The 72,089-nt window shown below is 40.5% G+C and overlaps 2 protein-coding genes across 2 annotated transcripts in view; one reads left to right on the forward strand and one right to left on the reverse strand.

Annotated features, from left to right (window-relative positions):
* Positions 1 to 9,876: 9,876 nt before the first annotated feature.
* On the reverse strand, positions 9,877 to 30,246 carry LOC111875214 (JNK-interacting protein 1). The gene is made up of 9 exons (XM_023871276.2): positions 30,225 to 30,246; positions 29,612 to 29,787; positions 22,125 to 22,480; positions 20,646 to 20,798; positions 19,181 to 19,297; positions 13,728 to 13,913; positions 12,762 to 13,045; positions 12,202 to 12,380; positions 9,877 to 11,229 (listed from the first exon to the last, which is right to left on the reverse strand). The coding sequence occupies exons 1-9, from the start codon at positions 30,228 to 30,230 to the stop codon at positions 11,157 to 11,159; spliced, it is 1,530 nt and encodes a 509-aa protein (XP_023727044.1). The 5' UTR covers positions 30,231 to 30,246; the 3' UTR covers positions 9,877 to 11,156.
* Positions 30,247 to 55,977: 25,731 nt separating this feature from the next.
* Positions 55,978 to 72,089, forward strand: part of LOC111875212 (tryptophan 5-hydroxylase 1) — a gene marked incomplete at its 3' end in the record, with an annotated part of 26,460 nt that continues 10,348 nt past the window's right edge. Inside the window, 5 exon segments of the mRNA XM_023871275.2 lie at positions 55,978 to 56,120; positions 57,830 to 57,961; positions 59,706 to 59,925; positions 61,515 to 61,612; positions 64,351 to 64,418. Coding sequence (XP_023727043.2) covers positions 56,022 to 56,120; positions 57,830 to 57,961; positions 59,706 to 59,925; positions 61,515 to 61,612; positions 64,351 to 64,418 — 617 coding nt within the window.

The following is a 72,089-nucleotide window of genomic DNA, read 5'->3' on the forward strand; positions in this document are numbered from 1 at the left end:
CTCTGATAGGCTGTATGATATATGGGAACAGTGTTCTTTTGTTCCAGTTTCTGAGCTTTCTTCACATTGAAAGATATTAAATGACTACTGTATTGGGAAATAATATAATACGGTCTGGATTTACATTCTGTTGGAACTTTCAGCGGTAGTAGTGCATATAAAATTATTCTTAATGGAAGGATAGAAAGTCTTAAAAAGTTCTTGTGTTTTTGCACCCACTCTTCTTTTATATCTTTTGCCCCAAGTCCATGTCTATCATATCTCATCACAGGTTAAAGCAATATTTTGTACCATTTCAAATGTGTATTCATGGGTATAATTTACCTAAGTGTCAGTAAATAATTTAACTTAAATGTATGACTGTTTGCCATTTCTTTTCACAAGTTTGCACAGTTTTAATTTACTAAATTTGGTAAGTAGGTAAATTATTGCATTTATTGCACAGGTATTCTGCAAAGTATTAATTGAAGTTTGAGCATATAAAGAGGAGCTTCATAACTTGCACTCTTCTCGAAGTATAATTAGAATGATAAAGGCAAGGAGGATGAGGTGGGCAGGGCAGGTAGCATGAATGGGGGAGAAGATGAATGCATATCATGGGAAAGCTAGATGGAAGACCAAGACATAGGTGGGTGGATAATATTAAAATGTATCTTAGAGAGGTATGATGAGATGGTTGGGTTGGATTGGTCTGGCTCAGGATAGGGACTGGTGGAGGGCTCTTGTGAACATGGTAATGAACCTTTGGGTTCCATAAAGACACAATAGATCACTGTGGTCGCAGTGCAAGGGCCAAGAAGGCCCACCCCTTATACATTCATTGGGTTCCATAAAATGCTGGGAAGCTCGTGAGTAGCTGCACAATTGGTGCCTTCTAAAGGAGGACTCAGCTCCATGAGTGAGTGAGTTGAGCACATAAATTAATGAAATATTTCTGAAGTTAGTTGGATGTATGTGTATAGTCTGTTTGTACTGTGTTCAGAGAAGCTTCTGGAATTTGTATTTGATTTTAATTCAGGTCAGGCTGTAGTTTATGGTTGTGTGAAAATGAATTGCTTTTAGTCTTATTACTTTGACCCATCTATCAGTTTGATACTGCTTAAACTTGCAGTTGATGCATTTTTATTAAACTCTACCTCCATCCATTTCCAATGTCTGTAATATGCGGGTCCTACACATGCATTCCCTGTATACCTCAACATTGTATTTAAATACTGGATTCCTTTACCTTTCAGTCTAACCTACAGTATGTTGATTACTTGGGATAATGTTAAATGCTCTAGAGCCCTTGGTTCTGAAATTGTCTGAGAATCACTGTAATAATTGAAATATATGGTTCTGAGAGATGAACAATGTCAACAAATCAAAATTATGTTAAATTAAATTAAAGTACTGGGACATTAAATTTTAGATGTGATTGTCACCATTGAATTAAGGCTCTGCTGAAATGTGTGCTCCCACTCTTGAGAGAACACATATTGAGGATATTTGAAGACGAAGTGCTAAGGGAGATGTTTGGACTGAGGAGAGAGAAACCAATGGAAGACTCTAGAAAATTACTTGAGGAGCTTTATATTATGTACCTTTTGCCTAACATTCATGGAGTGATTAAATCAAGAAAGACAAGCTAACAGGGACACCTGGGAGATTGAGAAATGCATTCAAAATATTTATTATAAAACTGAAGGGAGAATGTCACTTGGGAGACCTAGCATAGAGAATATTGTAATGAATCTTAGGGAAACAATGTGTATAGATGAACTTAGGTTTGCATATAGTCAGAAACTTCCTTGACCACATTTTCAAGGAAACCCTTCTTTTATTGAGTTACAGGGGGAAATTTTTGTATATTAATTATTGGAAGGTTTTTTTTCTGGCTATTCTTGGATGAAGAAAAGCAAAGTAACATCTGTTATAATGGCCAGTACTGAGATTCAAACAAACTACCATGCAATGCAAATTAAGACATAAAGTGAAGCTAAATTTTCTTTTGAAACATTTCTAGCATTCCATTTCCATGACTGATGTTTGTAATGTTTCATCTGATAACATAGGCATAAAATCTGCAGTGATAACTAGTTATTTTGTTGTGCAATCAACTTGGGTTCAAGAAATTATATATAATATTAATGTGGAATGTGTTGTAACATCATCCTTCCTTCCCCACTTTCTTTCCCATATTCCATAACATGCTGGTTCATATTTTAGAGTAAAGAAATTCTACTGATACCAGAAACTGGTCAGCAGCACATCTTGAACGGTGACAATGTTCTACAAATCATGTTAGTAATATATGATCTCTTCTGTGCATTCTGAGCACAAAATGAATGTATATGGAGGATGCGCTTTCATTTTTCTCCACATTTCAGTTCAAAAACCACTGGACATATTTTTATGAAATTTTATATTGTAAAGATATACTAAAGCTTGTCAGCCCCAATTTTGTTTAAAGTGCAACAATTATAACTTTGCCCAAAGCCTAAATGTATTTCAAAACACACCTCACAAGTATCCCACTAAAAACTCATCCATGTGAAAAATTGAAGTTTGAATAAAAATTGCAGGAAATATTTAAATAGACATTTTAATGTCAAATATTTCCATGAAATATAAGATATTCATTACATTGTAACAGTACATTGACTCTTCGAAACTGAATTTCATATTACTTTTTAAATGTTATTATTCTGAGCTGAATGTTTGGATAAATTGTACATTAATAATGTAATATTTTAGCGTCCTGTTACACTGATTCATGTCCATGGTTTATGCTGACCATCTTACAGTGTATACACTTTTTCACCTTATTCTTCACTTCCACACTACATGTTTCCGCACTGATGTGACATCTTCAGGTGTCTTTATGAATGTTAAACTATTGTACCGCATGCCGTAATTTCTTCATTCTAAAATGACTAAAATCTGTATTCGTCATATAGGACGATGAATTCTAAATAATTAAAACTTTTCAGGATTCTTCCTACGTCGCACTCAAACACGTGAATTACGCCAATCCTCTTTTATGTGAGCATTCTTCCTACATGTATTTGTATATCATGTTCTGTGTTGTGTTTTGCTCCTGTGACTGCATGCGTTGTACAGCATTTTTCTTACATATATTTATGTATCGTGTTCTGTGTTGTGTTTTGCACAACACAGAACACAAATACACAAATATATGTAGGAAGAATGCTCACATAAAAGAGGATTGGCACAATTCGCGTGTTTGAGTGCGACGTAGGAAGAATCCTGAAAAGTTTTAATTATTTAGAATTCATCATCCTATATGACGAGTACAGATTTTAGTCATTTTAGAATGAAGATATTATGGCATGCAGTACAATAGTTTAACGTGCATAAAGACACCTGAGGATGGCACATTAGTGCTGAAACATGTAGTGTGGAAGTGAAGAATAAGGTGAAAAAGTGTATACACTGTAAGACGGTCAGCATAAACTATGATATTGTACATTAACAGTTTTTCCTGAATTTGAATTTAATGTTACTTACAGTTGGCACATAATTCCATGGTGTAAGCATAATGGTGTGCATTATTCATCAGGTACCTAAAAGCATTCCACGACAGTTTAAACTTTTCAGAACTGTGAAATCACAGAGAACTCTGTACTCTGGGTAGTGTTCTGAATTGAGCCATCATGTCATCAGCATTGTAGAAATGTATGTTGAAGACCGGTGTGAAGGAGGAATCATCAGTGGTAAGAGCAGAATGTTTATGACATCTGAAGTATATAATCTTCTGGGTTTTGATGCTGTATAATTCAGAGAGTGCCCAACATTTTGAAGTGACACATTGCCTCTGTTTTCAGGGTTCAAGAGTAAGCCAAGTAAGAAGCATGGTACAATAGGCCAGAAGTGGCCACAATACAAGGGACTTAATCCCACCCCACTAGCATTAAAAAAAAAAGGCCAAGTAAGAAACCAGCCAAAGCAAGCAGCAAGCTGAACCTCAAGTCCAATAAAAGTTTTGTTTTGATGTTAGATCTGCCTCTATATTTGTGGAGATTGCTTTACCATTGGAGAGACAAGACTGTGTTATTTTCAATTGGTCAGACTCTCATAGTCTTGATTCTCATGACATAACTTTGTTTATCATGGATATTCTGTGGGTGTTTCTATCAGTACATTGGCTTGAAACTTAGTGACGTCATGGTGACTGTGTCAGTGGTGGTTGAATATAATTGAAGTGATAGTACTGCATCATCAGTTATTTGGTACAGTGAGACCTGTCTGTGTTATCTACTGGCGGTTCCATTCAGTTGCAGCCATCTTACAGAGAACAGTGTTAAAATTCCCAGTGCTTTGTTTGTATCCCTGACACTACATTGCAACATAATAAAAGTTTTGTATGAACACAATTCTTGTGTCCTTATTTAAATTATAACGCTACATAAAGTAAATACTATTAAAATATATAGTACAGTAAAGTGGAACTGCCCCTGTGGTCTAGTGGTCAGTGTTCCTGGCTACAGATCCAGAGGTCCGGGTTCGATTCCCGGCGCTACCAGATTTTTTCTGAGAAGTAGTGGTTCTAGGACGGGGTCCGCTCAGCCTCATGATGATAATTGAGGAGCTATTTCAAGGAAATAGCGGCTCCGGTCTAGCAAACCGAAATTAACGGCTGTGGGGATTCATTACGCTGACCACATGAGACCCTCTATCAGCAAAAGTTTGTGCTAAACTTCACTGACAAGCGGCGGTCACTCTATTGATATAGTTTGCTTGCGGACTAACATCATGGAGTACAGTAAAATGAGTTGGTACAAATATCTTCCAGTGAATTACTAATTCTGCAATAATTATGAGATTCTGTAACATGGGACTTACTGTTACTAATACAGTATATTTTTCCATTCAAAGCGAAATTGTCATGCTGAAATGATTTTTCCTAATTGAATCTACAACTTCTTATTTTGAATGTTCAATTTTCTGTTCAACTTCAATAAGCACTTTGCAGTACCTATGTGAAGTGATCTCAGAACAATGGGTTGTAACTGAGAACTTCATGGATAATCCTACCATCCTTCTTAACATGAGGAGAGAAAGTAATTTCACTTTATTTCACAAAATGAATGGGTAGTGATGTTTTATCAGGTAAAGAGGAAGAAGGAAATGTTTGCTGGTGGCATGAATTTTACTACATTAAACTTGCTATGTGTAAAAACTTGAGTGTGTGTTGTGGGCTTTAGATAGCATACTGGAAAGGAAAGAAGGTTTTAACAGGTATATTAAGTATATTAAATAATTTTATTTGTATGCACCAGTGCCTATAAAATACAAGACACCCCATAGTTTACCAAGATAGGGAGGTTGAAATATATATAACACAGCCAATAGCAGAAACTTATGAAGATGATCAAGATACAAGACAAATAGGTTTGACCGTATGTGAATAGGTATGATTTTGCTGGTTTAGTAGATAAGTGATCAGTTTTGACAGCCAGCTTCAAAGAGTTCATCATGTTCATAGTCAGCATTGTGGTAGGAGCTGTTGGTCATGAACCTCACTGAAGAAGCATTTGGTTACAGTTATCTCACTTGATATTCTGCATGTGACTTGTTACCGTGTTTGTACAAAATAAACCAATATGTGTAGAAAATTTAGTAATTTCATTTTTTGTAGAAATTTTTGTTGAATTTTCATTGCCATAATAATCATTATTGCACTTAAAATTGCACACATTTTCAGTTAGTGTGAGTTGTGATTCATGCATTTGAGGTGCCATTTCTTTTCATAAAGAGTTTCTTCCCTCCCCTCACTTTTCATTGTGGTCCCAGCCTTGTTTTTATACCACCTGAAGTAGTGTCAATTAAAGTATGTGCAGTCAGTATAGAATCTTTCTCATATTTAAATGAAAAGTAATGGAATTTGCAGAAGATAGGCTGAACACAGAACTGTAAAGTTGGTTATCATGTAAATGTTTGATAGAGATATGAGAGACCTCTCTCATGGAAATAAAGATGAGCTTGGAGCTCAAAAGGCGAAAATACATGTATGTGATAAACTGAAAAAGGCTGATTGAATTAATGCACAAAATAATGGATAGAATGTTTCTCATGACAGGTGGTAGTTGCAAGCATATGAAATCAGCTCCTATGATGAAATTCCTTTGGAGTTCAGAGAAAGCTGGGAAGATACAAATCAGGCCTGTGTCTGCGCCCAAGCCATAGACTCCCCTCAAGTTTTTCTGTCATAATTTAAAATTAAGGTGGAATATACCAACATTTTCATGTGTGTTGGTATAACATTTACCCTCAGTGAGAGGGGATGTGTAATTAAGTGTTTCTAATAGAACAAGTTCTTCATTCCATATTTATAGTTCCCTGTCAATATGCAATTTCTGTAATTTTATATGCCTTAATTGTAATTCATATATTTTGCAACATATTTGATTGCGTGCCGGTCACGGTAGCCGAGCGGTCTAAGGCATGTACTGTCTTTGCTCGCTCGGAAGCCGGCATTGTGGGTTCAAATCCCACTCAGGTCATGGATGTTTGTGTGCGTTTTTCTGTGTTTGTCTACAGGTAGAGGCCTTGCGATGATCGGATCACTCGCCCAAGGAGTCCTACCGTATGTGTAAGATCTAGTAAACAGAAGTGAAACGGAGAGTTTCATGGAGGTAGGCCTAGGCCCAAATTTGGGCTGTAGCGCCACAGAAAAAAAAAATTTGATTGTGTAAAGACACTGTTGTCAAATGACAATTTGTTGTATGTACATAAGATATTGTGAAATGGTTCCTCCTGCATGTAAGTTGCATGTTTTCAGAAGAAATTTGCCTTGATTTTTTTTGGGCAGGTGGGGGATATTCCTTTATGATTTCATGGAAATAATATGGATCCACTTTCCATACTCACAATCTAGTTGTAACATCAAGCTTAAGAAACTCCTCTAAATAAGCATCTTTCATGAAAATGATGACAGCTGACAGCAGAGAGATCCACGCGCAAGCAGAATTAGTGCTACTTATAAGCAATGATTATTCACTAATATCATGAAGCACCATTAGGATTTTCCTGTATATTAACTTATGTCAGCCCTCTAAATTCTTCCAACATTGTTTATGGATCATTGCATGATCAAGTGAACAGAGGGTCTGCATACATTGAGTTAGGCGGACTGAAAAAGGGCATAGGTCACATATTGTTGGAATTTTGTGAACCAGTGCAGGCTGACCTACACGAAGGTTACACCGCTTATTTCAGACAAACTTTGGAGTAAGAAATATAACTTTTATGTTCATAAATTTGATGTACTCATATATTGCAATACAATTCTGGCATCAAGTATCCCCAGTTAGGTATGCTGACTTTGAAGGGACAGCAAGCATTAGTAGACTGGACACTGAATTCTTTTCTGGTCATGATAAATTTCTGCATCTGGCTTTGGTGTGTCTGTGGTGCCACATTTGATAGGGAAATCTCCCACAGCTCTCTTCATACTAGCTGGCTTCTAGAGAGAGACAAGTACAGCAGTAGATACTGATACAGGACATCAACCTAAAGCCAGAATAATTCAGTGAACACAGGTCCTGAAATGATTTTACAAAGGGTTAGTATGCATAAATTGTCAACCCCCCCTGCATATTTCATATTTTAAGCCTACTGTAATAATTTTAATACAATTCAGTACAGGGGGTTTGCTCTGAAAAACACCATGTAAATTTTATTTTAGTTTATATTTCTCAACTATACACAAATATCAAATTGAATTTTATCCCATTTTTCAAGCAAAGTTTATATTTTGTGTCATGTGCCTTTTTATACACAATGAACTGTTTCTGAGAAAATTTGGCATATCTCATTAAGACCTACAGCTTTCTTAAAAATATTTTTTATTTCATTTGTATATAACACAGTGCAAGCAAAATTATTTGTCTCAAAATAGTCTTGCCATTTATTAGCCTTGTCACAATAAATTTGGATCTGAAATAATTTAAACAAAATTGCAAAGAGGACATTTTGAAAATATGTATACCCCATAAAGCTGACGTGTTGACACCATTTATTGTATGTACTTATTTACAGACACTTCCTTATAATTACTTGAGCATTGCTGTATTTTGATACAATACAAGTGTATACACTTGGCACTGTTGAAGATCTGTTTGCTGTTACATGAGCACATTGTTTTCTAGTTTTGTTACCATGTGAAAGAAAAACGGAATGTTGTACAAAAATGACTGAGGTATTTTAATCTTTTTATTTGTAACTTCATATTCTACATTGCTTTTGTGAGTATTTAAATGTTTCCGATATGAAGGGCTGGGTATATACAAGAGGAAGGACAAAGTATTCAGATGTATACAATGAAAACTTTGAAGTCTGATATACAAAAACTAAACGTTGTTGACCTTGCAGTTTAATTGCTGGGGTTATTTATAGGAAAATGCATGTTTTCTACACTGCTGTGAAAGTGTTTTCATGGTGAGCTATTCAGTTTCTTCCACTGCCATGAAGACTTCAGCTTGATCATAGGTGAGAACTGACAACAGAAGGCCCCACGGTTCACAATGCATGACTGTGGTGTCATGATATACAGCTTACCTACTGTTTTCAAATTGAACATGTCAGCACTGAATATGAGATTTGGGGTTCTCATGGCCATGACTGTTAAGATTTTTATCTTGTGGGATGTGACATCATGTAATCTAGTAAAATTTACCAGTATTTCAGAGGAAACTGTTACAAATTCTTGTACCCTGAAGCTGAAGTAGCACATTCCTCTGAATCATCGGTAATCTCCCAGACTTCACAGTGTCACATCCCAGAAGATAGTAATCATCCATATTGAATATTCATAATGTACAACTCTGAAAATTCAGAGCATAAAAGTTACTTGGGCCTGTTGTTTTCAAGTTGGATGTCTGTGTGCTCAACATTTGGAGTGTACAAGTGTGAAACCATACCTTATAATTTTGCCTACTAGCAACTTCCACAGTTACCCAAGACAGTTTTCTTCCATAGCAATGTGAAAATTGCTTATAAAATGTGTACTAGGTTGTCTATTGAGACTGAATGCATGAAAGCTTCGATTTGTAGTTTAATGGTCAGGGATACATCAGATCTCATTCAGAATTAAGTTATATAGTATAATTGTGAGAGGCAGTCCCATATTTCTTTGACATGAACTTCATGCAGCCTACAACTTTATATTAAGAGTTTATATACAGTTCAAATAAAAAAAAAAATGACCATTTTCAAGGGGAGGCTAAAGTAAGCTTGGGATCATACTTTTAAGTAACTTTCATTTTTAATGTGAATGAAAATTAAAATGATTTGTTAACTAAAAAACTTCATGATGCAGAGTCTTTTGAAAAGCTGATAATTGTACAGCTCGTCAAAAGAAGCCCTATTTTTATGTAACCTTAAGATTCACTACTTTATTCACAAAATCCTACAATCAAACTATTCTGAGGCAGTTTATTATTGTTACAGCATGGTGCAGCCTGTATGGTTACATGGCCCAAATAGATCAAGTCCTGGATCATAAAAACATGAACTGAAATCATTAAAGCATCATTTAAACAAGATTTGAAAATATGTGATAGTGGTATATTAATATAATTATTGATTTTTTGGACATTATCTATTGCCCTGTGTTTTTATTTAAAAGCAAAGTTTTGGAGACTGGGGTACTCTGTCTCTGAAACCTTGTTCAAACTTTTTTTTTTGTAACTATGAATTATAATTTCTATTTAATATGTGATAGTGGTATATTAATATAATTATTGATTTTTTGGACATTATCTATTGCCCTGTGTTTTTATTTAAAAGCAAAGTTTTGGAGACTGGGGTACTCTGTCTCTGAAACCTTGTTCAAACTTTTTTTTTTGTAACTATGAATTATAATTTCTATTTAATATGTGATAGTGGTATATTAATATAATTATTGATTTTTTGGACATTATCTATTGCCCTGTGTTTTTATTTAAAAGCAAAGTTTTGGAGACTGGGGTACTCTGTCTCTGAAACCTTGTTCAAACTTTTTTTTTTGTAACTATGAATTATACTTTCTATTTAATATGTGATAGTGGTATATTAATATAATTATTGATTTTTTGGACATTATCTATTGCCCTGTGTTTTTATTTAAAAGCAAAGTTTTGGAGACTGGGGTACTCTGTCTCTGAAACCTTGTTCAAACTTTTTTTTTTGTAACTATGAATTATACTTTCTATTTAATATGTGATAGTGGTATATTAATATAATTATTGATTTTTTGGACATTATCTATTGCCCTGTGTTTTTATTTAAAAGCAAAGTTTTGGAGACTGGGGTACTCTGTCTCTGAAACCTTGTTCAAACTTTTTTTTTTGTAACTATGAATTATACTTTCTATTTAAGTTTCCAAACATTTTATAGTGGGTACATCTCATGCCATGTTTTTCTGAACTGTCTTTGCCAGTAGGAAATACATTCATCCAGTTAAGCATTCCTGCAGTATGTATGTGGGAAGCATATATCCTACTTTATTAAAATTCTGAGTCTACTTCAGAAGAAATAATTTGGCCTGTAAAGGTTAACTTAAGTAACCTGGAATTTCAGCCATAGGGTACATTTATGGGTTTCATGTGGTTTGTAGAATAAACAGTGATCGACTTCCTAAACATTATTAACTGATAATGTTTTAACAGATAAATGGTATTCTTGAGCTAGAAACGAAATTGTTAAATAATATTTAAACGGACTATTCCCTTACAAGAGTTAAGTCTAGCGAGAAAGGTGAAACTGCCATTTGTAGCATTGGTATATATGTTACATAATGGCAACAAACTGGTCAGGCAGATGCCCCTCTACCTTCCTGATTGACTCAGCCAGTATTTCACAAGTCTGTGTAAGCTGTCGGTTTCTTGACAATGGAAGAACTGAATTGGCTCGGCAACCCTCTCATCCAGCATTCTAACTGAAGCACATTCAATGTGACTTCCATGTCTGTATTCCCTTATCACAGCTGAGAATTAAATCCCTGTTTGGAATTCAAGTTGGACCACAACAACCATCCAGCTTGGAGCTCCTGTCTTGTTCAATGAAGTGTGTTAACTCATAAAGATGTTTCCTTGGAAGCTAACAAATAGAAGGGAGGATGAAGCAGGTGTGGCTGGGGCCCGTGGTGTCATGGCAGGGTTTATGAAGCCCTTCTACTCAATGTAGATGTCCTCAATAGGATATGCTGCCTCAATGAATTTCGTGTAAAATCGTTTGAAAGCCCTCCTGGAACAGAAACACAAAATGATATAGGCCTCATCAACTACACGTGGAATTTTGTGTTTGTATGTGGATGGTAGTATTCCATAAAGATTGACGCAGGCATACAAAATCTTGTTAAGAGTTGAGGTTTTCAAGGCCGTGACTATGAAGAATGCCGTCATCTGGGATCTGGTGCCGTGTAGATCTTGTATGAGCCGATGTTCCTCCCAGACGTCGGCTCTTACAAGATCTACATGGTGCTACATCCCAGAAGACGGTGTTCTTCATACAAAATCTTATTCCGCGGTACAAGTGCCTCAATTTCGGCGGTGACTGTGCTGAGGAGTACCTTAAGTATGAATGTATTTTTTGTATATAATACATTTTCTCATGCTTGTTTTGTTAACATCTCATCGGAGGTTACTTTCCGAATATCCCGCGTATAATGGTAATGATGATATAACTGAAAGCAAAGCATTCAGCCTAGTACAGGATTCGAAAATATGACTGCCTATGCACAAGTTCAACTTGCTCATGCATAACTTGAATTGCACTTTAAACTTGCGGAATGAAATTCCGTTACCTAAACATAATAACAATACAAGATTTGAAGGACTGGAAATTTGTGTAACGGAACGTGAGCTTTATGCTTTCTGTCAAAATACTTTGTTAAGTTTGGAATTTGTTTTGCTCTTTGTTGTAGGGATAGTCAAGTATAACCAGTTCTAAGTAGTAGACAACAACCAATCAAAATGTTGCGAAGGCCATATAAGCAGAGAAATCTCAATGTAAAGTCTTCAAATTGTAGCACTGACATTTCAGAAGAATTTTCTACCTCATAATTCAAGATCAAATTATTGGAGAGGTCTAAGACATGACTTGTGATTAGTCAGAACGGTGTAAACATAAGTATAGTGCACCCATTCAAGCTCAGAGCGCAAGTAACATTACAGTATGCATGTAATGTCTTCAGAATCTTGCAAAGAATAGTCTTACCCGACAGCTTCTGCGACGGGCCTCGTCGACTCCGCTCCCATGAAGACATGACACGCAAATCTCTGGAGTTGCGGGTGCTTAGTGATGAAGCCTAGGTAACGATGGTCTCTGGGATGAAACGCGCAGAATGATACGTTCTTCAGTGAGTAGAAGTAGTCATGGCATGGTACATCCTTGGGCTGGTAACAACACAATAACATAAATTTTCAAATATTTAGTTCTACATTTTCATTTTATGAAAAAAGCTATTGTCAAATGGCTGCATTTAAAGGTGGTTTCTTAGAAAGCAAAAACAAGAGTTCTAGTTGACTGGTATAGCACTAACGATTAGACTTATATTTGGAAGGTACCCAGCTTGGAACATCTTCAGAGTTGTCCAGAATGAGGTTTCCTCAGTATTTCCTGGCATATGCGAGGATAGCAGACATATTTTGAAATACTGTAGACCACGAATGTCTCTTTTCTAATCCTCGTACTGAACATTAAAATTCTGATCCTCATTCCAGTCTATGCTACTTAACCTCTGTAGTCGAAATCAACTAAGAGAAAAAGGAACTTACTGAAGGCTTCCTTCGGTCAACCATTCTGAGACCTTGATCAGACACCTCCAGGATGCACGAGTGGGGCTTGTGTTTTGGAACTCCCGAGGTCCCTACTATCTTCCTGACGGCCTGGCACAGAACGGCGTTCCCCTTGTGGCACCGCGTCTCCACGGAACCCAGATACCCCAGCAAATATCTCTCCCGCTTTACCTTCGGTGCACTGGGGTCGAAATCGCTGTAATCCATATCGACAGCATACGCTGATGGGAAGATGCCCTGACGCCCCGATCGCAGGTTCACCCCTGTGGAGAATCAGTGTAACTTCACTCGACTGTTATGTTTACTCATATAATGCGATTTGTTACTCGTGACTAATGGATTCCGTTCGAAGGGAGAGTGGCAAGGTTGGTGTGATTGTATTACTCGTTTGTAGAACTCAGTCAATCATGGAGCTGAGCCCTTCTTGAGAAGCCGCCAATTGTGCAGCTACGCAAGAACTTCCCAGCATTTTAAGGAACCCGAAGGTTCATTACCGTGTTCACAAGAGCCATCCACTGGTCCCTATGCTGAGCCAGATCAATCCAATCTATGCCATCCCATCATATCTCACCAAGATCCATTTTATTATTGTAAGATTTGAGGCTTTCACGGCGGTGACTATGAAGAAAGCAGTCTTCTGGGATTTGGCACCGTGTATATGTGGTATTAACCGACGTTTCGGAGGAACGTATCGCCCCCCTCTTCAGGGTAGAAGAAAAAGTATAAGAAATCTGCAAGCGACAACACCGTGAGAAACGGTAAAGCAGTCTGCTTTACGTTCCTCCGAAACGTCGGTTAACACCACATATACACGGTGCCAAATCCCAGAAGACTGCTTTCTTCATTTTATTATTGTCCATCCACATACGACTTGGTCTTCCCAGTGGTCTTTTTTCTTCTGATTTTTCAGGATAGCAGATGGATTTCTGAAAGGAAAAACTGTACCTTCGCACCAGAGGTCATCTGCTTCCTTCTGGACATAGATGGGATCGCCGATCTCCACTTCAATCTCGTCGTGATGTCGGGGCACGAACTTGTGGAGCCCTCTATGCGTCGCCTCCAGCAGCTCTAGCTGTGTGAAGGGCACTTCGCCACTGCTCGACGGCGACGCGGATTCCGGAGACAGGGACCCTGCGCCACAAATTCTTGTATATTTACCGACCCCCTACCATCATAATCGTTAGAAGAATCTGTATGGAACCAATTAATTAATGACAACCTATCGTCGCGGACGAGTTGTTGACATTCCTGCTCTGCATTCGGCTAAGTCCCGCATTTGATTCTCAGCTGGAACTTCATGTTTGTCCTCAGTTTCTCCAGGCAAATATTGGAATATTTCCGAAAGGCCACTACCACTTGAACCACATTGTTTTGTTCCTACAGAGCTATCATCTGAGAGCTTCCCGCAGATCGTGAAGCCGCTCAGGCGGAAAGGACAATCACGGCACGCAGAGCCAAAGATGGAGTAGCATGTAGACATCGTGCGAATGTAATATTTTCACAAGGGGAATCCTTGCGTACTAACTTGAGCATTTCCAGTGTGTGATGTGATCTGGGTTGGTTTCGTGTTTAATTTATTGGGCTGTGTGCTTGTTGATTCCGGTGGCAGCCCGAGTCTCAGCAGCTCGGTTAGGTAGGATGAGCGCTGGACTCTTCCGCTTGGGTGGCTCCGCGATTTGCGGCACGCTCTCAGATGAGCGCATCGTATAACCTATGAAGTTGGAATAGCATCAGTAAATAAAACCAAGAATCAATATAGTAAATTGAAAGATGAATTTGAGACTACGGGGATGATATCCGTAGAAATAGCTAAAGGGTACACAAGCGCAAATTAAATAAGAAATAAACAGTTATACACAAACAAAAAAAAAACTCCGTGGTTTTAGGCCGCAAGCGAACTATACCGACCGAGCGACCACCGCTTGTCGGGGAAGTTAGTGCCAACTTTAGGGGATAGAGGGTGTCGCGTGGTCAGTGCAACGAATCCCCACGGCCGTTAATTTCTGTTTTCTAGACCGGAGCCGCTATTTCCTTGAAGTTGCTCCTCAATTATCCTCACGTGGCTGAGTGGACCCAGTTCCAGAAACTACTTCTCAGAAAATCTGGTAGTGCCGGGAATCGAACCCGGACCTCTGGATCTGTAGCCAGAAACACTGACCACTAGACCACAGAGGCGGTCAAACTGTTATACACACATGCGATAAATGAAAAAAAGAATGAATGAGAGAAGACGAGTATAATGGGAGAAGGAAGATTGCCAGAAGTCTGAATTACCAAGAGTGATTCGTGACAACCGAAGAAAAGGCAGGAGACGGCCTAGTGCTTGAGAGAAGGTCATGATCAGTCAATTAATGATCCATTTTAATTCCCAATCGCATATTTCTCACTTCGCGAACCAAACTCCTCCACAGACTCACATTTATCTATACGTAGAAGTTCTATAGGATTTATGAAGGCTTCATGTTAGACATACTGAAACGGAATTATTACGGTATGCTTCATAGGAGCTTCTTCAATTATATGACCTTTATTTGGGGTAGCCCAGAATACACTCAATCAATAGGTGTGTTTCAGTCATTTGTTTTACAAATGCGATCTTCACTGAACGCATCTGATTGCTGTCGAAATGCGTCTATTACAATCACAAAACCAATCGCACTAAAGACTGGAGTGTCACATTGCATAGCGTCAGAAATTGTTAAATGTCTCTCACGTCCAAATGAAATTCTCAAACAGAAGTTATAGGCCTTAATGAGACCTGTGTTATGTCATAGACTAAATTCATTTTGTCTGTCTAAAAAAAAAAAAAAAAAAAAAAAAAAAANAAAAAAAAACTTCGACTTGAGTTTCATGTGAAGTAGTTGCTTTATCCCATACGAACCTGCGTTAGGTTTGTTCTTAAGGGCCGCGCCATAGCTCAAGCGCTTAGTCGCTGGCTTCCCACCGCGGCGGCCAGGGTTCGATCCCGGGTCTGGTGAAGTGGGATTTCTGGTGAACAAAATGGCGCTGGGGCCGGTTTTGTCCGAGTACTTCGGTTTCCCCTGCCAATCTTCATTCCACTAAATTCTCCATCACCATAATCACCCGGGGCCGTCTACAATAGGTCATTCAGTGGCCGCCGTGCCAAGTGGACCCAGTTGGACTCCACCCCCCACTAAGCGAATTCATTTTTTTTTAGATTTGTTCGTCAATTCTTGTTGCAGACTCACATTATCACATTTCCTTGAAATGTTTTCAGTAATTTCATGGATGATACGTGGATATACAGAGGAACATGATATCTCCTACACGCACTGACTTTGTGTGCGAACGACATATCAAATTGTATGGACTTTTGTGAATTAATCTATTGTTCAGCTATCATAACAACTTGAAGAAATGTCCCATGATCCTGTCAAGTTTCAGTACAAGCTCGTTCTGTAGCCTTCCCTATCAGCAGCTCAGACACATCCAGAAAGACGCAGTCCGGCGGGCTACGTACGGACACAAAGAAAAGGACTGGGTCATCGCCATTACCCCCTCCGCCCCGTGCTCTTGTTGAATATAGATCGATGTTATCACCCACGTCAGGGGAGACAGGGATTTCAAAACATGCAACCATATCTCATTGTACCTACCTAGTGATTACGTTAATATCTGTCCCTGCAGAAGTTTTTAAACTACGTGTACAAGAGGCTACTGACTGGCAGAGCGAATGATGACTTTTTCTTTACTGGCTCTACGGCCCCCTTGGGTCCTGGCCTCCGATTTTTCAGTTTCATGACTATTTTACAGACGGTAGGACTCCTTGGACGCGTGATCAGCTCGTCGCAAGGCTTCTACCTAAACACAGGGCAACACGAACACAGAATAAACTCATACACATACCAAACATCCATGCTTTATGTGGGATCCGAAACCACGATCCCGGCTTTCGAGCGAGCGAAGACAGTAGGTGTTTTAGACTGCTCGGCTACCGTGACCGACTATACTGAATGACTGCCAAGGTATTACTAATTAGTTAAATCAGTTTAGTAGAATCCTTCTTCAGAAGCTCATAGTCGCTCAGCTACTCCAGAATATTCTCATCTGTAATGGAACCCGAAAGTTCATTATCGTGTTCAAAAGAGCTAGCCACTGCTCTCTGTTTTGAGTTACCAAATCACTTATATTTCGGCTTAACTTTTGCTTTGTTGCGGTTTCTACAGCAGAAGCTATATAGCGTCGAGTGGGGTAGGCATGGATGTGTAAAGAGACGATTTTTACATATTTCTTTCGCACAAAGAGGCTGAGAAAAATAGAATAGACGGTAAGCCGACCGAGATTCAAAGCAGGATCCTCTAGAATACAAGTCTGTAGCATCAACACTAAACCACCGAGCCGGCTGTCATAGTGATAACGCCCTACATTTGAAGTGTGAGTGTGCATGGTTCGAATCACGACCGGGAACCCGGAAAATTTGACTGAGGTTTTTCATCTTCCTCAATTACTTCGGGGCAAATTACAGTACTGTTTCTCGAGTAGACACTATCCTTTCTTTCCAAATATGTTCCAGTTCATTAGTGATCGATGACCCTATTATCCGATTTCCCGTCTGTTCTATTCCCATTTCTCCCACTTGGAGCATAGAACATCCGTGAAACCCGTCGCTTTACTTCAAAACTCTTTCAATGGGGGATAAGTCCGACGCAAGACCGCTACCTACACAAACAGAATAAACGTATACAGACATCCATGCCTTGAGTGGGTTTCGAACCCACGATCCCAGCGTTCGAGCAAGCGAAGACAGTGACCTCACCATTCGACGCTATATAATTCGTCAAACTGATAGCATCGTAAAATAAACCACAAACCCGCTACACCATATTTCTGTACCACCTTATAAATTTAGTTCATCCTTCTAGCCGCATTATGGCCCTGGGGTCAGTTCAGCCTCTAATAGAAATGAGTACCGGGAATCTCCCTGGGGGCTAGAGGGCGGCCGGCGTGTAAGGCTGAAGGCCTCAACTCCATCTCTGAGTCGATTGTCTAGAAAATGTGGGAACCTCGACGTCTCTAAACACAATGGGCTTTCACGGCCTGTTAAAGGGATAGCTTTGACTTTTTGTAAGTGTATAAAATTATCACGGAAGGTATCCAAATTTCGAATGATTAAATAACCTTACAGCCTAACATATTTGAGTCTGAATTGGCCAACTTCAGGAGTAACCAGTGCTAAAGGAAACCCTATATAATTCGCATTAAATAGTTTTAAATAAATAAATTATTTAAACTAAATCGAATTGCAAATCCTTAAACTGCTAATATTATTTTTAAGTTCATCAGAAACCATTTGAAGTGCCAAACATCGATATTCACGAATGAAAACCCTCACACGGTGGGCGTTTGTGCTTGTTCTCACAGAGGTGGGCGGGCGGGGCGCCCGGATCACGGTTCAACTTCCACCGCTTCTCGCCCTTGTACAAAGTCTTTATGCCACCGAAATACTTGCGCACGCGATACAGAATTATTGTCAAACGTTTTCTGAGTCTCTATATAAGCATCAGTAGCACTCTTCCCCATCCTGACACAAAACTTGATTGCATAACTTTGCTTATTCTTCTCCATTTTTGTGGCGCTGTACCAAAACATACATCTACACGAACCCCAACAGAGCCACATGTATTCAAGCCAGCAAGTTCAAACTTTGATCGAAGGTAGAGGAAGGATGTAGCTATCATTTCGTAATGGTCTCGGCGCCGTAGTATTGCAATTTCTCGTACTACAAAATTAATCTCTTTACTTTGTTAACGCACCTCGTATATGTTGCCTTGTCAACGTAATGCCCAAGGCTGCGTTACGAGCCCAATAATCATGAAAATGTTTATTTGGCAGTATCGTGTGGCATCCTTCTAGTGTTCTGTGTAAGCTGAAATGTTGAAGTTATCAAATTATAATTTTACATTTTTACTGTAGTCCTATTCCTGGGAGGAGCAAAATTACGAACATGTTCATACGGCTCTGGGGCCCACCCGACCTCCTGTCTCTTCAGTAACATTAATTTTATGGCCGCGCCATAGCTCAAGCAGTTAGTCGCTGGCTTCCCACCGCGGCGGACCGGGTTCGATCCCGGGTCTGGTCAAGTCGGATTTGTGGTGGACAAAGTGGCGCTGGGGCAGGTTTTCGACGAGTACTTCGGTTTCCTCTGTCAATCTTCATTCCACCAATTGCTCCACAATCACCCTCACCTGTCATCCGGGGCTGGTACAATAGGCCAGAAGTGGCCGCAGTGCAAGGGACTTAGTCCCACCCCACTAGCAATAAAGAAAAGCATTAATTTTATAGGACCTCAACTTTCCAAATTCAAGAAGTACGTAATATCCCTGTTCGACTGCACTCTTAAAGCAACGCTCTGGGAGCTTGAAGGCGATGGAACTCACCCTGATGTCCAAGTTGGGGCGACATGGATTTTGGTCCGTCTGGTGAGTGAGCTGTGGAGTTGCCTGAATCCACGTCCGTGCTGTGGAAGCGCTCAGAGTCCGGGGAACTGGCTCCATCTGCGAACACATGAACTTCCATCAGCACTGTGCCTGCAGGAGCACGATGCCGTCTCCAGCGTCCTCAATAGGACAAGCCTGGCCGCTACAAAATGTCGACGCAACGCGTTTTCCTCGTATGCATATATTCTAATATTCGAGAAAAATAAGAGAATATGAAATTTGTATCAAAATGGCCTGCATATAAGTTAATATCTAATTGTTATATACCTGTGTTATGTATATGTATGTGCGAGTGAATGCGCGCGTACATACCCGCACATGAATATGCTCGTATAAAATACAGCGCGTCTTTTCTCTAAAATATGATCGTTGGTGCTTTTATAATCGGTTTCAGCCTCAAGGTTTAAACATAAAAATTACTGGAAAATGCGCAACTTTTGACGAGACGAAAGTATACATAAATTATTTGCCGATGTGCCAACCCGCGCATACTGATTTAAAAAGCACTGTACATACATGTGTACATTTTTCAATGGCTCTTCCAGCTCATTCAGGACCCTAACCGGCAGCCCTTTACCCCTAAGAATATTCCTGTTACTCATTTCAGTTAGAAGCTGAGTCGACCCCAGGACCATAGTGTTGCTGGAAGGATTAGGTCAATTGAAAAAATCCAATGACCTCATCGGGATTTGAACACGCGACCTTCCGGCTTGTAGCATAGTGCCTCAACCAACTACGCTACCGCGTGCCCCCTGTGACCGGCTACATACATACATGAAATATGAAATATATTTGTACATGTGTCTGTTCCTTGGGGCAGAACAGCATGTCTTCAAGAAATAAGTGAAATAACAAAGTACGTTTACAGTGATAGAGTTAAATGTTTAATTGTTCCTTAGCGTAATGAGTGGTGATTAGTTCTAACAATTGGCGTTTAGAATTCCGAAACTCTTCTGCTGTAACTCTCAGATCACTGTGTAACATGTTGCCGTTTGTCGTTCCCGATGCGGTATGTATGTTTATACACACTGTAAATACATCCTGAGCGAAGTAATGTCCCATACTATTACTAAGCCCGCCAAGTCCTGACTGCGCAGGAAATTTTGCCACATCCGCTCTTAAAGAATACCCCATAGGAGTTGTTTTGGTTAGCTTGTAGTGATAATAATGACCTTAAAAGGATCGGATTTATTACAAAATTTGAATTAAGTAATATGCAAATTCATATTCCACGCACCCATATAAATTGCGGACAGTAAAATTCATGCCTGATATTGCATTAATGAAAACTGACGATGAATATTTCCAAGCAGACCTATAGCTTATCTGTCAGCACCTCTCGGTCTACTCCCAAGTTTACGTCCCCACTCGGGAAGACGAAGGGCCACAATAAGGGAGGACTTACCTCTCAAGTAACTATGACACTTGAGTATGAAGAGGTGTCTGGTCTGGCCTCCAAGTGCGAATTGCAGAGATTCAGGCATAATATTGTCACCCTTGTCCATGAGTTCTCCCAACTCGTCGGCCAGCGACGGCTGCACCATGGCCATCACAGATGCTGGAACAGCGAGATAAAACTGACGTCCTCTGCGATTTGCGATGCATTCGTCTGTTCATATCGTAATGGTGATATGAAAGTAAACACTGAAATATAGGTCTGTATAGACTCTAGCCTTCTTATGTTTAAGTATATAATAATATGTTATTATGTATTATATATTATTTTATATGTCAAGTCTTTTATAAAAGTTATACTGAAATATGTAGATGATAGTCTTTTTACATATTGTTATGCGTAGAGAGGTACGCGTGACGAAAATAATGGGTTCTAGATCAAATGATTTGATTTATTAGCAATTCGGTTACAAGTTCCCTTCATTACAATTAATAGAGCGCTATCGCTGATTTACTCATGTTCCAGTTCACCGTTGCACACGCACTATGATTTTAAGTTTCCACTAGTCGTCTCCTGGCAATAGATCTCAAAACAGAAACTAGCACCTCAAATCACTATGAAGTCTTCTTGCCATTTCGTGTTCAATCGCCCTGGAACCTTCGAACTCGACTAAAAGCTCTGAACTCCTCAAGCTGGCGGCTGACTCGTAACTGCCTCGAACGAATTCCGTCACTCCCTTATATATAGCCGCGGAACGGGCATGGATCTACAGTAAACAGTGTCTAGCTAGCAAGTCCAGTGGCGCAAGCTGGACGGACATACAGAAAACACGTGGTCTCTATCCACTGCTTTGTGACGTCACCGCGGACACGGAAAACACGGCTTCCTCTATTGTTGTTTGTTAGACCGTGTTTACAGAGATATCTGGCAACGCGTTGATCAAATCCGTTACAATATGAGTACCCTTATTTAAAACACTTTCCAAAGTACACAGATACCCATATTTATGACATTATATGCCTGACACATAAGTCGTTTCTAATGGCATAAACGTACGCCAATTTTCGACGTCTGAGTGCCTGGTGTGAATTCTCATACCTATGTGACTATGGCAAGTAGAATTCAAGTAAGTTGCTGACTTTACAAGAAATGATTGAGTCTCTTCGTTTCGCCAAACATTAACATACGAGTACATTGAAATTGTTAGATTTAGTTCAATTACTGGAAGGCGCTAAGGACACCCGGGTGTTTTAGACTGAATCCATTTAGTATGCAGGACGTCATTGGGTCCACTGTACAGCCACGAACGATAGGTGATCAAGGAGTAGTGGGAGGAATGACAGTCGGCAAGGACACCGAATTCCTCGGAGGAAATCTGAGCCAGTGCTTCTACTTCCACTACAAATCCCACATCACTAGATCTGGGATCGAACCCGGGAAGCCGGCGACTAACCGCCTGAGCTATGGCGCGACCTTTATCTGACTTACATTTTTTATTCTTGGGTATCTCCGGTAGTTTGCGGCGTCGCCTCTCGCCGGGCCCGGGTCGGTGCTGATCTACCCAGTTTGAGAGATGCACCCCTTTTCCACCGGCATCCTGCTCCTCACTGTGTAACGGTAGACAGACTCCCGACCCTGGGGTGCCTCGTCCACTGCTAGGGTGTCGACTTCGTGTCTCGGTTGAAGCTGTGGCGGTGACCTCGTCCTCATCGTCCAGGTCCCCTGAAGCCCGGCGGTGCTCGGAGCCGGTGCTGTTGGTGGGGCTGCAGCAGACTAATTCCTCCTCTCCGTCACTCTTCGACGATGTAGAGGAGTCATCGTCTAGCACCACATCGTGCACCAGCCTGCAGTAACAATTGTGTGCTTAGGACAGCTTCACAAGAGCACTCCTGGCCCTCCCGCTAGGTCTTATATTCGCGTACTGTCTCTTGTTGCAAAGCGGCCACACTCCACGTGTGACACTGTATACAACCCTACATCTGAAGAAAGCAGTCTTCTGGGATTTGGCACCGTGTATATGTGGTGTATATGTTGCAGATTTCTTATATTTTTTCTTCTACCCTGAAGATGGAGGCGATACGTTCCTCCGAAACGTCGGTTAACACCACATATACACGGTGCCAAATCCCAGAAGACTGCTTTCTTCATAGTCACCGCCGTGAAAGCCTCAAATCTTACAACCCTACATCTGTTTGCTTCTATTCACTTAATACATAGCACGCCAAAGAGAGGACTTATATTTTATTATCAAAGCCACCAAATTTTTGTAAGTTTATGAGGATATTTTTGAGGTCACATACTGTAGGAAGAAGAAATAGAATGTGAGGGTATGGAGTGGATTCATCTGGCTCACAATAGGATCCAGTGGCAGGTACCTGTGAACACTATATTAAACCTTCGAATTTCATAAAAGGCAATTAATTTATGACCAGCTGAGCGACTGTTAGTGTTCTATGAATAATTCTACTCCATGAAGTTAGTTACTACAGCAGGGATTATAGCTTATCCTTGATGGGACAAATTTCCGCCCCGGTACTGCCGTCAGACGAGCTGGACGCCTGCCACTGCTTTCTGAAGGATGATTAATTTTCTGAGTCCTTTCTTCTTGGAGGCGACCTGGCAATCATAGCGATTCCCTTGCTACACAAAATGTTGTGTACATAGTGCTTACATACGATGACGCTGGAAGCTCTGTGTCTCCTTGTGTTATAGGCAACTTTTCATTGTTTGCGAGCAAGTGGGTTGCTGGTCACACGGGGCTTTACGCTTTCTAGAATAATCTCGTTCATTCGTGAGTTACGTAACGAAATTGTGTCAGCAATTAACAGTATCGAATGAGATGAGAGGGCTACTGAGTCTCGGGTCATTTAGAAACGCTGTTTCAACTTAACAAGTTACTAGCTTCATATGACATAAAAGAGTTTGTAATTGATTTGGGGGAACTGAAAAATACTATTTCAATTTCGGACATTATGCGTAAGAAATATGAGAAAACTATCACGGATGGTAAGAATATGAAGATTTATAAGTAGACAGCTGTAGCCTATTTGAAAGCGGTAGCCCAGAATTCGCCTGGAGAGAATGAGGCACACCACGAAAAGCCGAAGTCATGAGGCTGAACTTTGAGTGGATCTGTCACGAATAGCTAGGATGCAGCCTGACCGAACCTGCCTAGTACCGTACAGAGAAAGAGAACAAGAAAGTTGGAAGACAATGTAGAATGGAGAAAGAATAAATGAATAAATTAAAGAGGAAAATAAGAAAAACGAAAGAAAAAGGAAATGAAAAGATAGAAGACAGTAGGAAATAAAGAAAGAAAGAAGTAAGAGATAGAAGGAAGGAAATAATTTGGAGCAAAAGAGGAAAGAAGGAAAGAGAGAAAGAGACAGGGGCTGAAAAAGAAGGAAAGGAGGAAAGAAAAGAAGAAGGAGGTTGTGGCTGCCGGGTCACAGTGTTTCTCTGAGGCGTTAGCCTTAACGGCTCGTTATTCCCGTAACGCATCATCGCCAGAGACATTAATGGTACAAAGGCAACGGCCCAGCTTTCAGCAAAGTTAAAGGTCACAGCTGTGGGACGAGACAGGCAGGTTCATATCTTGTAAGAGTTATTCGCACAGAGAACCATAACATGGACAGATCATTACAAATGTCTTCCTGTCCGTCAACAAGTCTCATCGAGTTCTCCACAAAAGTCGATCAAAATGACTTGTCGGACAGGCGAGAGGGTCCATATGGAAATAGGTGGAACCACTTTCATTTTTTATTTACAGAACTAATTTACATGGCGCCAAAATGAAACTTTATTGTGTTACGTAAGATGTAGAAAATTTCTCCGAGCCGTTTTTCAATGGGATATACGAGTACATTAACTGGAACTTATTTACTTACTTACTTACTTACTTACTTACTTACTCGTGGAGCTGAGCCCTTCTGGAGGAGCCGCCAATTCTGCAGCTACTCAAGAATTTCCCAGCATTTTATGGAACCCCAAGGTTCATTATCGTGTTCACAACAGCCTTCTACTGGTCCCTATCCTGAGCCAGATCTATCCAATCCATCCCATCCCATCCTATCTCTCTAAGATCCATTCTAATATTGTCCACCCACCTACGCCTTGGTCTTCCCAGTAGTCTCTTTCCTTCTGGATTTCCCACCAATATCCTATACGAATTCCATGTCTCCCCCATTCGTACTACATCACCTGCCAACCTCATTCTCCTTCACTTGATCATTCTAATTATATTTGGACATTATGTTACGAAAGTGAACTCAAAGCCTCGGACCTGGACGGATTATTTGGATTTATTCATCTGTAATCTGTCAGACGACAGATCCACAGTCTCTTCCAAAACAGTTCCTCCACTTAATGCGATCTAGAGCTTTCTCCTTCAAATGAGAATATCCTCTACTGTCCCCAAGGTCATCCAGCATTTTCTTACGTCTTCTTCCTCGTCTTCTGGTCACTTCTATCCGCCCTTCTAGCTTTCTTTCAATAACTTCTTTAGAAGGCAGTTACTGCGTAAGATATGACCTATCCAATTAGCCTTCCGTTTTCTTATTTCGTGTAGGATATTCCTCTGCTCACTGACTCTAATTAACACTTCTTCATTTCTCACATAATTGGTCCAACTGATCTCCATCCTTCTCCAACACCACATTTCGTAGCTTTCCAAGTGTTTCTGATCTACTGCCCTAAGTGTCCAAGTTTCAGCCCCATACAAAGCAATGCTCCAAATGTAGCATTTCCCTAGTTTCTTCCTCAAAGTTAAGTCCAATTTGATGGTAAAAAGATTCTTCTTTTTGCTAAATGCAGCTTTTGCCATGACAATCCTAGATTTAATTTCACACATACACCTTGCATCATCTGTTAACAAGCTACCCAAATATTTAAAACATTTCACATTCTCCAGTTTTTTTGGTCTGTCTTTATTGTGACTGGCGTTGGTTGTCTCGAAATTTTCATTACTTTTCTTTTTTCCACATTCATTTTCATGCCATAGCACCTTCCAATTTCAATTAGTCTATCAATCATACCCTGTAGCACAGTTTCTTCCTTAGCCATTAACACAAGGTCATCTGCATATTTCACAGTTTGAATAATTTGCCCTCATAATTTGAAGTCTCCAAGCCCATCCAGAGCTTCCTTGGTAAGGCATTCGCTGTACAAGTTGAACAAAATTGGTGATAAACAGCATCCTTGTTGAACTCCTCTTCCAATCTGCACACTTCTTGTCTCCCCTCTGTCCAGTCGCACTCTAACTTTCTGATCCATGTACAATTTGCTGATCAATCTTCTTTCACCCCAATCGATACCTGTTTCCTTTAGGATCTGCATTAATTTGGTCCAGTTTACACGGTCAAATGCCTTCTGCCAATCTATGAAGCAAACACACAGTTCTTCATCTATCTCCAAAGTTCGTTCTGTCATAATTCTCATCATCCCAATTGCATCCCTGATTCCTTTTCCTCTTCTAAATCCAAACTGATCTTCTCCAAGTATATCCTCTATTTTCCTTTCAATTCTTCTTTTAAGTATCTTTGCTATTTTCTTTGCTGTATATGCAATAAGGCTTATTGTGCGATGGTCGCTGCATTTTGTAGCTTGTGTTTTTCTTTAAGACAATCATTGTCACTTCTGTAAAGTCCTTGGGCCACTCCCCAGTTTCATATATGGCTCTTTGGATAAACGACATTAAATGGATCACAAAGGAAAATATTTCTGACTCTGTACAGTGCGATTACATTTACAACAACATATTTTAACAATAAATCAATATCAAGACAGTGAACTATGAAAAGTAGTAAAGAATTCATTTGAGAAATACGTGTACTATTATTAGAGTCTAGAACAACAGTTCTCAACCCACTATCCCATAGACATGTATGTCGCCGGTACCTCTGTGAATAGAAATTTGCTGGAGAGAATAAATTGATATCTGATAATTGATCTTTTATTTGGGAATGCCTGGTTCGTATCACAGTTGGCATCTTCCTTTCCGAATGCAGTTTTTCGTGTGTTTCTCCAGTCATTTGAGCGAATGACGAAGTAATGCTTCCAAAGATACTGCTGCTACGTGCTTTCCAATCCTTTCTGCTTACTCTTCAGGATCTGCTTGCATATCATTCAATACTATAGGGCCTATAATCCCTGCAGTTAAAATAACAGCGTTAGGTAACCTAAGATCCAGACTGCCATTAGAAGCGACAAACTAGGAAATATTGGAAATAAGCTTCAGTGTACCAAGCCATCCTAGCTTTCCCCTAAAATGTACGCGGAAAACCATTGAAAATGCCAGTCAGGATAATATGCAAGGTCAGGCAAAGCTGTCCCTCTACTTAATTAATTAAGGACTATGCCATGAAGGCGTATGTGGGAATGAGCGGTCACCTTCACGCCTCAACCGTTTTATCCCCGAAGAAAGAGCCCCCGATGCCCACTTGATAGGAGGTTGTGTGGACCACAGAGCCGGTCTGGACGACGTGGAGAAGTAAAAATTATTCACCTTACCAGGACTCAAACTCCGACCCCTCGGTCAAGCCCTTAGACAGTCACTATACCGACTGCGCTATCCCAGTTCCTCAGGATAATGGACGCCCTGGTACCTGAAGGCAGTATAAGCTTTATACGTTGGTCTCCGAACGTTGCTTGGAATTTTGTTTACATTTTTTTAAACCCACTCACGACAACATACAAATGCACTGCAAATACGTGTATTTTGTAGGGGTAACGTTAAGATACAAACATAGCATTTCCCTTGTAGCTAAGCATCCTAATATGAAGGTGTATCATAGACGCTGAATAAAACACCCACATATTCTCTGACTCGGCACTAGATACGTGTATGTTCAAGCACAAGCCCATTTTATACCCAGGGGAAGAACACATTGCGCCCACTCTATTTGTCTTAGAGCTGGAATTGATGGGTTGAAATGAGAAATCCGAACACCTAAACTACAGGTTGAACGTCATCGTTAAGTTGGTAGCGCCTAGCTTTGCGTGAGGGAGACTGGCTATTCTAACTGAGAATTTGTACAGTTGTCTTCAGTTCCAGTAAAGTTCTGCGACAGTAATTTAAAATTGGCCAGTAAAGTTTCCTTTCACATTCTGCCCATCTAATATTTTGCATTTTTTCTTCCATGCTGCAAGGTTATGGATGCTGGAATTGGTAAAGGAAGAAGACAGTACTGACTTGTAAGAAATTTATCTTTTTAATCGCCCCTTTGCAAGCCTTCTGAGTCCCCTTTGGAAAGGGTCCCAGTTCCAGTGTTAACTGAATACAGATGGACAGGTCCTGGTATATAGCTAAACGCTTCAATTATTTGTAATGGAGTGTTCACATGTTTCGAGCGCTTCTTAGCTTTATCGCAGAAAGTGCAAATATTGCATAAATTGCATGCGAATTTCCTGTATTACTTGCCTTGTTCTTTCGGACCAAATTGACCAACTATTTTCTGTGTCTATTTTCAAGTTTCTTATTTACCGACTTTCTCAGTATTGATACTTATAGCGTCAGTATCTTCTGGGTTGCAACTAACAGTTTTTGTATCGCCTCTCCCAGACTGTAAAGACCCTGATACCCTCCTAGACATTATAAAGATACTTCGTGACGTTTAAGCTCTTTGGATGTATCACTAAGGCTACCTTTTCATTATTAGGTTAGTAATTTTCGCTTTTAACGTCTTTGGTTTTGCTGAAAGTAATACGTACGCGCCAACCTAGTCACAAAGACAAGATACGTAATTACTGTAAAACTGAAATGCAAACGTCACAGTACCCGAAGGTTCGTCACTTAATAGCAAACTCTGTCTGTTGATACTTGTTTTTAGAATAAGATGGTTAAGTAAGGATATATTATATAATAAATACATTTTATTTGATGAACAGAATACAAGTATGTTAAATGTTGAATGAATTATGCAATGGCAATGGATTTTAATGTTAAAGTAAACAGCAACAAATTGAATCGAAATCATTTCAGTGGTTTGGAAAGCGAAACAAGTCCACGGAGAGACATGACTTCTCCATAGTGTTTTTAATGTATGCACTTTATGTGAATCGATTATTAGCGACAGTGCATAACGTTATACACATGAGTGTAACTGAGGACTGAGTTAGGGCTTTCGATCTGAGATCGCAATAAAATCTGTACTGCAATTTTTTGCTGAATATTGCATGTAAATCATTGTTCTTAATTCTTATCTAATTATAATTTAATTCCATGATTTATTTTAACCGTCTTCCAGTGCATACACTCATCAATCTCCTCCTCTCACTGAACAATTTTAATATTTTTAACATTTAACATTTATCAATATATATTATAAATATATGTTTTAGTTATTTTAATATGAAGACAAGGCATGCAATGAACTAGTTTAGTGTAAATTGAATAAGCACCTGAAGATGGCACTTTTGTGCCGAAACATGTAGTGCGAGTGAGAGGAGGAGATAGATGAGTGTATGCACTGGAAGACGGTTAAAATAAATCATGGACTTAAATCAGTGCAACAGGACGCTAAAATATAACAATATAATTTAATTCGTTTACTTCATTTATTTACTAATTATTTCAAAATTCTTAGAAACGTAGTCCTATACCTAGTGAAGTGTAAAACAGACTACCGTGTAGTTAACAAAAAAAAGTTATATTTGAGGTTCTCACATAAGGGACTGCGGGAAGTACTAGATCAATGCTTGTGAGGACGTACTTTCTGGTAGAAATTTACCTACTTCTCTGAGCAACATTCCGGAAAAAGAAATAAAATTACCATTCTCATTAAACAACAATTTTCTATAATATTTAATGCCATATTATTGCCAATAGGAATATAATTTAATATATGACTAAATATTATACATTATTACACAGCGAAGGTGTTAGCACGTAATCTGCTTGCTGCCTACCTCTCACGCATGAAAGCGAGAAAATCGGCCGGGTTAAGGACTAATTGCTTTAGCGCATTAATATTACTCACGTGTAACTCTGAGCTGGGGCCTTGATGTGCTGTGGCAGTCTTTCGAAATAGTGCCGGAATTCTTCAAATTCTGTGTCCGCCATGTTTATTGTCAGGCTACTGCCACCAACACCATTTCGTTCGACCCGACCCACAATCCTCTGCGCGACGCAACTCGCTGTCTCCTGACGCTGCAACTGTGCGCCGTGTTCACAACATTAACTACATATATTGATTGAGTACGGTTTCTGTAACACAGTGTGGCTTACAATCCTGGTTTATCGAGCCGCCAGGCTTTTCAATGATGCTCTGGGGTTACTGTACAAATTGATGGAAACCCAGTACAATAAAATGTCCCTGTAGTGGATCAGATTTTACAAATGCCTTGCGAGGCTATTTCAGAGTGATTATCTTGCAACATATCAGCGTTCCAGCATGTTACACGTAAATAGCAATAATAAATCGTACAGCCAATTAAAAGCTATATTGTTCCTTTACCTCTCCAGCTGTGGCTATAAACATGAATATCTTCTTATACTATACACAAATATTTTGGTTAACTGGATTACAGGCTACTTATCAAGTATATTATTTTGTTTCCTTGGCACTACAGCCCCTGTGGGCCTAGGCCTACCTCCATGAACTTCTTCGTCCACTTCGGTTTTTCTAGATCTTACACGTTCGGTAGGACTCCTTGGGCGGGTGATCAGCTCGTAGTAAGGCCTCTACCTATACACAAACACAGAAAAACGCAAACACATAAACTAAACATCCATGCCCTGAGTGGGATTCGAACCCACGATCCCGGTTTCCAAGCGAGCGAAGACAGTGCATGCCTTAGACCGCTCGGCTACCGTGACCGGCCCAAGTATATTATAAGCGATATAATTTTACGTTTAGTGTCTGTAAACGTATTTAAAATTATTTATTTTTAACAGCAACTGTTTCCCATTTGACCCCAGATTAAAATAAGTGTTCATCTTTGTTCTGTTTTTATGGGGTTTCGAGTTCAGCCTTCTGTTTGCCGAAGACTCCGGTTTAGTGGGTGCCGTACCGGCTTCGTGCACCGGACATTCTGATTCAAATTTCTCTTGGATCTGGCAATTTTACCTGAGATTTGGATGACTTTCCTCAGGTTCTCAGTGTAATGCGTACAATGTATGACAAGATGGCTTTCTCACTAGCGTCTTTCCATATCATCCACAGCCAACCTCCAGTATCTAACCTATTTAAAGGAAGAAGATTCAATAGATATGACCAATCGACTAACTAGTTCAGACTAACTCCGTCCTCCGAAGGTTTTATGTAATTTTGTAATGGCATGGGCTCTTTGTTCCAGAAGCAGTGTCGTCCTTCTTTAAGTGGACTACGCTAAGAATATTTTATGAGAATTTCCAGGTTCATTTTTATTATACCATTTATAAGAACACCGGAGCATCCTGCTGGTGCCTCCTTCAGCGACTAATTGAAAATATCAACCTCATTTCTCAGGATCAATCTTGTAGAAAGGCTCATTTCGATGTTCGATATCCTCCATCGAGGTGACTCAGTGTCATCAGATTGTAAGTTGAAAGTGACCTATAGAAATTTTTATGTATTTAAGAGAACTAACGCGTAGGTTAGTGGTTTGACAAATTCTTTGAGACTTCGGGGCCTGGAAAATGGCCTGCCGCTATTTTAGCGTTTAATTAGTTAATTACCTAACCAATCAACTAACTAATTTGCCTGGAATATTATTCAGATGTACCGTATAAAACGGTTCTGTATTGGTATGAAATTTAGTCTCTGGCATTAAGGGAGGAACATAGACTGAGGGTGTTTCAGAACAGGGTGTTGAGGAGAATATTTGGACCGAAGAGAGATGAAGTGACAGGAGGTTGGAGAAAACTACATAAAGAGGAGCTATTAGAATGCTCAAGTCAGGGAGGATTAGGTGGGCAGGGCATGTAGCACGAATGGAGGAGATGAGGAATGCGTATAGGATATTGGTGGGAAATCCAGAAGGAAAGAGACCACTGGGAAGACCAAGGCGTAGGTGAGTGGACAATATTAAAATGGATCTTAGAGAGATAGGATGAGATGATATGGATTGGATTGACCTGGCTCAGGATAGGGACCAGTGGAGGGCTCTTGTGAACACGGTAATGAACCTTCGGATTCCATAAAATGCTGGGATTTTCTTGAGTAGCTGCAGCATTGGCGGCTCCTCCAGAAGGGCTAAGCACCATGAGTAAGTAAGTAAGTACCGTATAAAACTTATCTCCTCTGCACGTTACTAAGACCGGTTCTGGGGCCCACCCAACCTCCTCTGGAATTGGTAAGAGAGGCTCTTTCCTTGGAGATAAAGAGGCCGGGCCGTGAAGCTGACTACTCATCTCCAACTAATGCTGAGGTCAAGTATGTGTCTTCAAGGCGTAGTGTTTCGTCAGTTAAGCGCAGGGACAACTCTACATTTTAATTTTTGTCGTATAAAACGAACTCTATGCTGCAGAGTCCTTCTCCTCAAGTTAATCTTATCTCTGCTGCTCAAAATACTCTTCCCCTTGCATGGAACTCAAACATTCAGTATCCTGCCAACAAGAGCCCGCTACTGGATTCTGTCCTGAGTCAGATGAATCCAGTACACATTCTGATATCCTATTTGTCTTGGAGTGAAATGTTGGACTCCGGTTAACGCCAAGATCTCCCGAATAATCTCATCTCTTCACGCTTTCTGACAATATTTCTGTATGCATTTCTCACTTCTTCGTGTCTGCTACATGTCCTACACGTCTAACAACATTTGATTAAGAGTACAAATTATGAAGATCCGACCTGCAGGAAATAATTGCAAGAGAAACAGGTAACTTGATGCAGACTTGCGCGGTGGATGCATCCTAGGAAGGTGATGCAGTAGGAATTTCTTGAGAGAAGACAGGCAGAGAGAAACTGAACAGAGGTACTTCTCTGTTATCTCTGGCTCTTTTATGTTCCTTTCTATGTCCCTTTCTTCACTTGCTTGTAGCTTTAGTTCTTTGATACTTTCTGTTTTCATGTTGTTTATGCCGTTGGATGTTCCAGCCCTTAAGAAGAGGGTCTGACGTATTGCAGAATAACAATCTCTTCACCAGCGCCCTCCATCTGTCGGATTCACATGCAAATGGTAATCATAACTTGCCTCTTACAACCTGATTTTTCCGTATTTTTTGTGACTTTACTGTATGTGAAATCTTTAATGATTTCCACACAGTTTAACTTTATTTATTGTGGCCCGTCACACTAGTCAGTACTATAGAATGATTTGACTACACCGTCCAGTGTGACTCAAATGTATGTATGTATGTATGTATGTATGTATGTATATATATATGTATATTTTTTTATTGCTAGTGGGGTGGGACTAAGTCCCTTGTACTGCTGCCAATTCTGGCCTATTGTACCAGCCCCAGATGATAGGTGAGGGTGATTGTGGAGCAATTGATGGAATGAAGATTGGCAAGGGAAACCGAAGTCCTCGGAGAAAAACTGCCCCAGCTCCACTTTGTCCACCACAAATNTAAAGATTTTAAATTAAGCTAAAATTTGATGAGTTAAAATATCAATACAATTCTTAATATTTAAAATCTTAAATCGCCAAGTTTCGTGTCTTCGTGCCCCTTCTATCAACGGGAGATTGGTTAGATTGCCGCCCTTGGAGGTCCGGTTAAGAGTCTGTGTTTGTTGTTAAGCTGATTCTCCTTTCGTTGTCTGTTGAGGCACAGCATCGTACAATATGGATACGAGCAGTTAGCACAGCGATACGCGTCTGACTTTCAGTCGTGTGAATTAATATTAAATCCCTACAGCGGTCCGATTGTCTTAGCTGATGGCTTGCAATTTTCTACAGGTGCTAGAGCTGCATGCCAAATTCACTTTAGTAGGTTATCTGCTCCGTCATATGTCCCTAGGTCATTTGACCCTACTTGCGTATTAACGTACATATTCGCAAAATCATTATCAGAACCTTTGATCTGGGATTCTCACAGTTATGACTATGATGAGTAGTCTCTTTTGAGATGTAATCCCGTTTAGTCTGGTAGACAATATAATGTTACGTTCCAGAACAGTACAGCTACTTCTTGATTACTGCGCGTTCGAATAACGCGGTATTCGATTTAAGGCGAACCGTACATCGATACCAGGTCGAGTTTAATGCGAACCAATATTCAGTCAATGGGAGGATAGCGCATGCGCGGTTGAGGTTACCGTTAGAGCTTTACATGCTGCTACTTCAGTCTGCAAATGTTTGTCTTCGGGTGCGCATGTGCTGCTGCATGACGTAATACACTTTCCGTGATTTGTTTTAATCGTTTAAAGAAGCGCCCTTAACAAAATGAACAAAAGGAAGATCCCTGCAGATAAAAACACCACGAGAGTAGAAAAGAAGAGGCTCTTTATTGCATTAGAGCAAAAATGTGATTTGACATGAGCGTGGTCGTAGCAACTCTGAAATAGGACGAGATGTCGGAATGCCTGAATCAACTGTACGGAATATTATAAAACATGCAGGGGAAATAAGAGAAAAATGCAAATTTGATTCAGCTTTTTGTGGTTTGCGAACATCTACAAGGAATACAAATGTTAAAGTGATAGGAATACAGCGTCTTTTAACTGTATGGATTGAGGACTGCAATCAAAAACGCATTCGCTTAGCAGAACAATAATTCAGACAAAAAGTTTTAAATTTGTTTCGGAGAGTGCAAGAAAAAATAATGAAGTAGAAAAAACTTTTGACGTAATTATTAGTTGGCTTAATGGATTTAAAAATCGAGTTCAGCTGCATAAAATTAAAATTACCCTTGAGGCGGACAGTGCAGTTGAGTACGCAGCATCTAAATATCCTGATATTAAAACAAATAATCGAAGATGATGGACACATTGATCAACAAATATTTAACGTGAATTAAACCGGTTTATTCTAGAAATTTATGCCTTACAGGTCTTATATTTCTAGGAAAGAAACTGGATTTAAAGTGTCTAAAAATCGCCTAATACTTTATTGGGAGGCAATGCTCAAGGCGATTTTGAATTGAAACGCATTCTTCTTTATCCAAATTTATCCAAATCCTCGCGCTCTGAAAAGCTACAATCATAGATTTTCTCTCTATAACTATTCTGCTAATCTGTTAACAATAAATTTAAATTAAAAGTATATATTTTCTTTCCTTTATTGTAATATTTCATTAATAAACATATAAAAGCTTGAAGAATGCCGTCTTCTGGGATGTGGTGCAGTGTAGATATTGTGTAGACCGGCGTTCCTCCGAAACGTCGCTTTACACAATATCTACACGACGCCACATCCCAGAAGACGGCATTCTTCATAGTCACCGCCGTGATAACCTCAGAGCTTACATACAAAACCTTATGTTTAAAAATTTTCATTGCCTATTTTCGTCGAGTTTGAACCAATTAAAGTGTTTTTCATATAATTTTAACATAGAATAACGCGACCATTATCCTTACTGGTCGAGACCGAGCTCTGGTCGTCAAGATTAACTGGCACTACTCTTTATTATACAGGGATCAGTTCTCATGATTCTGACTCATATGAAAGCGTGGGTCCCGGCATCAATTCATAAAAATTCAAAATTTTGTCTTTACTTCTTTGTTTCATTATTCTTCGATCTTCACACTGACACTAGGGTGTTGCTTGTTTACATCATATTCAGAATCGTAATAGCTGTCACACTGGGGCACTCAGGATTTAAAATATGTAGTTTACTTCGAGTGACATTTAAAGAAAACAGCTTACAGAAGATAGAAATGTTTTAGTTCAAAGGCCATGGCTTTAGTTTTCGTTATTGATATTTTCATATGAATATCTTCATAGAAATTCTATTAACTTTATCCTTGAAATAAATTTCTTCTTTATGACTGGTATTATGGAATATTTTTATTAATTAATTTGTTAGCACGCTGACATTATGCAATAATATATTGAGTTAGATACGCCGTTGGAACAGAAGGGTTGAGAGCAGAATGAATTATCTGCTACTTTACAGAATCTCGTTTACAAATTAGTTTTCGCATTATATCTGGAGCATTCGGCAATGCTGTTCCCAACGTCTGAAAGAAGTGCTCATCCAGTTCATTTAAACATCTTCAGAGAGTCTCTGGTCGCTTTTCGTAACTTATAAAGATGTTATATGTACAATGAGACTTGGGACTTTACCCCTCCTCTGCATTCGAAAAGGTCATATTTATAATGGACTCTCAGAAACTGAGCAATCAAGCTTCTTCATTCAGTAAAATAGGGGTCCTAAATTCCTTGCGTCGAGGCCACGTGAGGCCGATTTTGTGCTCTTTAATAAATAAAGTGTAAGTTTATATTTGTCGCTTCCTCTAAATCAGAACTCGAGTTGGTAGATGTAATGTCAGCGCTTCCATTCTGTGCGGTAGGACACTAGACTAAACAGTGACCTATTGGCATGTACGTCTGCAGAAAGACGTACAGAGAGAGAAAAACAGCAAGAGAGGATAAAGAGATTATTGGAAGAATGGAGGGAAGAAAAATAAATGGGGGAAATCAAGAAGAAACAAAAAGTTCTGAGAGGAATTACTCGTCAGAGTCAGAGTCAGAGTCAGAGTCAGAATTACTTTACGACTGGCTGTTTACCGCCAATCAGTTCGCCTTGGTGAGGTTCCTCGACACTCACGAGCAGTATTTTTTTCAACTGAACCCTTGCGTTGGTATTAGTCTGTATCATCCTATCCGACGAGAGATGTGCCTTCTTTTACAATTGGTATTGGCCCTCGCCAGCGCAGTCATTCTTATTTCCGAGTCCCGCGGAATTCCTGACCACATTTTACTATCTCAAATCTGAGAATCCCCCAGCCTGTAGGGCCAGGGCCCCGTATTTATATCCCACAGGAGCAGGTTGGCCTGGTTTTACCCCCAGACACTGGGTTCCTTTTCGTCGCCTCTAGCGCTTAACCACCTGAGAGACGGCATGGCCTCTCGGGATAAATACGACTCTATTTCCCAAATTCGATTATGATCGCATTTTATTCGTCTACATTTTTTTCACTGCATACTGAGTATTTGATACACGCACCTCATAGAAAACACCGTGTCCAATATTTCTTCTATTCTTGCATGTGTATTCGTTGCCATGAAAACGCGTTTGCTCAACCATTGCCTAGCAAATTAAAGGGGGAGGGAAATACAGACACACATACAGCAAAATGATCTCATATGCTTCCCTTTATTTTTTTCAAAATAAATAAAGTAGGCTAAAAATATAGAAAAAGTCCTAAGGTTCTGAAAATGCATGCAGATGTCTCTAAGAGCATTACCGTTCTCCCTTTTCTGTTCCTTCAAATAGAACCTCGCCAGAATTTGCTATTTTAAACTTGCTTGCTCTTTCCGAATTCGCGTTTCGGAGACAATAGCCATTAGCATCTGCTGGTCCGTGCGGCGGGGCAGAACCGGCGGATTCCTCCGTGTTCTGGAGTGTTGACCGACAGGACTCTCCCATCCACTGAGCCAACACAGTCGAGATGTGTGGGTTGCGTCGCCAGAGAAGCAGGGGCTCGGCTTTGCTCCATTCACGGGCCAGACTCCTACTTACAGGGTCACAATAGACAGCCTTTTTAAACTATATGAAACGTTAATTCTTTCTGAAGAATATCGGTAGTCTGTCCAGGTGAGTGATCAACTACTAACGGAACTACAATATTGCATTCGATATTACGAAATGACCTCAGGAGGCGACGTGGTATCTTACTTAATCCGTTCCTTTTATACCTCAAGCTGTTGAGGTTTTTTTTTTATTTTTGATCATTTTACAGACGGTAGGACTCCTTGGGCGAGTGATCATCACAAGGCCTCTACCCAAACACAGAAACACACATATCAAACATCAATGACTTGTAAGGGATTCGAACTCACGATCTTGGCTTCCGAGCGAGAGAAGACAGTACATACCTTAGACCGCTCGGCTACTTTGACCGGCCACGGTACGGTATCAAAAATTAAAAATAAATTTACAGGAACTATTATACAGAAACAGTTCTTTATCGACTGTACGAGTATTGATATTGTCGCGTATCGGGGGTATATCGCGACAAATAACTTCACGCCGTATTTGGTATAGCGAATCTTATTTCACATTCGCACTTACAATCACCCAATTTGACAGTTTTACGATTACTGCTATCTGCAGTATCACAATTAGTACACTCCAAATGCCACAATACAACTGACTGGTTGCTGGCTAACTCGGCACTAACTCGGAGGTAGCTCGAGGACTCACTGACTGACTCAGTACAACTGACTGTGAATAGCCTTCGCTGCTCCTTATGTAGCCTTGATCGGACAATACGGAAAACGGCACGTAATAAGCACCCTTGTTGCCTGGCGCTGTGTTGCTAGCAACGCTAGCGGTAGTAACCGCTGTTACTACCGTAACAATCCTGTTGCGTCACCGTTACGTTACCGTGCGGAGGAGGGGGAGAGGAGCGCTGACTCATCCGCCGCGTCACTGCTGGTGGGGGGTGTACCTTTGCGCAACATGTCACAATATGTTCTCTTACCATGAAAATATACATGCTGCTCTTCTGTACAGAGGTTTAAATTTTCCTGTCTTTCTGAATACCTAAATCAGTTATACACACTCCGCGGGCTGCTATAATTTCGTCACGGTTCTCTTGTGTCTCATTCACTTTCCTATACGTATAACTGGAACTGTTAAATGACCCAACCTGTGAAAGATGCCTACAAGAAGATGAATCAGCCACACATACCCCATGTGACTGTGAGGCCATAGCTTATTTAAGATTTCGTCACCTGGGACAGTCCTCCATGGAACCAAGTGACTTTTATGACGCCCCCATAAATAAAGTCCTACATTTCATTCGAAGTGTAGGATTAATAAAAGGTTAATCCAAAGGGAAAGCACAATAGGTCATTGAAGGTCGCAGTGCTAGGGCCGGTTTTTGTGGTCCACCCCTTACACACATACACACATGCAAATTGAAACTACAGGGTATAGTTCGCTCTATATGTTTGCAGTTCTACATGGAGACGGTAATTCTTGCACGTTGCAAATATTCCTCACTTCACGTGACGACATTATGTCGCGTGACAGATTCGTACGTTCTGAACGCTGTTCCATTATGCACCGATGATTTTCCACACTCTTATTGTTTCTTTCATATAATAACAGGAAAAATGGCAAATGTTCTGCTTTATGTTAGCTAACGACGCTCTCAGTAAAGAGACGATTTAGCGTCGGATGGTGACAGATGAATGACCATAAATTGGAAAGATTTTGGAAGGAAATGGACGTAGTCTAGTTTCGGTATTTGTCTGGACAGACTGAGGAAAAACATAGAAATTCTCAGTTGGATAGCCGGTCTCCAGCCCGAGATTCGAAGCAAGCACGTGTCCAGTACAGCTCTAGAGCTTTACCTTCAGGACAGCCTGGTCGGTTCGAAACGTGTTATTTAAACATGACTGACATGAGGAAACGTCGTGTTCGCGTTAGTATAGTTTCAGGTTTCAAATATTTGAACCCATGTTCATTCGAATGAAATTAATCGATGCTTGTAATGTTACTGGGGCCAAGCAGCAGCGCAGTTGGTTGAGGCACTATGCTACAAGCCTGAATGCCACGGTTTCGAATCCCAATGTGGTCATTGAATTTTTCAATTTACCTAATCCTTCCAGCCGCATTAAGACCCTGGGGTCGACTCAGCCTCTAACAGAAATGAGTACCAGGAATCTTCCTGGGGGGTAAAGGTCGGCCGGCGCGTAAGTCTGACAACATCACCGCCATCTGTGAGCCGATTGTCTAGATAATGTGGGACCCTCAATGTCTCTCAACCCTATGGGACTCCATGGCCTGTTACAGGGATACCTGTAATGTTACTATATGTAGTGCGTGTAGTCCGTTGAAAAAATCAACAGCCGTTTCGGAAGAACATATTATCTTCATCTTCAGAGCTTTACCTGCCACCTATCTTCGCGGTGGTTTATTACTCGGCTTGTACTTCGACCCTGAATATGGAGGCAACATGTTCTTCCAGAACGTCTGCTGATTTTCAACGGACTACACGGCGTTACATCCTGGAAGGTATAATTTTTCACAACCGCCGCTATGAGAACTTCAAATCCTACAGGAGATCTCCCACCATGCTGTTAGTCATGAAATGGTGCTTTGCGCCCATTCTCTTGAGGGACCCAAACGAAGATAACTGGTGACTCTATAGGAGCAGTTTCAACATAGTATATACGTTATCCTGGTCTTGTGACAGTCACCTTGATGTCGCCCGCATCTGTGACGGGCATTTGTCATGAACAGACAGACATGCAGATCAAGAGAGCACATGAACAGTAACTGTAGCAATGATCGTAAGGTTTGATAAGCTTCACCATTGTCAGGAAACTTAAGTTATCTGCTAGGTCTCCGGGATGTCGCCGATAGTGTTATGACCAGGGCCCGGATTTTGATGATCTAAAATTATTTTAAAAAATGACCTATAAAATGACCGAAAAAAATCCAGAAAAAATGACCTAAAGGAGAAAAGAAAAACACTTCGCTCCCATATTTTTCACATTTCAGAAAACATATGAAGAAAAGTTCCGTAAAATGGCCAAAAATGACAAGAAATACCCTTAAAAGTCCAAAAATTTACCAAAAAATTACCACAAAAATGAAAAAATAACCTTAAACCTAAAAATGTCAAAAAATGACAAAAAATACCTATAAAATTTACATTTCTGTAACAAGCAGCTCATATCTGAGATTTATATATTTAAGAGCATCGCCCTGGTTATGACCGAGGCGCATGCTTGAGAGTGTGTCGTCCTGCTGACTTGAGCACTGGGTTGTAAAAGTTTATGCAGCAAAACCCTCTTTTAAGGATTTGATCCCTACTCACCTCGTGAAACATCATGCATTTTACTGACCCGAATGCCCAGTGTAGATTCCGTCACTGAGCGCAGTTCTGAGACAAGTGAAACCTGTCAAAGCCCTCGGTGTTTCTTTCGGATTAATTCTTCCATCTCCCAGACAGTTTCACTCTCCAGTTTTGTTAAATAAAGTCTCTATAATTTGATCAGTCTCATAATATTAAGTGAATAATACAGTAAACTGAAGTTTCTCGTTAAGTAATTTTCTCAATTTTCTGTTAATTCTTATCTCTTAGGTCAAATAATCTTAAAGAACCTGTTCTCAAGCTGTCTCAATCCGCGAAGAATACTATGCGTCTTGGACGTGACGTCATGTAGCCTAATAGTAATTTACCGACGTTTCGGAAGAACATACTGTCTCCATCTTCAGGGTCGAAGAGTAAGCTGTTCAAGCAATCAGAATGATTATTGCAAAAAACATCACGTTGTGAGAGGTCACAAATTATTTTTTGTTCTGTTTTGCTAATTATTTACCATATCGAAAAAAAAATGTTTAAAACAAAACTTGTATACCTTAATGAGGTCTATATTTTATATTATGGGTAAATGTTTTGCAGGATTTTTTTAGAAATTGTATGTTTTTATATTCCAGTTTCATGAGCCGATTAGAAATACAATGGACTCCTCTCGACACATTTTGTGTGCTCTCCGAATACTAAATTTAATTTAATCCGTTGAGTTTTTCAGACTATAACGTGCAGACTGAAGTGGCAGTAACTCTGTAACGTGAACATGTCGTGGGTTTTGCGCGACAGAAGCGTAGAAAATGTATGAGCCCTGCGTCTTTTTCCATCCTGTCATCTGTAGATCTTCACTCCTCTGGAATCATGGATGCAACTGCCTGGAGTAAGTAATTGATACTCTGTGCGCTGGAAGAGAGAACACGCAGGGGAGGAATTACATTGTTCCTAATGTGCTGCATCTAGTTTCTCAACACCAAACCGGCGAGAAGAGAATGCAAACTGATAGAGATTGGAAATCGCAAGTCCCATTTATTTTTCCTCTTTGCGAACAGAAAGGAACCAGGAAACTTGGTCATTCTTTTACTTCTGACGTACGAATTCCTCTTTCTAAATTACGTATTCAGGAGGAAGTTACCTGACTAAACATTCTTCAGATACGAGGGAAAGAATTTCATAGAATGGAGACCACTCTCTAAAACACACACAACTTACCACCAATTACTATTCTGTATGACTGGGTTATTAGACATATTGTTAATGAAATATGAAGACAGCTTTTACCGTATAACCACAATATCAAATTTCATAGTTGAATATTTTCGTAAATTAAATATTCAGACAGACAGACTAAACTTCCCCATTATGAGTTCACTTTTACACTACGTGGGAAGAACTTATACACATTAATAGATGTGTTTACTCTGTACCTCATCTAAGTATTATATATATATGTATGTATTAGGAGTTGACCATAAAATCCGGTCCTCGCACTGCGACCTTCAATGATCTATTGGGCTTCCCCTTTGGATTAACCCTTTATTAATCCTATATTTCGAATGAAATGTATGGCTTTATTTATGGGGGCGTCATACAAGTCATTTGGTTCCATAAAGAACTGGCCCAGTTGACGAAATTTTAAGAGAGCTTTGGCCTCACAGTAACATAGGATACGTGTGGCTGATTCGTCTTCTTGTAGACACCTTTCACAGGTTGGATTATCTACCTCATCTAAATAAGTTTTTTATTCAGTTTATTTGTGCACAGTTTACAGCAATTTTTCATGTTTACGTAATCGTTCTTTTTACCTACAGAATTTGTTGTTAGCCCAGGTCTCATATTTAAATTATTTTGACTTCCAAACTCTTTAGTCTAAGTAAGAGGTATGCGAAATATTTCTAGGGATAGTGGTAACAATGTATCCACAGATGCACGTATCCTATATCTGAAATTATTCTGCAGCTGTGTACGTAATCAGTTTCGACACATTCTTCGCATACTTCCATCAGTCTTCTAGGAACATATCACAGTTAATTATTCATAAAATTTGCGCATGCGCATGTGTCTGTAATTGGCCTTGTAGCTGTTGACTCGGCACGTAAGTAATAAAGATTTGAATTGAATTGAATTATGTATCAGAATTTTTAGTATAGAGAGGGATTAATCTCCACATGTGAATTGATATTAACTTCGCGACAACCACTGGCTCATGGCGAACATGCTTCCCACTACCTGCACGCAGTATCCTTGTCTTCTTTCTTCTGGCTCACATTTATAGTAACAGGGAAGGTGCGTCATTGTGTATTGCTGACGTCAGCACACAGTTTGAGGATGCAGTGACCTGCCTACTTAGCTAACCTGCTCCTTTATCGTTACTATTTTTCCTGTAATTCACGACCGAGGAGTCCATTCAGCTTCTTGAAACAGCAGCCAGCCAGCCCACCCAGAGGAGAGTTCATCATTCAAGTTTCCACTGTCTGCATGCTATCTCTTCGTACCAGTTTATGTCGGCGTATTTTGGCCATCTTTTTAAGACTCGCTTCTATTTGTGGCTTTTGTGTTGATTGGTTGATAATGGGACACATTTTATGTGAGGTTCATGATTTCTCGGTTACATGACTGAACGCTTCTGCTGAACCCACTATTATCAGCATCATCACCATTATCAAGAGGACTGAATACGTCATATGTTTATGTATAGACATTCTCATCCTTTGAATATCTACATATTGTGGCGTATAGACCCTTTGCTAAGCAGTGACTCTGAATAGCGGCTGTTTATAGGTTAGTTAGTTATTGGAGAGGGTGGGTTTCCCCATGCACTGAGACCTGTATTGGTCCACTGTGCTTCCCTCTATGATTTCTACCAGTCTCTATATCCTACCAGTATTGGTGCTTACTATCAGTCCCGCCCAGCCAGCGAGACCGGCTCTACTAGCTGAGAGGTATCTATAATGCTTCCCCCCTCTACCAGAGGCGTTAGAGACTACTTGTTGGGCGGGAAACGTCCGTAATTTGGCTCAGTGACCTCATTTGGAGATATGAGGTTCTTTTACGTGCCGTAAAGCTACGACACGGGACCTGTTTATAGGTAACTCCCGCAGCATACACGCACGCAGCAATAGTACGACGGGATTATGTAACCCGTTTATAAGCACGGATCGGTAAACACTCATACAACAACAGTGGTATTATTGGAAACGGTGTTTCCTGTTCTGTCCGTGAAAGGTGATAATAAAGGAGAGTTCAGTTGAGAATCGGCAGTCGAGTTCCGGAGTTCCAAGTGAGCAGTCAGTCGAGAGTTGGGTTCTGCAAGGGAGGCCGAGAAGATGGCGCTGTGAGTTCAAATGTGGAGTGCTAACCAGCGGGCAACGGCGTGACTACGGGAGCTGAAGAATCGCCATTGTTAAATCTGTTTCCAGGAAACTGCTAGTTGTAGACTTTAGCAGACTGAGGACACTAGTTGGTGTGTGTCAGTGGTCGGTAAAATGTAGTTTCCGAGTGGAGTACACAAGTGGTCAGTAAACCTAATTCAGGAGTCCATACCCCTTTTAAAGTCACACACCCCTATACATATGACAATTATATTTTACCCCAGTTAGATGTACGCGTAAATATGCCTCTGTTGTCTGGAATTCTATAACGTTTACAGATTCCAAAAAACTGGAGCCCATCCTGCTGAGTTTTGCAGCGCTCTGTTTTAATCTTCTCTGTCTCCAAGTCCAGTCGTGCTCAAGCTTTGGAGCACTTGAAATTGCTCACCTTACGCAAGAGGAGGTTTGACCGTATTCAGGTTTACCTTGGCTCCAAATTCTGTACTTCTCTTTTTGAAATTGTTTCCCAGTTCTTGCTCCATATATCAGAGCCTTGTCTGCTCTTCAAGAAAAATTGTTCATCTGCCAAATGCGCCTCAGCTACTGATGTTATTTGTAGGGATGTCGACATGTTGGTTACCGAAATTCTTTCTCTTTAGTTTATAGTCGTACTTTCTTAATGATTGAAATAGTAAAGGTATTCGATCGATATAAATATATGTATTTGTAGCTCAATTTCCTTATTAAAAAAATGTGATCAACTTGCTGTCTGTGTATGGCCCCCACCCTTAAAATCTGCTCGCTAGGAACTATATCCTGAAGGGGAGGTGGAGAACAGCAGCACGCCCATAGACTGCTCCAGACGGGCAGCCCTACGAAGGGAATAGTGTGATATCTAAAAGCCCGAATAGTAGACGCATAAGAGACGGCCGTTGATAGACAACTGCTCGGTAAACATATTCAAGCGGCAACGATTCCACACGCAACAATAGAAGAATTTTGGACGCGATGTTTCCTATGCAGCCGGTTTTTTTATCAAATATACAATATTATTGAAAGGAAAGTAGGCGATTGGTTCTTCCCGACACTTCTTGCTTCTCTCTTTGCAAATGGTTGGTGTGATTGCACTTACTGAATTTCTATTAGTGCCTAAACGACACATGTTGCCTTGTTTTGAATTTTATTTGCATGTATGTGTTTGTTTTATTTCCTTATTTTGCCCATTCTTGCTCCATAATTGGCTTTTGGGCTGTTGAATAAGCACATAAATAAATAAACAATTGAACTGAACTGAATTTGTAGTTTATGCAATAATGAACGGCTCTGTCAGCAACCCAAACTACACAACGTCGAATAACTGAATGGTAATTGTCTTCTACAGAGTTCCGACCAAGGTGCACAATACTCGAATTTATTGGTTTTTGGAAACATAACTTTCCGGAAACTGGATCTGTTACCATCCTCCGATGAGTGGGAGACACCTACGCTGTTGCGTCTCACAGAAAGAGCCAAGTAACCTCAATCACTGCACCAGTTAATTGGGTTAGTTTTTAGATTAACGGACAATGGACAAAGTCCACAAACCCAGCAATTCTGGCTGAATGGCAGTGAAACGTGAATTGGGAGGAAAGTGGAAGGACTTTTTCGCGGTCTAATTTGTGGCACTTTCTTGGAGGGAGCGACGAAAGCCACAAAACTCTTCAATCAGATCAGTCTTTGTCCCAGCCTAGTTCCGAACATGTTTTTTCCTGAATATAATTCAGAATCGTTACTGCTTAAGCCAACTTTCTCAGCCGAACGCACTATAATTTCTTAGTTTAACTAACAGTCATCATAGCATCAAATCGTAGCATGGCTAGTGAGTTACTGTCAAATGGAACACTTCTGTTATAGTATGTTCTCACTGTCGTAGCTGCATGTGATATCATCATCCTCCTCATCAGGCTCATCTCATGTCGGCAGATTTGTCTGAACTACATTCTATAAACATCGTATTACTTGCGTGCGTTTGTGTAGCTTTTTAAGAAAATTCTTAACAAATCCTTGCACTTATTTTTTATTTTCTTTATTGCTAGTGGGGTGGGACTAAGTCCCTTGTACTGCGGCCACTTCTGGCCTATTGTACCTGCCCCACATGATAGGTGAGGGTGATTGTGGAGCAATTGTGGAATGAAGATCGGCAGGGGAAACCGAAGTACTCGGAGAAAACCCGCCCCAGAGCCACTTTGTCCACCACAAATCCCACTTAACCGGACCCGGGATCGAACCCGGGCCGCCGGGGTGGGAAGCCAGCGACTAACCGCTTGAGCTATGGCGTGGCAAAATCACGACTTTAATAACATTTGTATATGATCCTATTAATAGATTAAAATGAACTAAACACGTGACAGAATATCAAATATACTTTTAGCGTTCCCCTTCTCTCTGCATGGAGTTCCGGGCAATCCTACACCCGCCATGTCCTCAACGGCTTATTTAGTTAATGCAAATTTATAATTCAGTAATGCAATTCGGTACAATTACTAGATGAGTGTATTTTACTGTTGCGCAAATTGGCATAATATAAGATTATAGCCAAGTCAATACTTTATTGCTGCTTAACTTGATTTAAAAATTCATCACTGAATTGGAATAACTTTTCTTACTTTCAATTACATTGTTTCTTATACACCAAAAGGAGGCGCATCTACAACCATAAATGGTGTGTGCACTCAATTCTTCCCTTAGCTCCTAGAGTGAAGCAGCCCGCTCTACATATTTACACATGTATAGTGATAAAGTGTTTAATCCTGTTACCATAAGAACACAGACATTGACCACACTGGGCTGTGGAACTCGCCCGGTTTCCATTGGCAGCCGGAGGTGGCGAGCGGAGTGAATCGAGCATCTTGGAGTGGTTTCTGATTTCGTTCGTGTAAGGATCACTTTCGGGGTGGGGGGCAACATTGCGTCGCCTGGACGTCGCCAGAAACTGCTGCAAATGTTACGGGACACTGCGTAAGCCAGCAATGCCAACATGCATTGGCTTTTTTTAGAATGCCATGCTCCGGAAGATAAAAAACAAAAGAATTTATTACTTATAAGTATCTAATCTGGAAACGTCTTAATATTTTTTATGCAGAATGTTTATAACATTCATTTGGATTAACAGGCTGCAGCTCTTCCAATTATGTTTGCAAATTTGTCCCCTGCTTTTTTTTAATTCGACGTTGCTCTAGGGATGGGGGGTAACCAGGCCACTTGTTAGGATGTTCGCGATCAGTTGCAGCCTACATTAGAATATAAAGACTTCTTGAAAAGTCTGCAAGAATATTAGAAGTCCTCAAGTTTAATTAACAACTGTTCTCTTTCAGGCAATTTAGTAACAATTTAGTAACAGCAAAACAACGAAGATGGAAGAGGTACAGATTTCTCATTCCCTACATTCTTTTAATTTTATATTTGGTCTGGGCAAGCTGCAACTCTTCCCCTTGTTTTTAATTATTTTCTTTTCAAAATCTTATAGGACTCCGTGGCGGGAGGGGGGTACAAGATAATTCTGTAGGATATTGTGTGGATCAGTTGCAGCCTGCATTAGAAAAGAGGACACTAAATTGTTGAAGCCTTTGGATTCTTCATTTCCGGATTAAAGATAAAATGGAGGATTTGAATTGAGCTCTCTGGATGACTACAACCCCCTACCTTTCGGAAATTGTCCTCAAATACTTCACTATTATTAGAGTTAATTTTACCGACCACACAACACGTTTTTTATTTACTGTCGCACTACATGTTTCGACCTCAAGAGGTCATCCTCGGGTGTACGAACACAGTTGCACAATCACACGCAATCACTTTCGTTTTCCCACTTATTTTGATCCTGTATCCTGTTCAGGTCCACGCTCAAATAATATGTGTCAAGTTCTTCTTATAAAATATAAGTTAAAAATAAGTTAAAAATACAAATGTTAAAAGTTAAAATTAGAATTAAAATTACTTATCTTCTGAGAATACCACCCCNGTGGTAATAATATAACTAGCTACAGTGAACTAAATTTTAAATTCTAAATTTTAACTTTTAACATTTGTATTTTTAACTTATTTTTAACTTATATTTTATAAGAAGAACTTGACACATATTATTTGAGCGTGGACTTGAACAGGATACAGGATCAAAATAAGTGGGAAAACGAATGTGATTGCGTGTGATTGTGCAACTGTGTTCGTACACCTGAGGATGACCTCTTGAGGTCGAAACATGTAGTGTGACAGTAAATAAAAAACATGTGGTGTGGTCGGTAAAATTAACTCTAATATTCATTTAATACACAACAGGATGCAAGGAACAATTAAATTTACTTCACTATTACTTGTGATGTATCTGCGAGGTATTCTTATGTTCTGCTTGAATTGTTTCAGGTTGTAAAGGGTGAACTAATATCAGCGAAGTGCATCACCAGTGGATTTCTTTCAAATTTAAATTATTTTTTTTTTAATTTAATGCGTTTTACGCATTTTGTTTGGATCGAGAAGCTGTACCTTTTCCATTGTTTCTAGCAACTTCAACATTTTATAGGACTGCGTGGCGGGGTGGAGGGGTAACAGACTATTTGTCAGGATATTTTGGATCAGCTGCAGCCTACGTTAGAACACGAGGACACTAAATTACTGAAAACGCCGAAGGATTCTTCATTTGTGCATAGACATTTTCGTCTCGTCCTCAAATCGATTTACTATCCATTTTATCTTTCAGGTACTCTAATTTATTTTGATTTTATTGTTTCAGGCCCCCTCACTGACCCTGTGGCTCATCGTGCCGAGGGGGTGAAACAAGGAAAGTTGCATACCAGTTCGAATTTTCTTATACACAGTGTCTTTCCATCTGTACGACCGAATTTTATTACAAGAAATTCATACCCTAAAACCCCTAATGTTTTAACCTGCTGATAGGGAACAACATAATGTTATCACACTGAATAATAAACAGTACGAAATTAAACTGAACACTACTGACCAAAATGTTCCAGCTTTTCATTTTCTGTACTATTCATTATATATCCTATTTTGAAGTGGAGCAAATTCAGAACCGTTCCCGAGCAAATGCAACTTTCCTTGGCTAAACAGGGTCAATCTTATTTTTAGTGATGCTGAATTTTACAGATATCGCGAATGGCCAAATAACGTCTTGCATTTGACAGGTTTCGGTTTCAAATATCGGCCTGCAGACGACTGTCCTGACTGGAGGTTTTCACGGTTTTCTTGGGTCCCACCAGTGGGAAATCCATGTGCAGGGTGGGCACAAAATAATGGGAACACTAATTGCAGAAAAGAATAACTGCAAGGAAATATATGGACGGTTTGGGTAATCAGGTGCATCCCGTGCTCCAGACGTTATCTCCGAACAACGATGCAGCCTCCGAAACAACAATGCCCCAATTCACACAGCTGGAACTGTTCAGTCCTGGTTTGATCTTCAACATCTTCCCTGGTCAGTACAATCGCCAGATCTCAACATCACTGAACTTCTCTGGTCACTTTTGGACACTACAATGAGGAACAGATCCCCACCCCCAACATCTGTAAAGCAACTTAAAGCTGTTCTTCAGGAAGAACTGTATAATATTTCACCAGAGACTGTGTAAAGCTTGTACGGGTCCATTCCAAGAAGGAATGCGGCTGTACTGAAGGCAAAAGGTGGCCCAACACCGTATTAATAAAGAAATGTGTACAGCATCTGTAGTGTTTCCATTATTTCAGATTAGGTGCACATCCTTTTGAAACTATTATTCGATTATCTTATCATTAACAATGTCATTGAAGACATAGTAAAAGACTCATATATCTGAGTATATTATGAGTAATATGTATGTTTTGGTGCGGCCAGCATACTTATCTAACCCGACATGTTTTTAATATCTACGCCACTTGTTAATACTTAATACCCCATTACACGGTTGCTAAACTTACTACGAGGTACCACATTAACAAACCAAGATACGAACACACTTGTGACGACAAATAAGGACCCAGGCTGAGGGGGCAATCCACGAGTGATTAAGGTAAGTTACGAAGAGTCGGTCGATACTTGAGAGGGCGGCTTCCTACAAACTTGACAAGTCAGTGGTGTGACGGACGAAGAAATGGCACCCATCTATGTGGCTGGTGTTCTTCTTACCACACAGTAGCCAAAGATTAATCTCTTAATAATATTTAGGGCAATAATCGCTGTTTATTGTGAGAACGATACATCTTTAAGGATTTTAGCTCGTTGGCCCATCTCTTCAGTAAACATTAAGCTATCTTCTTATTGGCCTTAAGGAAACATGGGTCATGCCTTCCTGCCTGTTGATATTGATAAGTTGCTTGGGAGCTCTTTCTGATGATATTCCCTGATGTTGCAGCCAATTTATGAGAATGATACTAAATACGCAAATAAACTCTTGAGAAAAATTCAGAGTTTCAGGATATTAATAGAGTTAACACTGCAATCTGGTAAAACATTGTGCTTTACGAAGCTGAGAATGGAAAAAAAAATCATCGTTGACAACACGGAACCCAGAAACGGAAATCCTTGCTTCAGCCCTCAACTTGTCCGGAATAAGCTTCTGGAAACTTAATTTTTAACCGCTGAAATTTTTCAGAAGTCTGAACACTACGAGCCGTTGCAACTGCATGGTCATTATTTCTTGTGATGGTTTGAAAATGCTTCTGGGGACCTTCATTTGTGGAGAATTATAGGATGTTCGTAGAGAGAAGTAGAAATTCCAGAACTCTTTGTTACACATGTAAGAGGTAGCGTCAAGTACACTTTACCAGACTACACGGCATCACTTCCCAATAGATAATGCTTCTTATTGTTACTGTCTCGATAATCCCAAATTTCGCACTTTAAGTTAAATGTGCGCGTAATGCAACTATTCCAGGACAGCCACACTTCAGAACCTACAGTCACAGTACAGTTAATCATTTGTAGTAAAAATCATATTGATTGTAAAACTTGTTTCTGTGAAACATTTTTCAGAAATATTCGTTGCTCACATGTTTGGCTAACTGCGCTTTAAATGCGCATAGAAACGCATGCAAGTGTTCATAAAAAGACTCCATAGTGATGTAGACAAATTTCAGTAGCACTATGATATTAAATTTAATGAAAATCTTAGTCAAAGCTGCTACATTCGGAGACATGACAAAGCTAGAAGGTGTATTTTGGCGACCTCTGGTTGGACCGCGCTAAAAAGAGTCCTGAAATTTATAGCTATTCCCCATGGACATGTTAACTATATTATAATAATTTTCCATAACATTTTCAGGTATTTGTTTAGGTGAAATAGCTATAACATTCAGTTCCATATATTCGAAATTTCTCTTTAGCACGACACATCTGCGTCTCAGACCGCGCTTCCATTTTGATATTTTGAATTCATGAAACGCACGGTTGAGACAATTGCTATTTTTAAACGAAATTTGTGATATAATAAAAAGTTACTGGCATCAATGTACTTTCTTTTTTTCCACTTTATGGCTCCTCAGCCTTACTGATGCAGCTTTTGCAGAAGGTAAATGCTCTTTGTGTAAACACTATTCAAAATATATTTGCCCATCATGTTCCATCCACTGCTCTGTGTTCAGTCAGAAATGGATTAAAACGCATTTTAAATAACTATAAATAATTTTTTTCTCTCTTGCTTAAAAGGTCTGTCTCTTCAGCACCATTGAAAGCACTTGAACAGATTTCATAATGACACGTCACAGCTTCGTAACACTTTCGTGGCTTCCAGAAGTTTCGGCTGCTGACACACTAACGGAATTGAGCCCAGATTCTGCAAATGGCGGACCCATCTATTTTGCATAGAATATACTGCGTAAAGCGAATAGAGTGTAGTGTAGTCTAGTCTATTGCAGAATTGAAATTTCCTTTCTATTCTACATGGTCGCAGTACAGTAAAGCCATGGGAAGAGATAGATTCGACGTAGTAATACACATCAACGAATGTACGGCAACGGGTCCGACATTGCCCACCTATGCGCTTCCTCGCCTTATTTTTATTCCTCGTCCTCTCGCCATCTGAGAACCTAGGAGAGTTAAAAGTACGGCCAGGAATTTCTTTATAATTAGTGTAGACATAAGTATGAAAAGATGAACCATTAATAAAACTTTACAAGGAAGGAGAATTACATTAGTACATCTCAAACAAGAACCAGGTAGTGGAGGCATCTCCAGCTCTACGGGTCTGCAGCCTCTTTGTTGGGCCTTGGCCGCTTTTTCAGTGTCTTAATCTGTACGCATTCGGTAGGAATATTTGGACAGGGGATCAGCCCGCCGCAAGGCCGCTACCTAACACAATAAACGCACACAGACATCCATGCCTCGATTGGGATTCGAACTCACGATACCAGCGTTCGAGCGGTCGAAGACGGTTTATGCCTTAGACCGCGCCCCCATTGTGATCGGCAGTTGTGGAGGCATCTGGCTGATAATAGGGTTAGGTGTCTGGCTCTTGTGAACACGTCAATGAACTTTCTGGTTTAATAAAAGTCGGGGAATTTCTTGGCTAACTCTCCAGCTATCATCTTAAGAGTGCTCCACGGAGTCAGCTACGAGTGTAACAAGATAACATCGGCCAATCCAACCGTCACAATTATAACTGTAGTATAATATCGACTTCATGCAAGGAAATACATGAGAGTGTAATGTAAAAGTGAACTGTACGTAAACGTACATTATTCACCTGCTTAGCATGTCAATGTATTCAGGACATTATCAATGCTCATTAGCCTGGGTGTTCATGAACTAGTTGTTTGAATTGAAGACCAGTCTCTCTAAGCCGTTTCTGACATCAAAGAGAACGCGCAATATTTCTATCACAAAATCGATCGGCTAGAGATGTTAAAGGAAATGATACCTTTTTATTGTGAGAACCAAATGAACCCCACGGATATGTTGCTCCGATGAAATGTCGTGCGTCTTTAGTGATGTGGTGGGCTACATGTAGCTACCACTGTCCTGGAAGCGTTGAACAATACCAATTAAACATCGCTCCACAGCTCGCCAAACATTTCTTTTACCAATCTTTGAAGAAAGTTTAATTTTCATGTGAAAATATGTTTTCCCTTTGGTTATCACGGCACAGATTGGAACAAATATTTCCTCGCGTCGCCTCGTCAGCTGCGATCTCTCCCATGGGCTCCCGAGACCAAACCGTCGCGTCGCATCGCATATCGCACATCGCACACCGCACATCACACATCGCACACCGCACATTAGACATCAGACATCAGACATCAGACATCGCACATCGCACATCACATCTGAGCACATGGGTGGGGAGCACTCTTTGCGGAAGCCGTGAAGTGGCCAGCAGAGCTGGTTGGTATACCGGCAGTTCTCTGTTTGGATCTCAGCCTGGTTACCGGCTATCCAGGCGGGCTGTTCTTATGGTTTTCCTCAGTCTCTTTATACAAGTGATGGGATGTTAGTCTTAGATAGGACTCGTTTGCCTCCTTTCAAATTCTTGAACTTTGGGAATTCATGATCACACTTTCATCTCATTTGTAGTTGTGTAATGCCAAGTATAATTAGAACGATCAAGTGAAAGTAGATGAGATAGGCGGGGCACGTAGCACGAATTGGGGACCAAGAATGCATATACGATACTGGTGGGAAAGGTAGAAGGAAAGAGACCATTAGGAATACCAAGACATAAATAACAAACAGAATATGGACTGGATTGGTCTGGCTCAGGATAGGGCCCAGTGGAGGGCTCTTGTGTACACGGTAATGAACCTTCGGGTTCCATAAAATTCTGAGAAGTTGTTGAGTAGCTGCAGAACTGGCAACTTCTCCAGAAGGGTTCACCTTCGTGTACTTAGTTTGTTTGTTATTGTGTAATATCTGACGTTGAACCCGCTCTGTTAAATAACCTCGTCATCAACTCCAGTAACAGCAGACGTCAGAGCCTTCTCCAATATGAACTGGGTCAACACTTTTCCACTTCGTTCCAGTTACATGAAGAACGTGCTTAAGTTTTCTTTTATTAAGTAAGATTATATTAATATCGATTCCTTAAGTGTTTTTGGAAGGATCAATTGCAGAAAAGTCAATTCTGGAACCTCTGAATGGAGTATCATGAAAATTTATAATCGGGGGTTGGGTGGACCCCTAGCCGGTCTGGACGACGTGGAGGAGAGAAAATTCTTGGCAATACCGGGATTCGAACTCCAACCTCTCGATCGTCCAGCCGGTATCCAGTCGCTATACCGACTGCCCTATCCCGGCTTGAGCATACCTCGCTAAATGCTTATCGGAGCCAAAAGATTTCCAACAGAATTTGTAAAGAGAAGGAACACTCATTTCATGTCCCGTCTATTTACGTACTTTTGTAATTCTGGAGATTTTCGATGTAATTAAACAAAAACTGACTCTGGCATGAGGCAATAACAGGGCTGGAAAGTCAGAACCGTTATTTTGTAACTTGTTTAAATTCGAAACACTAGTAACGTCTGGAGACTGAACGTGAAAATAAGAATTATGATATTTATTTTCCCCCGATGAATTTTAAAGGTTTGGCCTCGAGAATGAAACAGATCCACAGAGTTGCGAAAAGGTATTATTTTGCAGTATGTTTACATAAATGGAATTATCCTTCTTAAAAAACAGAATAAATAAAAAAAAATAATTTTAATATTTTCCCCGTCAGAAACGAGATGTGTCAATTTGAAAACAGTGTTTCGGGGCATATATTTTCAGTGTACGATATTTCTAGTGGAAACAGACCGGTTCCATTCTCTCCTGACATTTTAAAGTAACAATCTATAGTGTTCCTTAAACTGAATTTAAAATTCTTCTGAAAACATAAAGCATATTGATGTCTGTATGCTCAGAATATCAGGATTGAAATGGTTAATGGCCTATAATTTCTCTTAATTAACTGCATATTCAAATCGCAATATTTTTCCAACCATCTCACTGAATTTCCTGTGCACTCCATTTAAAGCAGGAGCTAAAACAAAGAAATGCCGTAAAAGCGGTCATTAAAGAGACAGGCGACACGTTTTGAAGCATAATAAAAATCGAAATGATGAGAAATGGGAACACAGGATACATAAATATTTAATGAAAGTAAACACAGTAAAACCGGCAAGTTATCCGATCCAGCGTGTTCGTTCTCGGCTTGCGTAAGCAGGGATTTTACGCTCTTCTATTTGCAATTTGTTGAGCTAAGCGACAGGCCGTTTACGCTTTCACGTTCACTGTCGGAATCAGTCCATCATTTTTGGAAATGGAATTCCAGTCCAGTTCCGGACTTGCTCCGACAATACCGACATATCAAAAAAGACACTGCGATTATATCAGATGATTTGTCACATGTTCAGGCAATGGCTCTACAAGGGGAACTGGCGGAAACTGCCCTATATTCAGAGGGTAAATTTCCTAGTCAGTGTCTAAATCCCGCAGTTTTAAATCGAAGCGAAATAAATTGGCCCCTACTGTGTACCATATATCAGAATGTATCAGTCCTAAAGGGTTCGTCATGATGATAATTCTCATAGCAAGAAGCACAAATTGGCCAATTGTAGAAGTACATGAATTTTGACGGCCCTACACTGAGGCAACACTACAAATCTATCAGGGCAACCGTCCTCTGTGCCAAGAGTCAGAATGAGGGGTATGTAAAAAATCTGATAATTAACCAGTCATAATCTCAGCAGTTGATTCAGCGTCATAGACCGGAAAAGTGGGAAAGCTGTAGACATATATTCAAGAAACGCTGGGTTCGAATCTTGCTCAGGACACCGACTGTCTTGGCTGAAGTTTTCATGGTTTTCCTCATTCCCCCAGGCTAATACTGGGATAGTACTTCGTTAGGCCACGGTCGCTTCCTTCTAGATACTTTCCAATTCACTCATCGTCCTGCAACTGGACGCCATGTATCTAGATACTGACAGCGACGCAAAACAGTCTGAGGAAGAAGACACAGCGCAGATTAACCGACAGGAATCTGAAGGGGAAGTGTGGGTGGAGAACATGTGGAAAGATGAGGAGGAAGAAAAGAAGAAGAGGAAAGAGTAGTGCCCAGTGGAAAAAATGAAAAGGTGAAGATGAAGTGTCGTTGGCAGCCAATGGGGCCACAAGTTAAGCAGCCAATGGAAGTGCTGAACGGCGCAGGGCGTCGCTGCGCTGGTTTATTACGAGCGTCTGTGCAGGCACAGCGTCACTACAGTAACAGTAGCAACAGGTCGCCATGAGCGGTTCCGGCAAAGGGCTCCTGGGCTTGTGGCTCTACCGCACTGGAGAGGAGTGGGCCTTGAAGGAAGGGCCGCCACGCTCGGCACCTTCTCAGGTGTGTATACCGGCTTCGATACTCGATAAGTGCTGAACATTGTCCGAGGAAAAAGTAACTCAAGAAATATTTTCTCAGATAACTCTCATGTTACTATCTTTACAAGCATCGGAACAAAAGCTTTCAAAAAGGACATAACGTGACGCAGATTGGTGTGTTTCCCACACTTGTGTATATAATGGTTGTTGTCTTATGCACTGTTTCACATATGTACTTAAAATGTTCTCATTAATGGACAAACCTTTCCTTCTGATGCTTTTATTTTCAGTTAGTATTTATGAAAACATTTAAAAATAACATTAGGCTCTCGTATACAATAATAGTCCGTCTGTTTAATGTGGTCCAAATTACATATAGTTATTGAACTATATTAAATAATATTTGCCTACTAGACTACATTTCGTCACATGCCAGAACATAGTACCGTGGAATCTCAAATCTGAAATATAGTAAAATTCATACCGAATTGACACTCGATCTCAAACTCCGAGATACGAATATCGATTTAGTGTATACGAGATTACAGCGAAAGTGAAGTAAGAGGAAGATATATAAAATTATTTAATGACTAGCGTAATTATAAATCTTCGCCTAAACTTGTTGAGGTTAATGAAGGAAGGAGGGGGTGAAATAGTACATAGGAACAAACAAGAAATTCATATAAAATTTTAGCTTGAAATTGCTGGAAGGTAAAGTAATTACAATTTTGATGAAATCGGAAAAAATATCTCCTAATTTAAATCTCATTTTTCATGCATCTTGAGTGAAACTTAATAAGTATTTATAAGAGCGAAAAATATTTCGGAAAACTTATAAAGAAAAAAGAAATACATACTATATATATGTATATATACTGCATATAATACTCTTCGTCCTATGACATACAGTTTTCGAGATTACTAAGCATACAGCACTCTTATATCATATCATATGACTCAAAAACCATCGGACTTAGTTCGATAAATTCCAGAAGTGGCTGCAGTACAAGGGACTTAGTCCCACCTCACTAGCAATAAAAAAATTCGATAAATTTCTCTGTTTGAAGGGCCCTTACACAAATCTGTTGAACTGTCTCGGGGTTGTTGAAGATTGACTTAATATTAGTGGTTGTTTACATATATAACAGCCTAAATAGAGATTCATAGCAACACAGTTTGTTTCTTACTAAAGCACTAATGTAACTTTCAGAAAAGTTATTTGATTCCATTGCACGCAAATTAATAATGATATACTCAAATAATCATACAAAACGCAGATGCAGACCGGAATACCGGCTCAATACACCGGAATTCATGACATATTCGATTCACTCATCATCACAGATCAGCTGAAGATAAGTTTCTTATAACATATAAGCTTATACGTGTCATTTCACGTCTATTGTATTCTTATTATGTTCTGACAGAAAATTGCAGCTGTATTTCAAGTTATACGTTGACGCTTTCGCAATTAGGAAAAAGCAACAGCCTTTGTAATTTATAATTCTCCTCACTTCGGCCCTGATGTTTTGTTGCATAAAAACTGGAAACACGCAATTAAATCCTCTAATTTATGTGTGTCTTTGCTTTAAATCATCAGTAGCCGAGTATCCAGCCGGAATTGTTGCACGAGGCATATATTACCCGCTTTTAGGATATGGTGAACTTAACTGTCTGTTCAGTGTCTGTAGTGGTGGTGTTCTACTAATGCTGCTGCACTTCTCTGTCCAGGCTAATGGACAATCTTCCGGGTCTGTGAGAACTTGCGAGCTCTCTCAGGATGTCAAGAATCCCCACAACTCCGTGGTCTTCTCCCTCAAGAACCAGGTCGGGGGTCTCGCTCGTGCCCTTCAAGTTTTCCAGGTGAGAAAACTTCATATTTATTGCATTAATATTAATGGTACTTAACGAAATCCGTTCCTTCTAGCCCCAGGGTAGGCACAGTATATCTGACAGAAATTTGCAAACATACTGTGGTGGTGTTTCTTTACAAGTTTTAATATGTCACAAATTCAGGACAGAAAAACAACGCAGAGAACCGGAAAAGCCGGTTCTACGTGACCAAATTATCAACCGAAAACACTACCGAAATATTTTTTTTTTCCTTGGCACTACAGCCCCAGTGGGCCTAGGCCTACCTCCATGAACTTCTCCGTTCACTTCGGTTTTTATAGATCTTACACATTCGGTAGGACTCCTTGGGCGGGTGATCAACTAGTCGCAAGGCCTCTACCTGTACACAAACACAGAAAAACGCACACACACAAACTAAACATCCATGCCCTGGTGGGATTCGAACTCACGATCCCTGTTTCCAAGAGAGCGAAGACAGTACATGCCTTAGACCGCTCGGCTACCGTGACCGGTCTACCGAAATATATCCGACTTATATTCGCGTGTTAATCTGCCTTAAACCGCCATGTTGCCACTGAAACTGGTTTTACGAGGATTAGATAATCTTGCATCCTTAGTGAATCTCGTGAAATGCTGCCACGGCCCGTTCCTGACGAGAACTAATAATGACCTTTTGTCTGATAACGTCATGGATCGTATATAATCTCTGTAGTACTGAGTATGTCAGCGGGTGCAAGCTACCCCTACTGGGTTTCTCGGGAAATCAAGTTATGATACATGATACTGTCTGCCACACTCATTGTGCGTAAGTACAAACTGTTAACGCTCTACTTCTCGCTGTTGTGTCAGACTACCCCCTTGCTTCTCCTCTTGCCTTCATATTAACGGCTGGCTCCTCTCTGATACTTGGAATTTTCTGTCACTCGACGGTGCCATGACATAAAGCAGTTCGGTGTCAGCGCAGGTCAGTAGACCGGGAGCTGTCGGTCGCGGTATACGTAGATTCATATCGGACAAATGGAGGGTCCGGTCAGTGTTGCAGTACAAGCAGAAGATACCCGCCCCCACGTCCATGCGACATTACACTCAGCCTTGGCCTGCTGTATGTGACACCGCTCTGTTTACATCGCTACACTCTGAGCTAATATCATAATTATATCTGTTCTACTTTTGTCTGGAACGAAATTGTGTACTTAGGAGGATGTATTGCAATATATTTTATTCGTGCAAAGTTAGTATTTTTACGGAGATGCAATTGTCTATGTCCCCAATGCATTATTTTCTAAACCTACAACTGGCTATGCGAGAGGTGAGTGCAGTGCTTTTCAGAGTTGAAATAAAGCGTGCGTAGTGCCCCTTCTAGGGCACTACGCACGAAGACTGTGGATCTCGTAACCAAAGATAGCATGGGGTTACAAACCGGTAGTGCCAGTGATCGTACAAGTCATTTAGCTGATGTAATACTCAAAATTAGGCAGATCTTTGCCAACCGTTTGTGTTTTGCCGCCGGATAGGCCGTGTGCACAGATGTCCTGCTTTCAAAACAGCTGCATACGTACAGAGATATTGGGTTTTCGGACTTTATCCATCGTCCTGGTTTTTAAGATAACTAAGAAAAACACGACGTTTCGAAATCTGGATCTGTTTCCGTCCTCGCGTGAGGGAAAACACCTATTCTGTTTGCTCCCTTAGAAAGAGCTAGCCTTAATCACTGGACCAGTGTATATAACATAATTTGCAATATTATTCCTAGGATTTGGGAGTAAATGTGCTGCATATTGAATCGAGACCTTCGAACCGGCGGGAGTCTGAGTTCGAGATCCTGGTGGACGTGAAGTGCGACAACAAGAGAATGGAAGATTTGGTGAGCCACTTGAGACGCGAGGTATCGGCCATCAACTTAGCTCAGTACGAAGATGGCGCCGACTTGCCCCCTCTTCCACCCACACCGCTGTCAGCTGCAGCAAGTTTCGGTGGGTTATCTCACATCTGTGTAAAATCTGTACGACGGTTTAACCGTCTCCATGCCACCAGCGAGAACTCTGATTTAGAAGCACTGACACTTCCGGTCTGGATTTATTTGCTGGTGGAAAGAAATAGGTGAAGTGCGTAGCGCTATCTTTCAACTTTCTAAGATTTTCTGTACTTTTTTTTAAGATAAATTTTTGTGCATTGCCGTGGAGATGTTTCTAAGTGACAAGAGAGCAAAATTTATTTTGTAGATGCGTACTTTGCTTTTTGCATATTTAATTTGATTTTATGTTCACTTATTTTAATACAGATCGAATATTATAAGGATAATCGCAGTACTGAAAGTTTCTAGGCCTGTCATGCTGAGTAATATGAAATGATTTTCCTCGTAGGGATATTTCATTAATACTCACCGTATTGGTGAAATTCTTAAAATTTCATCTAGGCTTTGCCTCTGTTTTGGAAATGTGTTACATTTCGTGTAACCTGTTCGCACGTGTTAGAATGACTATAGTCTGTGTTTGGATCGGCGAATAGATTTTTGACTGCTTACAGGACGTAACTACAAATAACTACAACATTATCGCTATGTCCACAATTTATATTTCACTAGAGCACACAGTATAGTGTTCTCAGTATGTTACTAAAAGTTTCCTGGCAACGGCTTCTAACAGTCGATATTTTTCAGCTTCACGCGCTCAAGTCCTCTCTTCACAGGCTCCTGTACAGAATGCACTCAGCTCTGACATTTTCCTGCATACACCACGTAGAAAACATAGCTCTTCTATTGTTATAGTCCAACTGTTTTATTATGCAGAATCTGAAGCCTAATAATCCCAAAATTCTTTAGAATAGTCTCAAATACCAGATTTAACTGAAAATCATAGAGCAGCTTCTAAGGTATCGTATAACACGAGGGCAGAGACATTTCCCCATTGCGTTTGTTCTTTGCTCTCCGTGCAACGCGAAAACAGCAAGTACTATCTGCAGTCTCGTGTATTATGATAATCTGAATACGAACGATTGTGATGAGTCTTAATTCAGTGTTGACATGTGTGTTTAATAATTGCCCTTTTATATTCAAACAATTTTGTCCAAAAGTAATAAATTACATGGCACATACACGATACCTGGGCTTTTCTTTCGATTTAATGGCGGCAACTTGTAGAGGTTTGTATCTAGCTGTGTAAAATCTTGTATGAACGTTTTCTGTTAACACAGAAAATATACCTTATCCCCTTATCCCAGTTCTGGATCAAATTCACAAGCTTACAGTTTCATCTCTGAGATAATAATCACCAGTACTCAGTAGAAGAGATGTTTAGAGGGCAACAGATATTTCCTTACTACGATGGTGAAGAAAATAATCCTAGTATTCACACAAAAATCGAATTCTGGGCCTTTAGTTCGTAGACCGTCAGCCTATAGAAAACTGGAATTGGGAGGCAGTTACAAGTTCCACCGAAAACCAAGGAAATCGGTAAGTCTTCATTGAGAACGCTGAGCTTTCTCTGCTGCTTCACATCTGTCAGGTAGAGGCATTTAAAGACGTGTCATTAGCGATAACCTGGATTTGATTCTTTGTGTTTAGATTTCGGGGAGATGCCGTGGTTCCCGCGCAAGATATCGGACCTGGACAAAGCCCAGCGCGTCTTAATGTACGGCTCAGATCTCGATGCTGATCACCCGGTGAGTGCTTGTGGTGTCCTCATGACCGTCCATAGCCGGCCTCTTGCCCTTCAGTCTGTTTAACAACGCTCGAACTGCCACAGCAGTGGAAGGAATCTACCGTTGTACCTGCGGCATGTCGACTGAGGGATCGGATTTGTGTCCCAGCAGGGGCAAGACATTTGTCTTTTCACTACAGCGTACAAACCGGCATACCCAGCCTCGTGTCCAGTGGGTATCGGGGTAGAAGGATAAAACGGCCGGGAAGTGAACCTAACCTATGTCTTCCATCTAATGCCGAAGTATAGAATGCGTAGAGTTGTACCTTCTTCACTCCTCAAACGTCTTCATGACCTAGTGCTAAATAAGCACGGGGGAAACTTTACTGTTCATCTTTATTTATTAAAATGTCCATAAGTCTAGCTGAAGAATAGTGCAATATCATTGCTATCGATCTCATGCAAAATTGTGTCCAACATTATTCTTTCAAGGTTTATTCCGTAAGGAAGATTCATCAGCATTGATCAAACATTAATGAGATATTAGGCGTTCGACAATACTGGGACAAGCGTGTAGTACTGGGACAGTACACGTATATCACCTATAAACTATATACACACAAACAAAATTTTTAGCTCAGGACAGAAGTATTATGCAACATGTTCATGAAATTTGAGTTTCGTATAAAATAATTCAGGCTAATTAAAATATGCCGATCACAGTGGCCGCGCGGTCTAAGGCATGAACCGCCTTCGCCAGTTCAAACACTAGGATTGTGAGTTCGAATCCCATTCAAGGCATTTATTCTCTGTGTAGATAGCGGTCTTGTGACGGGCTGATCCCCCAGCCAGAGATTCTTACCGGATTTGTATAGATTAAGAAACTGAAGAGCGGCCGAGGTTCGCAAGGGCTGTAGAGTCGTAGATAGATAATTAAAATGTGTCTAAGCGGAAGGTATATTTCTGTGGCTTATTTTGGGACGTTGTCAGTGTCTATACCGTACACTGTCGAAAGAACTCTACAGTGAATTCTGCATTGTTGCAGCTGAGTTCAGAATATTACATAGGAGTATTAATGCAATGGAAGATCACAGAGTTTAGATGGGTAAAATGCAGTGTGTGGTGACAATATGGACATAATAACTGTTAATGAAATATATAAAGTAGATATTAAGGTTTATTTTAGCTTTTCCGAAAATATTTCCTCCAGACCAAACCATGGCTTAATATATATTTCTATTTTATGAAGATCACTGTCTTAGTACAAATTTAACTCTCTTCCCAGAATTTTTCAAATTTGAGAAACTAATAATAATATGTAAATATTTGGCGTATTTATGATGGAGGTTCAATAGCAACCCTCGAGGACGATCTACGTTTTCGATCCAGTCACATGAAGCCTCGAAGTAAGCACTGAGACTTGAATCCCGAACGCTCGAAGCCCTTCGCGTAGAATTCCGCGGATAAACCCGACCGCACAAAGGTTACTGTGCTTCAGGTCCCAAATAGAATCGGTGTTTCTCAAGAGCCGTATCCGGAAACCCAGATTTTGTTTTCGTGCGTTATTGAAAGACGACTTCAGTTTCGAGGATATACAGCGTTGACTGATGGAATGAACTGGAAGGGATCTGGAAGGAAGTGGTCATGGTCTAATCGAGGCACTCTCACAAAATTTGCCTGGATGGAGCGAGAAAAACCAGTAAAATCTCGGTGAGGATAGCCAATATCCCGGCCGAGATCCGAACCGGAAACCCACCGAGCACAAGTTACCTCTAGACCAATGTTCAGAGTCTAAAATACTAAAATTGTCCAGTAAAGTTTCTCTGGTGTTCGAAGGGACGGTGTTAATTTTCCGGTCTTGAATTTTCTTCTCATTGCAGACTGCAAATTCTTTCATTCCTCTCCGGGCTTCTGCAGAACTAATTCATAATTGAAGAGAGTCGTCTTCTGGGTTTAGGCACCATGTATTCTTCGTGTTGGCCGACGTTTCGGAGGAACGTAGCGCCTCCATCTTCAGAGCAGTTGAATGGCTGGAATACGGAGAGCAGTAGCTGTGGTGATAGGATGTGAAAGGCGCTGCTTATATACGAAGTAGGCAAGGGGGTTGGTTAGGGAGAACGGACCAATGGGAGCAGTGGGGAGCGATTAAGACCATATATGGTGTGTGACTAAGGGAGGGGGGGGAACGGCCAGTGAGTCCAGGAAACTTGAGGTCAATAGCACTAGGAAGTGCGGTAGTCAAGAAGAACCGGTAGGTTGAGGACAGGCTATTGACGTCAATGACATGACGAAGAACTGGTGTGGCTAGTTGGATTCTCTTGAGGGAAAGGATGTTTCACGTCTGTCGAGATTGTTGAGANTGGTCTTAATCGCTCCCCACTGCTCCCATTGGTCCGTTCTCCCTAATCAACCCCCTTGCCTACTTCGTATATAAGCAGCGCCTTTCACATCCTATCACCACAGCTACTGCTCTCCGCATTCCAGCCATTTAACTGCTCTGAAGATGGAGGCGCTACGTTCCTCCGAAACGTCGGCCAACACGAAGAATACACGGTGCCTAAACCCAGAAGACGACTCTCTTCATTGTCATCGCCGTGAAAACCTCAAAACTTACATAATTCATAATTGTTACGCCACGTTTCTTCTGCGGTCCCTTAGCAGGTCTTCTTTTTTATGTATTTATTTACTGACACTCTCTCATGCAGGTCTCCACAATACACAGGCCACTACTTAGCGAGTCCTTGTTTGTTGGTTTCGCAGGGCTTCAAGGACCCGGTGTACCGCAAGAGACGAGAGCAATTCGCGGACATCGCCAACTCATACAAATAGTAAGCTGACTGTTTCACTCATCTCCTTTGCGTTGCTGTGCAGATTCAACTCAGAAGTGCATGTTGCTGTTCCATAAGCCGTGTCCACTCATTCATGTCTCTCCTTTCCTTTCCTTACTCAATTTCTTCCTTCAGAAGCGTTGGGTGCTTTGAGGTCCATTCAGAATTACGAACGTTAGAAATATTTATTATATTCCCGTCAGCACAACACTCTCTCCAGCAGGTCGAGTTTGCAGTCTAGAACGGCATGTTTCGGCAAGTATGTGCCTTCTTCAGTTCGGAATTTTAGTTACAATTATTGTATCATGTGCCGTAATATATTGTCATAGTCAGCAAAATCCACCTTCTGGAAATGGTGCTGTGTTGACTGGGATACAATGAATATTATCTGTAGTGACTGACACAGCGGGCTGCAGCAAAATATGTGAGACATTAATCTGGACCTCTTGTCTGCTTCTCCATTTTCCTGCATCTCCTTTTCCTGTAGAAGCATGCATAGGGCTCTTATCCCTTTCATTAAAGTCTATTTGTTTTAAATTTGATCGATCGTTTTTATTCATCAAGTATGTTTTTAAAATAGAGCATTGATTCTATAAATAATCAAACTTTTTGCGTTACACTTTCATATTCCATAAGCAGTTTAATTTTTTATTTCAAGTTTGAAAATGATAGGCCATGGAAGCCCTGACAATAATTTAGAATCATCTTGTGGAATACAGACTAGGAAATAAAAGGGAATATATTAGATATGACTTCAAACTCCACTAGGAAACATATTTTTTCAGACGCCTAATTGATATTAATATACCCATCAAACTGTTGATAACTTGAAGAGTTCGCCTTTCTAGGATACAACGCCATGCAGTGCAGTAACCAATGTTCCAAGCTGGTTTTTGCTTGGCTTACTCTTCCAGCCCGAAGATTGAGGCAACATGTTCCTCTGAAACTTCTGATGACGTTCACCAGACAACAGGACATTATAGCCGGGAAGACAGAACTCTTAATAGCCACCGATGTATTAACATTGTCAGTTTACGGTTGATTTCAACGGGTCGTAGAATTCCAGAGCTTCCGTATTTTAACAGGATAATTAAGAAAGTGATGTACTCGTTCCTTATCGTAAGCAAACAGTAAATTTATCTGAAGATATTCGATGTTAGTTGATACTTGTTCAGACTACGAGAAGTGAAAATTGTAGGATCATACTGAATGAGTAATATAAAGGCTTTACTGTTCGCTGTTACTACACACAATACGGAAAATTAAAAATATTATTTTTTTATTGCTAGTGGGGTGGGACTAAGTCCCTTGTACTGCGGCCACTTCTGGCCTATTGTACTAGGCCCAGATGATAGGTGAGGGTGATTGTGGAGCAATTGGTGGAATGAAGATTGGCAAGGGAAACTGAAGTACTCGGAGAAAACCTGCCCCAGCGCCCCTTTGTCCACCACAAATCCCACTTGAGCAGATCCGGGATCGAACCCGGGCCGCCGCGGTGGGAAGCCAGCGACTAACCGCTTGAGCTATGGTGCGGCCAAAATTAAATATAAATAACTTTTTCAGTATATGCCTCAAAATCGTACTGTAATAGAGCACTAAATAAAAAAACGAATCTGATTTCAATGTAATTTAAACATAATTAAGAATTTTTTTCATCACCTTGGGAAAAATATTTGTTTAAATTGTTTCGAGAATATGAAAATTTGGAAAATTTCGGGCATATTCGGAAGCCCAATATTGTTAATGGGATGTACAGTACATATTAGGAAATGAACACATAGCGTGAAAAAACTTTTGTGTCAAAAACTATAATACTTGTAGAAAAAATGTATGAAACTAAATGGAACTTAAACTGTGTGTTCCTTTATTCTCTACAATTTTGTTTCCCAAGAGATCTAACGTATTTATCGACTTCTGTTTGAGATACGCGAAGAAACGAACGTAAGTGTCCAAGTAACGTGTTCGATATGTTTGTACAATCTTTGCCAAAATTGGAAGTTTTTTTGACAAATTTTAGTAGAGTTCCTGAATATCAGATTCTATTATATTTTTTCATAAGATTTTGAGTTCTTCCAAGCATACCGACGTTCAGACAGAAGAACGGAGCAATTTTAATAGCCACTCCGAAGAGTTCTATCTCTAAAAATATATAATGACCTCCAGTGGCATGATAGTCTTACCAAGTTTAATGAAAAAAATCTAAAGGTCCTTAACCGGACACATCCACACAGTCAGATACAAAGACACAGGGCCAATATGATACCATGAGCCTCTTCTCCTAACAAAATAGAAGATGGCGGCTAGAAAAGCTAGGAAGCAAGGTGTTAGATACAATTCGCAGCAGAGCTGCTTGGCCTGTTATTCAACAAACCACTTGAAGTTCATTAAGCTCGCAAATTGAGTACTGTATATTGGATATCCGTGATTGCTGCTAAGACGGAGTGGAGCAACGGCAGGAACTAAGCCTGTGATCTCAGTGACAAGCTCGCTTCGTCTCAAGCCAGGGATGTCCCTCACCCTCAGTTGCAGTTTCACGTCCCTGCCAAATGCATTCACTACTATTTCTCGTAACTTACTGGACTTTGCAAAGATAACCCACACAGCAGATATTTATGAATTATTAATAATTGTATTTATTACAGGGCTACACTGTACTGAAGATATTGCAAATAAAAGTTGTCAACTTTAATGTCATTAGTAATTTATACAATGTGCGAACTTTCTGAACGACGATCCTTTTCATAAGATCATATTTCGATCTGAATTAGAGTTTACGTTGTGTTACATTTACCACTGTCACGGCCGTGACTTTTTCTCGTATGTGAAGCCGTATATTCTGGTAGAATTTTACCGACGTTTTGGGTGGACGTACAACGTCGATCCAACTCTATTTGATGGTTGGTTGGCTTACTCTTCGTTCAGAAAAACGGAGGAACATGTTCCTCAGAAACATCAATACACTTCTACCAAATTATACTTCACTATCTTAGAAGGCAGTACCCTGCACAGAGGAGTACACCTACAGAGTGATTCTATATTATTGTTGGGGTTTCCGTGGCCTATAATTTTTCAATGGGGAGAAATAAATTAAAAGAACTTATAGATATGAAAATGTAACGCAAGTAGTTTTATTTTATAGCGCTGTATTCATCGTATTGATGTCTGTAGGAAAATGTGAGGTCATGACGAAATCACCTTCGGAAATGGATATTCAGTGATGAAGTAATGTTTCACGCATCAGGAAGAGTGAATCTTCATAACTGCAGAATATGGAGATCAGAAGTCCCTCGCACCATTCGAGAAATCGAAGTAGATAGATGGAAAGAGTTACGCCGCAAATGCTGGAGAACGCTTGGGCATCTCGCATGCTGCGAAAGGCGCCCAACTTGAAGTTTTTAGCATTCTGCAGTATTGATTCTGCAAGTAATAAAACGCTTTGCGTTTCACTATCCTATTCCTTAAGCAGTTTTATTCTGTTTTGTCGATTTTTAAATTATGGACCATGGAAATCCCGACAGTAATTCAGAATCTTCCTGTACATGAATTATAATCGAATTCGTTCAAAATATGCTTTGGCATTCCTCAATACAAATACACATCATCACTGAAATTCTTCCAGTAGAGTCGGATATGAGACAATATTGAAAGATGGTCGCATCCTGCCCAACTATAATTCACTTTCTGCTGAATGAGCAAACTGAGTAAAATCAGGTGCATCTACCGAACAAAGCCTGGACTGGCAGAGAGCTGTACAAACTGTACATGCGTAAGTTATTTGTAGCCTCTGTAAATATAAACTTTTAGATTACACCGTAAATATTTGTAGCTTATGCCAATATATTGTGAGTTCAGCATTCGAAATGCGTCAGACATTCCACGTCACCGCAGCGGGCGCCCCAGATTGCGAAGTCCCAAACTGTCGGACTGGATTTCAAACCTCGTCAGGGGCNATGTAGCTTATGCCAATATATTGTGAGTTCAGCATTCTACATGCGTCAGACATTCCATGTCACCGCAGCGGGCGCGAAGTCCCAAACTGTCGGACTGGATTTCAAACCTCGTCAGGGGCTCGATACTGACCGTGAGTCGCAGTATTACAAGCAACGCATAAGTTATAAGGAAGGCGAATTTTTGGGGTTCATATTCGACAAGTTTCTGCCCTGTTTCATGACACTGTATCAGTTACTGAGTAAACGTAACCGTTGGCCGCGCCGTAGCTCAAGCGGTTAGTCGCTGGCTTCCCATCGCGGCAGCCCGGGTTCGATCCCGAGTCTGGTCAAGTGGGATTTGTGGTGGACAAAGTGGTGCTGGGGCGGGTTTTCTCCGAGTACTTCGGTTTCCCCTGCCAATCTTCATTCCACCAAATTCTCCATCATCATGATCACCCGGGGCAGGTACAATAGGCCAATCAGTGGCCGCCGTGCCGAGTGGACCCAGTTGGACTCCACTCCCCACTAAGTGAAGCGAAATGTAGCCGATAAAGGGAGGTGTGCCGATGGGTATGAAGTATGTCATAAATTATGAAGTAGGAATCGATGAACCCCCTTTTCTTATGCACTATTTTGTGTTTATATTAGTACATCACACTATTAGTTACTATAGGATTCTGACGATGCTGTATAACACACTGATATATTGGGTTTTTGGACTGATTGAGGCTAGCTCTTTCTAACGGACCCAACAGAAGAGGGTTTTCCTTCACCTGAGGACGGAAACAGATCCAGTTTCCGAAACGTCGTGTTTTATTAGTTATCTTAAAAACCAGGACGATGGATAAAGTCCAAAAACCCAATATAACATCACATTATGTTTTATTTTTTGACCTGTGGTGGGAGGTGGTGCGATGGCTTTCAGGCGTGTTTCGGAAAGCTTTATTTTCGATTCCGTCCGTGTCTCCTTCCTCAAGTAGCACGTTGAATTGAAAGTAAATAAATTGTCCTGTCCGACCTTCTAAATTTACGGGGCCAATTTCTGTTCATCACAATAGTAAACATAATCAAAGTGTTGTGCCCATTGGCATGTTTCGCCAAAATGCGACTTAGGCAAATTCGTGAGGCCGTGGCATTGCTCAGGGGGTTAGTCACCGGCTTTTCACAGCGGCGGCCAGGGTCCGAGCCCAGATCTGGTCATGTGGGATTTGTGGTGGACAAAGTGGCACTGGGGTAGGTTTTCTCAGAGTACTTCGATTTTCCCTACCAATTCTCATTCCACCAACTTCTCCACACTCATCATCTACCATCCGGGGCTGGTACAATAGACCAGTGGACCAAGTGGACTCAATCTCACACCAAAACCCAAGGGGGGAAAAAAACTAAAACTAGGCAGATATGATAGAAGTACATGGCTACATGCTAGTTTAATCTCATTCCTTAATTTAAATGGACCCTCATTGCATAAGGTCCTAAATCGTCTACTATTCCAGCACATGAAACATTTGCATTAAAATATCAGTATTAGAGAACGTGCGAATCAATCATTGCAGCAATTCAGATATTTATCGATATGTTTGATTTATTCACATCATTTATTAACTGTAGATGAAGATGAGGATACAGGGTAAGTGTAAAATATAAACAACAAAATTAATCGATGTCCCTGGGGTCCGACACGTAACTGAAGTTACAAAGAAGACCACGAGCAGAGTCAGTCACAGATTTGCTTATTTTTCCGTTACTTGACGTTTCAGCTGCATACAATACGTAACATCGATTGAGTTTGGAGAGGGACAATAAGCTGGAAAGTAGAGAAGGATTTGGTAGGAGGTGGTTGTGGGCTTTTTGAAAGTATTATCCCGGAATTCGCGTAGATTAACTAAGGAGAAACACAATAGAAATTGAGTCAGGGGATTATATTCGGCTGGCTCACCTCCATAACATAACCGCCACACCAACGTTTGTTATAAAAGTTGGAACTCAAGATTCGAATTTGGAACTTCCTGACTGGTAGTCAGACACGTATGTCATACTGAGCGCGGCGGAGGAGTGAATATAAAAAAAGAACTCCGTGGCCTGTATTCCCTAAAGCTAACCATACCGACCGAGCGACCGTCGCTCGTCAGCGAAGTTAGTACCAACGTTTGCGGATAGACTGTGACACGTGGTCAGCACAACGGATCCACACGGCCGTTAATCTCGGTTTTCTAGACCGGAGCCGCTATTTCCTTGAAATAGCTCTTCAGTTATCCTCACGAGGCTGAGTGGACCCCGTTCCAGACCCACTACTTCTAAGAAAATCTGGTAGCGCCAGGAATCGAACCCGGACCTCTGGATCTGTAGCCAGGAACTCTGACTACTAGATCACAGGGGCGGTCCGAGTTAATATCACTCCTGCTTTTAATTCGGGTGAGCGCAGATTCAAATCTCGACACGGAGATCACCTATTCTAAGTTTTTGTGGCATCGCTCAATTTATCGAGGCAAATTCGGGTATAGCAGTTCAAATTAGGCCACGACCGCTTCTCTCCACTTCCTTTCCATTCATTATTCACAAATCTTCCTACCTCTGGAGTCTATACAGAGCGTCCCTCGAAGAAAGTTCAATATTCTGGTAGGTCATAATATCGGTCATTCTAAGCGAAAAATGTGTATTGTGACACGTAGAGCCATTGCTAGGGAACGACTCAGTAAACTGGCCCACAACACATACGCAACCAACAATATAGTACACACACTTCTAGGCAAAGACCTCAATACATGCACGCCACAATAAAACCAGTGTTTTAAGGAGTGCTTCCTATGTGGGTTCGCATATATTCATAGCTACGCAACGGATAGTTTTCTGTACTGTGGTCCGACCTGAGGCTATATACGAGTAATAAGAGGCCAACAATAATTTACGCGTGTGGTGGCGGGGTCGAATACCTTCGCCGTGACCCTGCGAGTCGTAGGAGGCGACGAAAAGAAGTCTCAGATCTGAGAGTGTAAAATATTGTAGCGCGTCCCAAGGGACTAGGACCCGAGAAATAATGCGCTGGAAAGTGCCATCAGCATATACAAAAAGAGACCTGTCCTCTCGTCAGAGAGAGCGCCCCACAAAAACAAGGCCATACTTGTCAAACGGTAATAAATATCTGGTCATGAGCCCCAGATGGGGCCCGATATCAAGGCTTACTGACTGACTGACCGTCAGTCGCAATGTGACCTTAACTTTGACTTTGAATTGGCCGTTCAGTTCAGTTCAGTTCAGTTCAGGTGGAAGTCAGAATGGTTCCCGTGGAGTGTACAGTCGGATGAAGATAACAGTGTTTCAATGATCTGTGAACTGTTGTAACCTGTTGTATAAAGGTCCAATAAATTTGACCATAAAATACGAAACCTGTCTTATAGGTCACGCAAAACCGCGGATAAGTGACCATATGTACATGCGTCCTGTTCCGAACTGTTTAGAGATAGAGCTATTTTACTGTACAGTTCCAAATTTCTTGATAAGAAAGAGATATTACGTACTATTTCTAATAAGTAAAAGTAAAGTAAGGCTATCCCTGTAACAGGCCGTGGAGGCCCATGGGGTTGTGAGATGTTGAGGTTCCCACATTTTCTAGACAATCGGCTCATAGACGGCGGTAAATTTGTCAGCTTTACGCGCCGGCCACCCTTTACCCCCAAGAACATTCCAAGAATATTCCTGGTACTCATTTCTGTTAGAGTCTGAGTCGACCCCAGGTCCTAGTGCG

This window comes from Cryptotermes secundus, unplaced genomic scaffold (assembly GCF_002891405.2).
Source record: "Cryptotermes secundus unplaced genomic scaffold, Csec_1.0 scaffold1564, whole genome shotgun sequence".
NCBI lineage: Eukaryota > Metazoa > Arthropoda > Insecta > Blattodea > Kalotermitidae > Cryptotermes > Cryptotermes secundus.

Bases quoted from the DNA above. Each gene is read 5' to 3' on its own strand.
- LOC111875214 (XM_023871276.2), bottom strand. The intron at 22,481-29,611 runs GTGAGTAATATT...TTGTTACTGCAG, and splicing joins GCCCCAGCTCAGAGTTACAC to GCTGGTGCACGATGTGGTGC. The intron at 13,046-13,727 runs GTACAGTTTTTC...GATTCTCCACAG, and splicing joins AGATGACCTCTGGTGCGAAG to GGGTGAACCTGCGATCGGGG.